This window comes from Tachypleus tridentatus, chromosome 13, assembly GCF_004210375.1.
Source record: "Tachypleus tridentatus isolate NWPU-2018 chromosome 13, ASM421037v1, whole genome shotgun sequence".
Lineage (NCBI taxonomy): Eukaryota > Metazoa > Arthropoda > Merostomata > Xiphosura > Limulidae > Tachypleus > Tachypleus tridentatus.
Window position 1 is genome coordinate 68168756 of NC_134837.1, and position 60948 is coordinate 68229703.

The 60948-nt window shown below is 32.9% G+C and overlaps 2 protein-coding genes across 8 annotated transcripts; both read right to left on the reverse strand.

Annotated features, from left to right (window-relative positions):
• Positions 1–6089: 6089 nt before the first annotated feature.
• Positions 6090–8873, reverse strand: LOC143238649 (uncharacterized). The gene is made up of 3 exons (XM_076479058.1): positions 8734–8873; positions 7568–7805; positions 6090–7376 (listed from the first exon to the last, which is right to left on the reverse strand). The coding sequence occupies exon 3, from the start codon at positions 7348–7350 to the stop codon at positions 6979–6981; it is 372 nt and encodes a 123-aa protein (XP_076335173.1). The 5' UTR covers positions 7351–7376; positions 7568–7805; positions 8734–8873; the 3' UTR covers positions 6090–6978.
• A 24569-nt stretch (positions 8874–33442) lies between these two features.
• On the reverse strand, positions 33443–56317 carry LOC143238332 (uncharacterized). Of its 7 annotated transcripts, XM_076478474.1 has the most exons (10): positions 55950–56316; positions 55431–55497; positions 53628–53730; positions 52520–52626; positions 49491–49583; positions 46454–46600; positions 44510–44596; positions 37453–37596; positions 36525–36565; positions 33443–34418 (listed from the first exon to the last, which is right to left on the reverse strand). In XM_076478474.1, exons 5-8 carry the CDS (start codon positions 49552–49554, stop codon positions 37460–37462), a joined length of 435 nt encoding a protein of 144 aa, XP_076334589.1. In that variant the 5' UTR covers positions 49555–49583; positions 52520–52626; positions 53628–53730; positions 55431–55497; positions 55950–56316; the 3' UTR covers positions 33443–34418; positions 36525–36565; positions 37453–37459. The 7 variants fall into 7 exon arrangements, with proteins under 7 accessions (XP_076334589.1, XP_076334595.1, XP_076334590.1 ...); XM_076478480.1 differs by lacking the exon at positions 37453–37596 and having other exon boundaries at positions 33444–34418; XM_076478475.1 differs by lacking the exon at positions 33443–34418 and having other exon boundaries at positions 34532–36565; positions 55950–56317.
• Between the last annotated feature and the right edge of the window lie 4631 nt (positions 56318–60948).

Here is a 60948-nt window from a genome sequence, read left to right on the forward strand (position 1 = left end):
GATTACTATTGAACGACAGTTTATAATCTAAATTAAAACCTTGAACAACATTTCCTAATCCAAAAGATTACTATTGAACGACAGTTTATAATCTAAATTAAAACCTTGAACAACATTTCCTAATCCAAAAGATTACTATTGAACGACAGTTTATAATCTAAATTAAAACCTTGAACAACATTTCCTAATCCAAAAGATTACTATTGAACGACAGTTTATAATCTAAATTAAAACCTTGAACAACATTTCCTAATCCAAAAGATTACTATTGAACGACAGTTTATAATCTAAATTAAAACCTTGAACAACATTTCCTAATCCAAAAGATTACTATTGAACGACAGTTTATAATCTAAATTAAAACCTTGAACAACATTTCCTAATCCAAAAGATTACTATTGAACGACAGTTTATAATCTAAATTAAAACCTTGAACAACATTTCCTAATCCAAAAGATTACTATTGAACGACAGTTTATAATCTAAATTAAAACCTTGAACAACATTTCCTAATCCAAAAGATTACTATTGAACGACAGTTTATAATCTAAATTAAAACCTTGAACAACATTTCCTAATCCAAAAGATTACTATTGAACGACAGTTTATAATCTAAATTAAAACCTTGAACAACATTTCCTAACAAAAGATTACTATTGAACGACAGTTTATAACATAAAACCTTCCTAATCCAAAAGATTACTATTGAACGACAGTTTATAATCTAAATTAAAACCTTGAACAACATTTCCTAATCCAAAAGATTACTATTGAACGACAGTTTATAATCTAAATTAAAACCTTGAACAACATTTCCTAATCCAAAAGATTACTATTGAACGACAGTTTATAATCTAAATTAAAACCTTGAACAACATTTCCTAATCCAAAAGATTACTATTGAACGACAGTTTATAATCTAAATTAAAACCTTGAACAACATTTCCTAATCCAAAAGATTACTATTGAACGACAGTTTATAATCTAAATTAAAACCTTGAACAACATTTCCTAATCCAAAAGATTACTATTGAACGACAGTTTATAATCTAAATTAAAACCTTGAACAACATTTCCTAATCCAAAAGATTACTATTGAACGACAGTTTATAATCTAAATTAAAACCTTGAACAACATTTCCTAATCCAAAAGATTACTATTGAACGACAGTTTATAATCTAAATTAAAACCTTGAACAACATTTCCTAATCCAAAAGATTACTATTGAACGACAGTTTATAATCTAAATTAAAACCTTGAACAACATTTCCTAATCCAAAAGATTACTATTGAACGACAGTTTATAATCTAAATTAAAACCTTGAACAACATTTCCTAATCCAAAAGATTACTATTGAACGACAGTTTATAATCTAAATTAAAACCTTGAACAACACCTTGAACTATTGAACGAATCTAAATTATTTCCTAATCCAAAGATTACTATTGAACGACAGTTTATAATCTAAATTAAAACCTTGAACAACATTTCCTAATCCAAAAGATTACTATTGAACGACAGTTTATAATCTAAATTAAAACCTTGAACAACATTTCCTAATCCAAAAGATTACTATTGAACGACAGTTTATAATCTAAATTAAAACCTTGAACAACATTTCCTAATCCAAAAGATTACTATTGAACGACAGTTTATAATCTAAATTAAAACCTTGAACAACATTTCCTAATCCAAAAGATTACTATTGAACGACAGTTTATAATCTAAATTAAAACCTTGAACAACATTTCCTAATCCAAAAGATTACTATTGAACGACAGTTTATAATCTAAATTAAAACCTTGAACAACATTTCCTAATCCAAAAGATTACTATTGAACGACAGTTTATAATCTAAATTAAAACCTTGAACAACATTTCCTAATCCAAAAGATTACTATTGAACGACAGTTTATAATCTAAATTAAAACCTTGAACAACATTTCCTAATCCAAAAGATTACTATTGAACGACAGTTTATAATCTAAATTAAAACCTTGAACAACATTTCCTAATCCAAAAGATTACTATTGAACGACAGTTTATAATCTAAATTAAAACCTTGAACAACATTTCCTAATCCAAAAGATTACTATTGAACGACAGTTTATAATCTAAATTAAAACCTTGAACAACATTTCCTAATCCAAAAGATTACTATTGAACGACAGTTTATAATCTAAATTAAAACCTTGAACAACATTTCCTAATCCAAAAGATTACTATTGAACGACAGTTTATAATCTAAATTAAAACCTTGAACAACATTTCCTAATCCAAAAGATTACTATTGAACGACAGTTTATAATCTAAATTAAAACCTTGAACAACATTTCCTAATCCAAAAGATTACTATTGAACGACAGTTTATAATCTAAATTAAAACCTTGAACAACATTTCCTAATCCAAAAGATTACTATTGAACGACAGTTTATAATCTAAATTAAAACCTTGAACAACATTTCCTAATCCAAAAGATTACTATTGAACGACAGTTTATAATCTAAATTAAAACCTTGAACAACATTTCCTAATCCAAAAGATTACTATTAATCTAAATTAAAACCTTGAACAACATTTCCTAATCCAAAAGATTACTATTGAACGACAGTTTATAATCTAAATTAAAACCTTGAACAACATTTCCTAATCCAAAAGATTACTATTGAACGACAGTTTATAATCTAAATTAAAACCTTGAAAAACCTTGAACAACATTTAAAACCTAATCCTAAAAAGATTACTATTGAACGACAGTTTATAATCTAAATTAAAACCTTGAACAACATTTCCTAATCCAAAAGATTACTATTGAACGACAGTTTATAATCTAAATTAAAACCTTGAACAACATTTCCTAATCCAAAAGATTACTATTGAACGACAGTTTATAATCTAAATTAAAACCTTGAACAACATTTCCTAATCCAAAAGATTACTATTGAACGACAGTTTATAATCTAAATTAAAACCTTGAACAACATTTCCTAATCCAAAAGATTACTATTGAACGACAGTTTATAATCTAAATTAAAACCTTGAACAACATTTCCTAATCCAAAAGATTACTATTGAACGACAGTTTATAATCTAAATTAAAACCTTGAACAACATTTCCTAATCCAAAAGATTACTATTGAACGACAGTTTATAATCTAAATTAAAACCTTGAACAACATTTCCTAATCCAAAAGATTACTATTGAACGACAGTTTATAATCTAAATTAAAACCTTGAACAACATTTCCTAATCCAAAAGATTACTATTGAACGACAGTTTATAATCTAAATTAAAACCTTGAACAACATTTCCTAATCCAAAAGATTACTATTGAACGACAGTTTATAATCTAAATTAAAACCTTGAACAACATTTCCTAATCCAAAAGATTACTATTGAACGACAGTTTATAATCTAAATTAAAACCTTGAACAACATTTCCTAATCCAAAAGATTACTATTGAACGACAGTTTATAATCTAAATTAAAAACCTTGAACAACATTTCCTAATCCAAAAGATTACTATTGAACGACAGTTTATAATCTAAATTAAAACCTTGAACAACATTTCCTAATCCAAAAGATTACTATTGAACGACAGTTTATAATCTAAATTAAAACCTTGAACAACATTTCCTAATCCAAAAGATTACTATTGAACGACAGTTTATAATCTAAATTAAAACCTTGAACAACATTTCCTAATCCAAAAGATTACTATTGAACGACAGTTTATAATCTAAATTAAAACCTTGAACAACATTTCCTAATCCAAAAGATTACTATTGAACGACAGTTTATAATCTAAATTAAAACCTTGAACAACATTTCCTAATCCAAAAGATTACTATTGAACGACAGTTTATAATCTAAATTAAAACCTTGAACAACATTTCCTAATCCAAAAGATTACTATTGAACGACAGTTTATAATCTAAATTAAAACCTTGAACAACATTTCCTAATCCAAAAGATTACTATTGAACGACAGTTTATAATCTAAATTAAAACCTTGAACAACATTTCCTAATCCAAAGATTACTATTGAACGACAGTTTATAATCTAAATTAAAACCTTGAACAACATTTCCTAATCCAAAAGATTACTATTGAACGACAGTTTATAATCTAAATTAAAACCTTGAACAACATTTCCTAATCCAAAAGATTACTATTGAACGACAGTTTATAATCTAAATTAAAACCTTGAACAACATTTCCTAATCCAAAAGATTACTATTGAACGACAGTTTATAATCTAAATTAAAACCTTGAACAACATTTCCTAATCCAAAAGATTACTATTGAACGACAGTTTATAATCTAAATTAAAACCTTGAACAACATTTCCTAATCCAAAAAGATCTAAATTAAAACTATTGAACGACAGTTTATAATTTATAATCTAATCCAAAAGAAAGTTTATAATAAACCTTGAACAACATTTCCTAATCCAAAGAACTATTGAACAACAGTTTATAATCTAAATTAAAACCTTGAACAACATTTCCTAATCCAAAGATTACTATTGAACGACAGTTTATAATCTAAATTAAAACCTTGAACAACATTTCCTAATCCAAAAGATTACTATTGAACGACAGTTTATAATCTAAATTAAAACCTTGAACAACATTTCCTAATCCAAAAGATTACTATTGAACGACAGTTTATAATCTAAATTAAAACCTTGAACAACATTTCCTAACAGTTTATAATCTAAATTAAAATAATTTCTAAAAAGATTACTATTGAACGACAGTTTATAATCTAAATTAAAACCTTGAACAACATTTCCTAATCCAAAAGATTACTATTGAACGACAGTTTATAATCTAAATTAAAACCTTGAACAACATTTCCTAATCCAAAAGATTACTATTGAACGACAGTTTATAATCTAAATTAAAACCTTGAACAACATTTCCTAATCCAAAAGATTACTATTGAACGACAGTTTATAATCTAAATTAAAACCTTGAACAACATTTCCTAATCCAAAAGATTACTATTGAACGACAGTTTATAATCTAAATTAAAACCTTGAACAACATTTCCTAATCCAAAAGATTACTATTGAACGACAGTTTATAATCTAAATTAAAACCTTGAACAACATTTCCTAATCCAAATGATTACTATTGAACGACAGTTTATAATCTAAATTAAAACCTTGAACAACATTTCCTAATCCAAAAGATTACTATTGAACGACAGTTTATAATCTAAATTAAAACCTTGAACAACATTTCCTAATCAAAAGATTACTATTGAACGACAGTTTATAATCTAAATTAAAACCTTGAACAACATTAAATCCAAGTAATACGCCTTGTAAAACAGTTTAAAATCTAAATGATTACTATTGAACGACAGTTTATAATCTAAATTTAAAACCTTGAACAACATTTCCTAATCCAAAAGATTACTATTGAACGACAGTTTATAATCTAAATTAAAATGATAATCCAAAAGATTTTTGAACGACATTTTATAATCGAAATAATGAGAATTGAATGAATGTTTACAATCCAAATGAAAAACTTGAACAACAGTTTATAATCCAAATGAAAAACTTGAACAACAGTTTATAATCCAAATGAAAACTTGAACAACAATTTATAATCCAAATGGAAAACTTGAACAACAATTTATAATCCAAATGGAAAACTTGAACAACAATTTATAATCCAAATGAAAAACTTGAACAACAGTTTATAATCCAAATGAAAAACTTGAACAGTTTATAATCCAAATAAAAAACTTGAACAGTTTATAATCCAAATGAGAAACCTTGAACAACAGTTTATAATCCAAATGGAAAACTTGAACAACAGTTTATAATCCAAATGAAAAACTTGAACAACAGTTTACAATCCAAATGGAAAACTTGAACAACAGTTTATAATCCAAATGGAAAACTTGAACAACAGTTTATAATCCAAATGAAAAACTTGAACAACAATTTATAATCCAAATGGAAAACTTGAACAACAATTTATAATCCAAATGAAAAACTTGAACAACAGTTTATAATCCAAATGAAAAACTTGAACAGTTTATAATCCAAATGAGGAACCTTGAACAACAGTTTATAAACTAAATAACAGTTATTAAACAACAGCTTATAAACCAAATAACAGTTATTAAACAACAGCTTATAATCCAAAATATCACTATTGAACGACAGCTTATATTTCAAATGATCGTTATTAAACAACAGTTGATAACAAGTGATGAAACTTCGAACAACAGTTTATAATTCAATTGATAGTTATTAATCAGTAGTTTATAATCCAAATTATAGTTACTAAGCAACAGTTTATATTCAAAACGATGAACCTTTAATGACACTTTACAATCCACCTGAAAAACCTTGAATAACAGTTTATAATCCAAATAAAGAACCTTAAACAACAGTTTATAGTCGAAAATATCACTATTGAACGACAGTTTATAATCCAAATAATAATTATTAACAACAGTTTATAATCCAGATATTGAGCCTTGAACAACAGTTTAAAAATCGAAATGATTGTTATCAAATAGCAGTTTATAATCCAAATGACTATTATAAGTAAGAGTTTATAATCCAAATTATCGTTAGTGCTCGACATTTGGTAATCCAAATGATGAATCTCGAATGACAGTTTATAACACTATGTAACACATATTTTTTCCTGGATAGTATGTGTTATACCTTAATTACTTATGTTGTAAAAGTACAGAAAATGGCCATTATTCCCTTCAAACTTTGCTTTTGTGACCTGGATAATGAAATTTGGAAAGTAACCTATTTTCTACGTAAAAACGTGCAAATTTGCACATTTTCATTTACATAAGATCTGAATAAAACAACATATGAATCAAGATTTACATTATTTATATTAAAGTTATACAAAAATGAACAAAAATGTTTAGAAGTGAGTAGATTTTCAAGATTTGCGACTGTAATGTAAATTACATTCACGTATCAGACCCCAGTCTCAGCATTCGACTTTGTTAGACCAAGATCTCTGATCAAGTCACTGAGGTCTCTTTGGTTGGGGTAGTATGGGTTTCTCTCACCAGGTGCACCTCTGAAATTGTAACCTGGATCTTCAACATCTACCTCCTCTTCTGATTTGCTGCTCTCTTCTGTGGATGGCTGCTTTCTCTCTGGCGGAGAGGGTACAGGGAACTCAGGGCAGTGTGGCACTGGGGCGATAGATGATGGAAGGTTCGGATACATGACAGCAGATGCATTCTTGCCAGCCCGACATTTGGAAGGATCTACCATGCAGAAGTAGTAACACCTTGAGTAATCAGTGAGTTCACGCCAAATTCTTGGAATAGCAAACTTCATGGCTCTCTTTTTCCCTCTGTACCATTCTGCAAAAGAGTAAAATAAAATTATTATTACGAAGAATAAATTTATTTCACCCACAACTAATGTGTAAGAGGTTCATGTAAAATATTTTATATGTAATATTTTTCCACACTATTAGAAATTAAAAAAATAATAAATTAAAAAGATATTTATATTTTAAAAGGTCTAAAATTTGTATAATATAAAATCTTACTATTCGAGCAAGCAAAAATTGTCTGTCTTGTCTTCTAGAGTTTTTGCAGTGCTCGCAGGTAAAATGTGGTGCCAAGGGTTTGTCTTGATTCCCGACAGGCATACCGAAATATGCCTTTTAGGCTTCATACATTTTAGCAGATGCTGTCACAGAGTACTTTTTAGCTCTTGTCTTGATAAATTGGCCACATAATAGCAGAATGCGTCTGGAGAATACTTGCAGCTTTTTGATTCCATCTCTGATAAAATCAGATAGGTCTATGTTAGACAGCTAAAACTAAACTGAAGTAGAGAGTGGTGAGCTCCTGTATATTATTACTATGGAAAGTTATAGAAAAGGTTCTTCAAAATTCTTGTAAGTTCGAGATAATTTTCTACCAGCTTCTCAGCACTGAATTTACGTGGAATGTTCAGGAAAATGGGTAAATTTGAAAATTTCATTACCAAAATCACAAAAGCAAAGTTTCAAGAGAAAAATAGGTCTTTTCCATTTACTTTAGGCATAAGCAATTGGGAAATAACACTTTCTGCCCAGGAACAAGAAAAAGTAAAAATTTTGTTACATAATGTAATTTAAAGAATGAATCTTCAACTACCGTTAATAATTAAAATAATTAGTGTTTAACAATAATTGATGATTTATCGTTATTGAACGACAATTAAAAATCCGAACATAATACATATTTCACTGTATCTCCCAAACTAATTGATTTTGAGGGTGACCGATTAGATGATAGTACTTTAATTACTGCACTGTCTGTAATATTTTAATGGAAGCCACGCATGCAACATAGTGTTTGTAATGTAAATAAATGTATTAGATCGTACCATACAATGTCAGTAACTGTAGATTAATATTATTACGCCATATTTATTGTGCTAATTTCAATCATCCAAATACTTAACCCTCCATTGTTTTATTGTAATCAACATTTTTATTTACGGCAGTGTGAAAAGTAAGCCATTCAAAGCTTAGAGTGTACTAAGAATGTTTATTTTATTTCTTGAGCGAGATTTGACTTCTGGGTCGTGCAGATGATTCAGATGATTTAGAGTTGAGGAAGTTACGTGATTATAACAATAAAACAAATATACTTCATTGCTTACTTACGTTATTGGCTTTGCTGTAAGAAAAAAAAACCAACACACACACAAACACATACTTACCTTATTGATTTTTAAGTATAAGAGGTTCGTCACCACTAGCACTGATCACAAGTACAGTAGATCATGACCTCATCTCCAACAGCGCACTTCCGGTGACCCAAGCAGTATGTGACGTCATTACGTGTCACTACAGGAATGGTTTGTAGTTTATGGTAGGTTATACGATTATTAAGTATTCAGTGAACACCGCGTTTATAAACAGCGAAAACGTAAAGGTTACAATAAAACATTCTTTTTTTAGTAAGCGAAAACGGTATTTGAATTCTAGACTTTTATATGTGAGGATTGCCAGGATTCAAACTCACACTTTGTTTAATGCTTCTATGGTTATTAAAACTTAATTTTATATTTGAGTTAGACAAAATAATAAATTATTTAATAATTATTAACAGAAATAAAGAAGATATTTTTCCTGAAAACAGAACTGAAATCTGAAAGTGTATAAAAAGTGTTTACTATAATTAGCACTTACCATGTTTGTAGCCTCACTAAGTATATTTTATTTACATTATCATGTTTAAAATAAATATTGTTTTACTTACTATAATCTAGTCAAAAGGTAAAATTATGGAAACCAGTTTAAATTTTAATTTAAAATAGTTGAATTTGGGGTCCGGTTTTCATAATGTATACTTTCCAAAGGAATTGTCTTCTATGATAAGTTGATTATTTTGTAACATTTACTTTGTCTTCTATGATAAGTTGATTATTTTGTAACATTTACTTGAGATAGAAGTTCTTTGTGATTGTTGGATTGATATATAGTTTTTGCTTATTACAAAAGACCTTCTTTGTAATTTTTACATCTGATGGAAGAAGTTTTTGCGATTGTTTGATAACTATGTAATGTTTACTTATGACATAAGTACTTTGTAACTGTTTGATAAATATGTAATGTTTACTTATGACAGAAGTACTTTGTAACTGTTTGATAAATATGTAATGTTTACGCGTGACAGAAGTACTTTGTAACTGTTTGATAAATATGTAATGTTTACGCGTGACAGAAGTACTTTGTAACTGTTTGATAAATATGTAATGTTTACGCGTGACAGAAGTACTTTGTAACTGTTTGATAAATATGTAATGTTTGCTTATGACAGAAGAACCCTTTCGTGATTGATTGACATTTACATAACCTTTACTTCAGAAAGATGTATTTTGTGACTATTTGATTTTTTTAGCGGTTACTTGGTAAAACAGAAACACTTTATGTTTTTAATTAACGATTATTCTTAAGCCAGAAACATATTTTATAACTGATTGGTTTATGTTTCCTCTCGCGTGCTAATTACGACAAACGAGCAAAGATGGTAACTTTTTAGTTACTATTTTGTAAAACAAGATATATCAACGGATAAATTGTAACAAAACATAGAAAACCGAAAATAACTTAATCTTTATTATCCTAAAACCACATTAAAGATTTTAAACGGGTTTCTTTTACTGCATTTTTTATTTTCAGACAAAAACTGAGATTATTTATTTTAGATTTCTGCTGTTAGACTACAACCTGCATAGAACAGAGAATTCACATAAAAGGTTTACGTGATGCTGACTGGAATCTGCAACAAATTGCTACTGACTTAAAATGTTCCCCAAACACTGTCAAGTACACTCTAGATCGTGAGACTGAAACAGGTTAATTTGAAAATAGGAAGGAAAGAGCCAGAACACCTAAACTCAATGATACTGATATTAAGTTCTTTATTTATGCAGCCTTCAGAACAGAAGGAAGACTGACACTGATCTCAAGCATGAGATAAACAACCATGTACCAAATGAGAGAAAAATGCCCAGATCTACAGTATCTAGAAGACTCAATGAGAATGGAATATTTGATCATGTAGCAGTTAAAAACATTTACTTTGATCTCCGAGTATTGTCAAGAGATTACAAGTTGATAAAAGGTACAAAACTGAACTTTTTATTATTAGAAAAGGGTGTTATGTAAGGATGAATCCAAGTTTGAAATATTTGGTTCCAAGCGTAAGTTGTACGTCAAGCAGAAGAAAAGTAAAAGATACTTGCTTCAATGCACCTACGATGAAGCATGGGAGAGGCAGTGTGATGGTTTGGGGCATTTTTCTTCTGAGGCGAAAGGAAGTATTTGGAAAATAGAGGAAATAATTGACCAACACAAGTACCATCAGATACTGATCTCTCATGGTATACCCAGTGGTTTGTTTATTATAGGAAAAGGATTCTACTACCAAGAAGATAATCACCCAAACACTCGCCCAACCTATGAATAAATTACGTCGCCAAGAAAGGAGCTGCTGGAGTCATTCAAACGATGTAATGGTCCCCCACAGAGTCCTGATTTAAACTCAACTGAGCAGATCTGGGATTTGATAGATCAAAAACTTGACATATCGAAAGTTACTTCCAAAGAAACTTTATGGAAATGTGTTACAGACACTTGGAGTAAAATCCCACTTTAAATATGTTAAACAGTGCCAGGGAAACTGTCTTCAGTTATTAAAGGAAAAGGTGGGATACAAAGTATGAACTGTTTGTTGAACTCAAGCATTTCCACTGAGTTTCTGTTGTACTATATATGAAGATTAACACAATTTTTATGTTTCATCTATGATTTACCTTCCATTATTCTTTAAAAGTAAACTGATATCTAATCTTTGATTTAGTCTTAACACTTTTGCACAGTACTGTATGTACTACGTAATGTCGTTAGCTTAAACATGGTAGATTTGCAGTAAGTTAGAGACTTCAGTGAAGTGGACACAATACAGGTTGCAAATAGTGCTAAGAAAAACAATAAAAACGTGTAAAATGTTTAAAAACTAGTTTCATAAGTTTCATGTACTTAATTAATGTAAATATATGTCAACATGATCCAGTATTAATACAAGTGAAATTACTACATTGGGCAAGGACAACATCTCACCAGAACGCTGTGATAAACAAGGTAGAAACGAATAACCACTTACATAAAGATGTAACTCCTTCGTGCGTTAAAACTATGAGATTTTAATACGAACGGGAGAATATTTAAACATAAAAAAGTCGACAGGGACCTTATCGTTTCAATAATAATAATTCTGCACGTGCAAAAGTATCTTACTGAGAGAGGACTAATATTTAATTCCTATATGTTTCAAGAGATCAACAGGTTAAAGATGTTGAGGTTAAAGTTTGGTAAACAAAACAAAACACGGTAGTTAAATTTGCCCCTTCATAAAATGGCGTTCTGTCATGTTCATATGTTAGAAATAAACTTTATATATATATATATATATCCCCAAAAATCCATAACATTCCATATACAAGGATACAACTATAGGCTAGGATGGAACTCTTGTTGTGGTTATCAGTGTATGAGTTAATGTTGTTGTTATTGTTTTTGAATTAAGCACAAAGCTACACAATGGGCTATCTATGCTCTGCCCACCACGGGTGTTGAAACCCGGTTCTTAGCGTTGTAAGTCCGCAGACATAATCAATATATAGGTATGGAACTCCTGTTAAATTATTTCCTGGTGGCTCGAAGTTTCTTGATGAACTATAAAGTAAGTCAGAATTGACTGAGTTAGTTCATAATAAGGCGAATAAATCAAAATAGCTCGGGAGTTAGTTTCTTTGTCCAAATTTAGTTTTTGTGATAAGGTCTAAAACATAACTAAAAAAATTATTCTAGTAAGATGGAGGTAGAGTTAATAGAATTATTTTTCCCACGTGTACTGAAAACTAAAAGTCATAACAGAAATTATTTTATTTATATTCTAAATATTTTTATTAATGTTGACGATCATTTTGTAGTTTCATTCTGATGCCGATAGAGTACGGTTTATTTAAACACTCGGTTTAGAAATTAATACTTTTTAATTAGCTGAAGATCGCACTGTTCTCTGAACACGTTCTATCACATGAAACCAGTTTATATCAAATGCCTCTCCTTCTTTCATGATGGTTCTAATAAAACATACACCCACACACAAAAACAGTATACGTGTCCAAACCTGTTTAAGTTAGGAGAAAGGTTTATAACCCAACATTCACAGACGTTTCCCTTTCCCAGATGTTCCGTACTTTTAACAGATTGTACAAGTCAAAAACGTAAAACTTTTCATAACAATATACGTCAGAGGAGTCAAAACATGATTATTACGGTTATTCAAATACAAAAGAATCATCATCTCCTAAGAAATACGGATCAGGCACAGGCCTAGTAGTTAAAGTTTCAGGCTGAAGGTCCAACGTTCGATCATCGACGTGACTTCAAAAATATTCCTAAATTTCTAACTGTGGCATTAAATCCTTTTACTCGATTAAGAGAAGCAGCATAGGCGGCGCGTGTTGCTACTTGGTTGTCCTTCTTCTGGTAAGCAGTTCTAAATTAAGGATGACCATACTTTTCCACCTTTAATCTTGCTCAAGTTGAAAGTACCACGTATTCATGTTCTGAAGTTGAGTTTCATTTATTTCACTAAGAACATTTATATTAATGTCATGAAGCGTGAATTTGAGGAAACGCATTAAACTATTCGTGTTGGCTATTAATTTGTTGAAGGATATATTAATTTGTTGAAGGATATATTAATTTGTTGGAGGATATATTAATTTGTTGAAGGATATATTAATTTGTTGAAGGATATATTAATTTGTTGAAGGATATATTAATTTGTTGGAGGATATATTAATTTGTTGAAGGATATATTAATTTGTTGAAGGATATATTAATTTGTTGAAGGATATATTAATTTGTTGGAGGATATATTAATTTGTTGGAGGATATATTAATTTGTTGAAGGATATATTAATTTGTTGAAGGATATATTAATTTGTTGAAGGATATATTAATTTGTTGGAGGATATATTAATTTGTTGGAGGATATATTAATTTGTTGGAGGATATATTAATTTGTTGAAGGATATATTAATTTGTTGAAGGATATATTCTTGGCTTATCATTACCAACACTAATAAAAATTCAGACAGTGGTGCAGTAAGACAGATTTACTTTTTTTGTGTTTGTAGTTTAGTACAAAATTAAATAAAGGGCTATCTATATTCTACTCACCACGGGTATCGAAACCCGGTTTCTGAGGGCATGAGTCCGCAGACATACCGTCGTACCACTGGGGGTGACAAATTAAGTACACCCAGACTATTTATGAAAAGTTTGTTACCATACATTATAGGAATCATGGTGACAAATACATGCAATAGTAAGTATACACGACTACAGGAACCCCCTGATGACAAGTATATACAAGTACAGGAACTCCCTTGTGATAAGTACATACATGAACAGGAACTCCCTTGTGATAAGTATATACAAGTACAGGAACTCCCTTGTGATAAGTACATACATGAACAGGAACTCCCTTGTGACAAGTATACGGAATTACATGAACACCCTGGTTACAAGTATACGCAACTATAAGAACTCCCGGCGACAATTATACACAACTACAGGAATTCCCGGGCGACAATTATACACAACTACAGAAACTCCCTAGTGATAAGTATACACAACTACAAAAACTCCCTGGCGACAAGTATACACAACTACAGAAACTCTCAAGTGAAAAGTATACACAACTACAGGAACTCCCTGGCGACAAGTATACACAACATCAGAAACTCTCTAGCGAAAAATATACACAACTATAGGAGCTCCTGGTAACAAGTATATGCAATAGAAACTCCCTAGTAACAAGTACACGCAACTACAGAAGCTCTCTGATGACAAGTATGCGTAACAGCAAGCAAAGAGGACAGCATTGGTGTTTTATGGTTGTTGTTTTTTAATATACACAAACATTGTACAGTAATGCTTTATTTTGAGCACTAACGCTAATACAGACTGAAACCTAAACAAATGGTTATTTGTATACCAGAACTATTTTCTCTCTTTTTTTTTTTAACAATTTGCATGGCATCAAATCCAACTCTCAAGGGTCCTAGCGATGATACTTCGGTATTGGACCTCCTTAGCTGTATTTTCGTGTTTAAGTGTTTAAGAAACAAGTTAACAAAGAGATAGAAACTCAAGGATGGACCATCTTGACTATAATTCTGAGGGTCACCCTCTCTGAACGCGGAGTGGAGTCAAGTGGAACTCTTATTCCGTCTGAGTGTGACGGATCTTCAAAAACGACTAAGTCTCTGATTCACACTTTCTACACTTCTTTAGGTCAAGGGTAGCGGATAAGAATTTGCAGTTTTCTTAGTTAAAAAAAAACTGGCAGGTTAGTGTCTATCCCACTCTAAAAGGTAGATGTTTACAAATAACAAGACAGACGGAGATCTGAAAAAAAAAGTCTACATTTTGTACCTTATTGATGCTTGGATGTTCTTCTTAATATATTAATGGTCTCAGTCATTGAAGACTTTTTCACAGAGTTTTCGGATAGCAATAAAATCCTCATCTTCTAAGGAATACGGATCAGAATTAGGTCTAGCAGTTAAAGCTCCAGGCTGTGTATCTTTACGGTTTAACGCTGTAACTTTTATGTTCAAGGTGTCTTCCCACATAACAGTCACCTTTGTAAGCTAGTAACAGGTAGTTCTACTGATAATTGAAACGATTATCACGAGAGGGAATCTCCCTCTGTCTCACTGATAATATCCCCTTCTACTCTCGGTGGGACAGCGATAAGTCTACTGATTTACACCTCTAAAATCATGGGTTCGACTGCCCTGAGAAGTAGATTTGATATAAAAATATACACTTAGAGATAATTGAAACGATGGTTATTAGAGTATGTTTACCTGTGTAATGCTTGTTAGCGTTATATTGAACTACTGAAATGTGGATTTTTCTTTAAAATTTGGGAACAACACTTTATAATTTATTCACCTGCTAAACCTTTCTTCAACCTCTGGTAGTTTAAGAGATAAGCATTTTCTTCTTATTATAGTAGCTACAAAGATAACTCTGTTTAGTCACACAGTGTAGTAGCTATGTAGATAAACCTATTTAGTCACACAGTGTAGTAGCTATGTAGATAAATCTGTTTGTTTACAGTTTGGTAGCTACAGAGATAAGCCTGTTTAGTCACAGTGTGGTAACTACGTAGATAAGCCTGTTTAGTCACAGTGTGGTAACTACGTAGATAAGCCTGTTTAGTCACAGCATGGTAGTTACAGAGATAAACCTGTTTAGTCACAGAGTGGTAGCACAGAAAATAAGCTTCTTTTATCACAGTGTAATGTGAGTAAATAAAAATAAACCAAATACAATACCCCAAAGATAATTTTCAATATTAATAACGAACGTTGACATCAACTCTCTCTTTCAATCAATGTTTGAATCTGATTGGTGTCTATCAAACATAATGCCCACTAAGAGCTTAGGGACATGTAAGAGTGCATGATATACATTAGTGGTTTTCCTCTTAAATTCTGTGAATAAAATATTCAACAAACGAATCTGTTTGATATTTGTCTCAAATCTCCTTACTAGAATTGTGTTGTTTGCAATTCGCGGCTTTTTATTATGTAACTCCAGAGTCGTACGGTAGAAAAGATGACAGGTTTATTGATTAAAATACAATTTTTAACTGTATTTCCAAGTTGCACGATACAATATAAATATTTCTCGACTAGATTCCTAAAGTTACAGTGCAACAGGTAGATGTTGTATTGTATGAAACGTACTTCCCAACTGATTATAACGCATGCCTTACAATGACAGAAACTTTCTCGGTTCATAGAATAATTAGCAGAGTTTGAAAACTTGGTATCGCCCACAGCTTTAGAACAATATTACAAAGAAAAAAAAAAAAAAAAACAAAGAAAAGTTTAATTTCCATATTCTAAACAACGTCCTGTATATCTCACTAAACAAACATTCACCACATTCCCGTATTAATTTAGCCGTCGGCACCGACAGAGGGCCACACCGACGGTGCCATAAAGCTCGACCCAACTCAATGAGAATTGCCTCAAGAAAACGTAAAGACTAGCTTGAATGTATAATAAACATTAACAAATCACAGGTAGGGCCAGAAAATAGAGAATATTGATGTAAATATCGTCTAAAGCATGACCTGTTACTGATGTTCGCAGTTTCCATATTAGGCCAGGCAATCTGAAAGGATAATATATATATATATATATAACTACGAGCAAATGACAAGTAACTTTAATCTTACAAGGGGCGCCTTTACCTGTCAAAACTCCCCCGGTTGACTAAAAACAACCCACGGGGACCTCCTGTAGCAAGTTGTGACGCTGGAGGTGTTTATAAATATGTAAATATCTTCTTTTTTACCTTCCTTGTGCTCTGGAAGTATCTGTGTTTGAGTGTCACAAACGAACAAAAACAAAACTTTTCGGTATCATATCGAAGCTCGAATAGTAAGCCTATAAACACTGGTATTTTCTCGAGGGACAATTTATTTACTTACAGGTACAACGTTTAGGTACACGTTGTCCCCTGAACTTCCTCTGCCAGTCTGAGTTGTTTTTTTTTTATTACGTATCCTAGTATTATTTAACAGATGTGTTGTACAATACAGCTACGAATGAATTTCAATGATCATCTGTCACTGTCGTATTTTTAAGCTGCCTATAATGGATGAAGGCAGCTTAGCACTAACAGTTTGTTTTCCTAAGATTTGTGGGGATTTTGAGTCCCTTTTAATACACGATACGATAACCTATATCAATTTAGGTGTGTGATAGGGCATTGCGCCTAGTTTATTATGTGATATTATATATAGCATCAAATATTTAACGATTGTCACAGGTTTATTTTCTACTTTACCAGTATAATATTTTTTAACTTTATCTTTGGTGTAAAAGAAGAGAAATCTGTAATATATGTATATTTATTTATATATAATCATTAAATAATCTGTTTACTTATTGTCCCTATTGCAACAGAACTGTAAGAGAAACTTGGAAAGCAGCCTTCATTTAACAACTTACTTTAAATACCCTATCCTTAACAGTCTTCCTTTAACAACTTACTTTAAATACCCTATCCTTAACAGTCTTCCTTTAACAACTTACTTTAAATACCCTATCCTTAACAGTCTTCCTTTAACAACTTACTTTAAATACCCTATCCTTAACAGTCTTCCTTTAACAACTTACGTTAAACAACTTTTCTTTAAAAACTTATTCTTAACGCCCTACCTTCCTTTCTCTAAACTGTTCACGTTTGAAATATCCATTATTGAAATACTTCATACCTTGAAAAAGGGTATATTGTAACTACTGAAACAACGTGTCCACCAACCTAGTTACGAATTATTATTACTGAAACAACATGTCCACCTATAATTAAATCTGTTTTTCAAATGTTTCGTTACTAAAACCGTTGTACGATAGTTATTATCGTGTCTTAAATTTCTAAAAAGTTTCGTTAATTTATGTTAGTCCTTAGGCCATTTCACTGGATATTTCACTACTAAGATGAAGCAGTATTTCTAGTATTTTTTTTCTATTGGGGGGTAGGAAGGGCATAAGAGCAGAGAAAATACAACACTTTTGTCTCAATGTAGAGAAATGTAAAATCTTACAAGTCCATATGTTAGATGAGGAAAGAGGATAAAGATCTCTATTAAGGGTGTGTTCTCACAACTCCGAAGGATTCGCCTCTTCTAAGAACTGTTTTCTTTAAGTGCTATTAATCTCTGTATTATTTTTCTTTAGCATTGTTAATAACTCTGTTCGTTAAGAGCTTCATTCTACCAGAAGTAAATGATCTTGTTTGTATAATTGTATCGCGCAAAGTTACACGAGGGCCATCTGCGCTAGCCATCTCTAATTTAGTAGTGTAAGACTAGAGGGAAAGCTGCTAGTTATCACCACCCACTGTCAACTCTTGGGTTACTCTTTTATCAAAATAGGGACATTGACAGTAAAATTATAACGCCCCCATGGCTGAAAGGACGAGCATTTTCGGTGTGACGGGGATTCGAACCTGTGACCCTCGGATTATGAGTCGAGCGCCATGGTCACCTGGTCATGCCGGGCCTATTTTATTTGTTTTGAATCCGAAACTGACCCTTGTATATATTAGTAATGGTCATTCCACCTAATGACATAAAATATAACTCCTATCGCTTTACTGCAGTGTTGAATTAAGGAGTAGAGGGGAGAAATTCTCTCCTGTGAAAAAAAAAAACCCTCCTGAAGTACAGTATTTTCCATATTGTAGAATTTGCAGCCCCCCAAGTTCACCTCCCCATCCCACGGTGGAAAAGTCTGGATTCAACACTGCTTTACTGGTCAACAAAAGGACAGCGAACTACAATAAAATATACATGCATGTATATCTTGTTGCTCAGTTAACAGGGTGGTTAAGCTAACGCAGGAAAAGGTAGTAACAAATAAACGAGCACTAACTACGAAATCAAAGCATTTTTAAATTATCGAACTCAACCTTCCTTTACAGAGCTACAGAATCGTTGTCCTGATCATCGTAACGCATTAAATAACTGTCAACCTTGTTATCGTAATGCATTAAGTAATTGTTGTCCATTATCGTAATGCATTAAATGTCATCTTTAATATCGTAATGCATTAAATGTCATCTTTAATATCGTAATGCATTAAATAACTGTTGTCCTGATTACCGTAATGCATTAAATGTCATCTTTAATATCGTAATGCATTAAATAACTGTTGTCCTGATTACCGTAATGCATTAAATGTCATCTTTAATATCGTAATGCATTAAATAACTGTTGTCCTGATTACCGTAATGCATTAAATGTCATCTTTAATATCGTAACGCGTTAAATAACTTCTGCTTTATTATCGTAATGCATTAAATAACTGTTGTCCTGATTACCGTAATGCATTAAATAATCGTTGTCGTGATTATCGTAACGTATTAAATAATTGCTTCCCTAAACACCGTAATACATTAACGATATCTTGTCCTGATTATCGTAATACATTAAATAAACGTTGTCCTCATTATTCTTATACATCACACGTCTTTAATTGTTTTATTGTTGCTTTACACATTAACAAGAGAATGTACATCTGGGGCGACGAAACAATTGTGTGAGTATAAAAATAACAAAAGCAGTTTTTGGAAGAATGTGAATGTTGAAAGTGGCTACAAGGTTTATTACTGTAACTGTTAACTTGCTGAGTTTACCTATAAAAAGATTTAAACCTGATCTGTTTGTTGTTATGGTTTAAAACGTTGTTTTTTATCCTGTTTTGACAAAGGAATTTGTTGAAGTAATAACAAAAAAAGAAAAGTAGTAGGCAAACTGCCAGGTGCCCAACATGATTTAAATGGTTTCGGGAAAAGTCTCGAGCTGGCTGATGCATGCCATACGTGATGCCGCCTTTTCGTACAAACAACGAGAATGTTTGGCCTCTAAAGAGCCCCATATTGGCGCCAGTAGTTCTACACAGAAATCTACCGTTTCCCCTACGTTTGTAGGGCGACAATGACTTTTATAAAATATTTATGTCTTCAGACCGCACGGTGTCACTTAGTTTTTCCCTTTCAGTCGTGTGTATCATCAGTTTTACAAACTACATCTTCCAACGGCTCCGTCTCGGCTGGAACCTGGCGCCGTTACACAATACTGCTACGCTAAGCTCACAGCACTACAGTTTTCGGAGCCGCGGAGGCCCACTTACGTCGACTTACAGTCAGCTTGTCCTGGGAAACCTTCACTATTATGTCTTTTGTGGAGTGTTAGAGATGGGATTCCTAGTACTAGAGTAAAGGAATTCAAAACAAAGGTTTTGTGGGGACGGGGGGTTGCAGCAAAAACTAGAGAACCAAAAGATGTTCTTAGCCCAGACAGATGAACCACAAACACAAATTCAAAACTGATATACGTGACGTAGTACAGAAAAACACCACTATACTGATACACTTATATGATGTACAACCACAGGTGGCGTCCACCTTCTTAACAAACTTGACTTATACAGAACGAAAGAAAACAAGTATGTATAAGCATACAATTTAATGCAAAATTCTAGCTGAAAAACTCTGACGGATCCAGGGGAGGGAAGCGCCCCCAAACACGAATAGAGGGAGAGGAAAACTCGGAAATATACTTTTGAGATAAGCGCTCGTATGATAAATTGATACAAAAGAAAGGTAAAACAAATAATTTATTTATTTTTCAACCAAATAATTATTGCTCTCTATCTTTATGCACAGTCACACAAGACTGTTTTACCTTTCTGACTGTACATCAACACACATACACTAACCAAAAAGGTCCCCTACTGTGACGGCGGTAAGTCTGCAGATTTGCAATGCTGAAATCAGGGGGTTCAATTCTCCTCGGTGAACACAGCAGGTAGAATTATATGACTTTGCTGTTTGAACACACACACACACCATCAAAGAGAAATACTTCCAAAAGATTTCTTGGTTGTGATTAAGCACAAATACATACAATGGACTCTCTGTGCTTTGTCCGCTGCACATATTGCTGAGCCACCAGGGAACACTACTAACTGTGCATAAAACTCCAAAGTATATCGTGCCTCTGAAGATCAGCGGTAAGTATTTGGGATTAAAATGGAAAAATGAGGAATTGGACTATAAGCGATGGAAAGAGTGCAGATAACCCATTGTGTGTAGAAAACAACAATGTACATCAATCAAACAAGAAAGACTTCTATTTGTACATCCAAATAAAATGTACATCAAACATAGACTTCTGACTAGGAAGGATGTTGTATCAGAATATCAGTTTATTTGGAAAACCGTCCTAAACCTCCTCCCAGGACATCAGCAAAGATCATCCATGGTGGGTTCTCCTGGAGTGCACCGCGTTCTCCATCCGTTGTTCACTCATGGTGACTGTAGCACCAACCCAATGTACATCGTATGCAACATTTAATTCTACTCAGTACGGTTTTAATTTGGAAATTATAGATAAGGCACCCTCGGCTGCCCATCCATAACTCATAAGCTGGATCCGCCAGTACTTACTCAGGTCATCACCTTCTGGATGTTTTATGTTGTATTATGTAATTAGGATTTATATTATATTATTCTAAGAAATTAAAAAGGGAAGTTTAAAAAATATTTTATCACTTTACGAAAGTCGGAAATTAAATTGCTTCTCGTCCCACAAAGCGTTTTGGGTTCATGTTGTGAAAACTGAAAACATACCATCACCAGTTAAGGATTGTAGCTTTAAACATACCATGACCAGTTAAGGATTGTAGCTTCAAACATACCATGACCAGTTAAGGATTGTAGCCTTACACATACCATGACCAGTTAAGGATTGTAGCTTCAAACATACCATGACCAGTTAAGGATTGTAGCCTTAAACATACCATGACCAGTTAAGGATTTTAGCTTCAAACATACCATGACCAGTTAAGGATTGTAGCTTCAAACATACCATGACCAGTTAAGGATTGTAGCCTTAAACATACCATGACCAGTTAAGGATTGTAGCTTCAAACATACCATGACCAGTTAAGGATTGTAGCTTCAAACATACCATGACCAGTTAAGGATTGTAGCTTCAAACATACCATGACCAGTTAAGGATTGTAGCTTCAAACATACCATGACCAGTTAAGGATTGTAGCTTCAAACATACCATGACCAGTTAAGGATTGTAGCCTTAAACATACCATGACCAGTTAAGGATTGTAGCTTCAAACATACCATGACCAGTTAAGGATTGTAGCTTTAAACATACCATGACCAGTTAAGGATTGTAGCTTTAAACATACCATGACCAGTTAAGGATTGTAGCTTTAAACATACCATGACCAGTTAAGGATTGTAGCTTCAAACATACCATGACCAGTTAAGGATTGTAGCTTTAAACATACCATGAGCAGTTAAGGATTGTAGCTTCAAACATACCATGACCAGTTAAGGATTGTAGCTTTAAACATACCATGAGCAGTTAAGGATTGTAGCTTCAAACATACCATGAGCAGTTAAGGATTGTAGCTTTAAACATACCATGACCAGGTCATAAATGCAGTTTTGAATAATTTAAGTTGAATTTAAACCAATATTTTGAAATATTATACGAGAACAAATTATTTTAGAGATATCATACAAGCAAGAAATTATTAACATGTCGTTCATAAGTTATAATTAAAAATATAAGGTTGTGCCAATCAAGAAATAACATGAGAACATTAGTCTGTCCACAGGGAATAAGCGACTTAATGATATAAGGATAAGGGAGATGGAGTGATGTCATAAAGATGGGAGAAGTGACGACTTGCGTTGAGAAAGGGGAAAATGACATAAAGTTGAGAGGAAAAGAGTGAAAATATATAGTTGTGAGATAAGAAATATCGATAGAAGTAGTGAAAGAGTGATAACATGAAGCTGAAAGAGAAGTGACCTCATAAAGTTGTGTAAGGAGTGACGAAAAAAATTCGAGTATCAAACAGTAACCAACTAAGTTGTGAAAAAAAATATTGACGACTTAGGCTAAAAAAATAAAAAAGTGACGACACAAACTTCAAACGAACGAAATGACAGTATATTGAGAGAAGGAATGATTACACTGACGATCAAATAAGAATGAGCTGATTTATAGAACATAATGAATCACAAAGGGTGAAGACAATCGGCCTTAGTTAAAAAGAACAGGAAGAGTCAAGTACAACCCTAAAAGTCTGCTAAAACTACTTGAAGAATTGCATTACGTTCTAAAATCATTCGAGCAAAAATGTATTAGCAACTAATTTTTTTACTGAAACCGTCTCAAAGCCACGGCTTCTTCGATTACTTGTTTGAAAATGATTTGAAGTATTCAGGGCGATTTCTGTTTATTATGTAATCTCAATTGCTTGTTCTACTACAACAAACCGATCAAAATTGATAATGATAGTTCTCTCATAAATTTAAATAAAATGAAACATTGCTATCAGATAGAACTCCATATTGAAATACGTAAACGCAAGTACTTATTCACATGACAGCAGTTGGCACGTACCTAGGTCTAAATATTAAAAAAATGATAGCAGTTGATCCGTAAGTAGGCCTAGAGATTAAAAAATAGTGAGTATTTTTTCACACGAAAGCAGTTGGCACGTAAATAGGTATACAGATTATAAAATAGCGAGTATAGTTTTTCACACGACATCAGTTGTTACGTAAGAAGACCCAGAGATTAAAAAAAATAGTGAGTATAGTTTTTTACATGACAGAAGCTGGTACGTAAGTAGGCCTAGAGATTAAAAATTGTGAGTATAGTTTTTCACATGATAAATAACAGTTGGTACGTATGTAGACCGAGAGATTAAGTCTATAGTGAGTATAGTTTTTACATCATAGCAGTTGGTGTGTGAGTAGGCCTCGAGATTAAAAAAATAGTGAGTATAGTTTTACCTGTTAGTAGTTGGCACGTAAGTAGACCTAGAGTTTAGAAAATATTATAAAACCGCCTGATTACACAACTGTGAGATGGTTAATGCAATAACCCTGACTTTCTTTCTAAAGATTTTCAACTATGTAGGAGCTTGCAAACTGCCGAGGTCTGAGTAATACTAACTGACCAGAAGTCCAGACTTAAAAGAATCATCATAATAGTCTCAAGCTACTAAGTTTTCCTCCCATCAAGAAGAGAACAGTATGTTTGTGTGTTTTTCTTATAGCAAAGACACATAGGCTATCTGCTGAGCCCAGCGTGGGGAATCGAACCCCTGATTTTAGCGTTGTAAGTCCGTAGACATACCGCTGTACTAGCAGGGGCATAAAGAGAACATTCTCTCTCATCTCTTAATTAATTAGCTTGTTATAGTTTACGCTGTGCACGTGTTACTTAATACTATAGGCCCATCACTTCGCATTATACCATACACCGCACTGAGTATAAAACTTTGCAAAAATCCTTTCACCGCACAAAACTCATTCTCAGAAGTGAGTTCTTTAAGTAAATATATCACACATCATTAACGATCTATGTCATATTGTAGTTCACAAATGAACAGCAGGGCTATTCTTAACAGTAGTATCATCTGATAAACAAGAAGTGAAAATTGAACGAGAAAAAAGATTGTCATAATGATGCTGTTGTAACATGAACTATAAAATGTCAAATAATTTGACCGCTAGTATACCAGATTCAATAAATGCCAGCATGTGGATTTCAATTTATAACTGAATTCTTATGACTGGATACTGTCATCACCATGAGTATGATATGAGTAGTTAGACACAGGGGTTGCTGGTAGTCGTATCTTAAAACAGCCCTTGAATCGTTATCTCAGACGCAACCGGAGAAGTGACACAGCTGGGGTGTTATGAAAAGAGGAAGCACTTACAGCAAAACCTAATTTATCCCTCTAGCTAAGAGATGAAATTTTACTGTCTATTCGGCATTCGATCTCTCGTGTAAAAAAACAACTAAAAACACTGTAATTATTATGCAACTAAATCACCCATTTTGTAGGAATTCCTGTTGCTATTCGAAATAAGAAACTACATATTACGTCTCGATTTCTTGGTTATCAATTCTTCTTTAAAAGCCTTTCTTTTTCAAGTTAATATCTTACAGTAATATAAGTAGCACCTCTCTTCTCTTGCAATTTCTTAAAGTGTACAGTAACTATAATACACAAACACGTTGTTATTTCGTAATGTCACAGCAATATAAATAGTTTATTGCCGTAATATCTTAAATCACAATACATAACTTATATTCAATCCTTAATTAATCAAGATAAAAGTTTGGGGTATACAGACGAACTTACCCTAGAGACAGACGGAAGAATAGTCTCAATTTCCTTTTACAAATATAGCAGAAGCATTGCTACTAGCGCCATCTAAAAGCGAATTAAATTCCTAAAATATTTTTAAAATATCAGTCGGTATTAAAATAAATATTTCTTTCTTAAACTTTTTTTACGTTAAAAACTAGTCACGAACATCTGATTTTGCCAAAAAATATGTCGTTAAGACACAATAGCAAAAACGTCTATCTGTATGTATCTGTCATATAACTTTTCAACAGCATACTTCACGCGCAGACAGTATCAAAGATTTTTTGTACAGGGTCAGGCCTCAAAGTTTAAATTTTTTCCAATTATCTACAGTAAATTATTCAGATAGAACTGTTACGAAATTAAAACATAAAGGAACACAATAACGACTCCTCCCTCCTCCATTAAAGAAAGAAAGAAACAGTACATCGTCTATAATTTAAGAGAAGCGGCACATCTAACATCATGAAACCTTTGGTTTCTATTCATCGTGGTATCTATGACTCTGTTTCGATGAGTAAATACCAATTTAATCTAATACCTTAACAGATATACCGTTAGAAGCTGAGTCTGTTTTGATTTCAAGTTTTTTTGGTTTGAATTTCGCGCAAAGCTACTCGAGGGCTATCTGTGATAGCCGTCCCTAATTTAGCAGTGTAAAACTAGAGGGCAGGCAGCTAGTCATTACCACCCACCGTCAACTCTTGGGTTACTGTTTTTACCACTGAATAGTGGAATTAACTATCACATTATAATGACCCCCACAACTAAAAGGGCGAGCATGTTTGTTGTGACGGGGATTCGAACCTGCGACCCTCAGATTATAAGTCCAGTGCCTTAACCATCTGGCCACACTAGGCCATCAACATTGTTCTTTTGAACATAGTTTCTGAGTTCATAAGTCCGTAAGGTGTATTTTTCCATTTGTAAGAAAATTAATTTTATGTAGTGATATAAATTATTCTACCTATATAGTTCATCATATATCACTATCAGTATATTTCATCTTTTGATGTTTGGAAGATGTGTTTATGTTGTTGTTTCAGAAAGTATATCTATTTTCATGGACTTCTGGGACCACTTTCATAATTCTTGTTTAGAACATTTGTTTTGTCTTTCAGTTACTTCTAAGACAAACAGTTCGTATTTAGACATTCAAGGAATACAATCCCCTAAATAACAATAATTTCTATGAAAAAAATTGTAAACAATATTAAGTCTACGAATTTACCTGTTAAAATCCTGGTTCCGCATCCGCACGGTGAAAACATCAAATACTTACCCTCATGCAGCTTTACTTAAAACAAACAGTTGAAATAAGTTTGCGCAAAAAAAATAAAATAAAATATTTCTTTGTATTAGTATAACATTGATAAAGTAATTATCTTTGTATTAGTATAACTTTGATAAAGTAATTATCTTTGTATTAGTATAACTTTGATAAAGTAATTATCCTTGTCCTTCGACAAAAAGAAATAGTTGTCTTAATGACTGTAATTTAATTTCTTTACTAAAAACATATGTCATGTGCTCGTGCAAGTCTACTGATTTACACGCTCAAATCGGGGGTTCTAATCCTGTGTTGCAGATAGCCCAACGTGACTTTCTTCTAAAATAAATAAATTTGTAAAAAGCATGTTTAAATGTTTAATAATAAATATGTTGCCCCCTTCCTTTCCAAAAAAAAAAAAAAAAAAAAGACACATTAGGCTTTATTACTGTGATTTAATTTCTTTATCAGAAGCACAGGCCATGCGAGTCAACAATACAGTAGAGGGACCACAATTTATCCTTACATACATTGACCCTTTATGAAATCATATATCATTAACAAAATAAAAAAAGATACTTTAAAACAAGAAACGGGGTAGTTCAACATTTTGTTGAAAAATTCTTGACTAAAATTACCAACTTCTTTACGCACCATACACTATCGGTCCTGATATTTCATTAAATGTTTTGCCTCTTATAACGGCGTAAAGACTTGACGAAAAAAGTGAAACTGTTACTTTTCCTATGTAAAATAAATAGGGGATCCAGTAACAGTTGGTGGGATTAACTGTAATATTGATGTTTTTTAAATTTGTTTTTTGTGACTCGCAAGTTATTAGGATAGTAGTTTCCAGATTCTGTCCCCACACACTAGTATGCCGTGACAACTTGCTAGGGTTGTTGCGAATTCCACCAAAGAAAGAATAATTAAGAATATAAAAATGTCTACAAAAATATTTCAAGGGGAAGAAGGAGCGTTACATGAAGGTAAGTGGGTTAGGGCGTCGTCAATGAAAGAGGTTTGAGAACTACAGTATTAGGGGCTCTGTAACCACGAGCAGTTTGGTACAAAAGCTTAGAATTGTATTTAAAATCAATATGGTACCAGTAATTCTATAGTTAAATGTTACCTTGGATTTGATGAATGACTTGTAGGAATGATATTTGTTTTAAACAGCATACAGGTCGTAAGTGGTACAATTGATTGACTGATTTTAAATTGAAATGTTTGTTGCTACAAGTAAATCAAATAGTTCACTAAGCTAAAAATTTGTAATAAATGTCTTAGTACTTGGACTTGCATATGTTTTGTTGTTGTTCCTTTTTCCGAATTCCTTTTAATCTGCCCGTTTCGGATTTCAGAAAAACATTATCTATATTTTGTATCCACAAGTCACTGACCACGAAGTCTTTCATTCAACACTAGAACTCACCAGATAGGCTAGACGATGAGAGACACATGTTTTATCCGAAATGCTGTTTACAGATCCAGTAAAGAATTTGCACACCCTCCCCCAGTAAATCTGTGGAATTACAACGCTACAAATCGGGTTTAAATGCCCGCGGTCAGAAGAGCACAAAAAGTCTATTGTATAGCTTTGTGCTTAATTAAAAACAAACAAATGTGAATTTCGAAAGAAAAGCCTCTTAGAAAGAAACGTGTTTGAGAGAAACATAGTTCTGAAAACGTTAAATGGGTAAATTAAAAAGAAGCTAAATGAAATTTTAAAAATATCACACGTATTAGGCCTATCGTATTGCTGCTACACAATGGGCTACCATCCAGCTTTCTACATTTAAACCATAACGTTGAATAATTTCTTATAATCCTTTCAAGAAAGCACAATTAAAATACGACTCAAAATGTATCTCAAGTAAACGTGAATTATTACAGGGCATATTTTAATTACATACATTTAACACGATGAGAAGTGAAAACATCAGAATTCCAATTTGTTTTGCTGGTGCATTATTTTTACTTTTGCAATCTAAAAAAGAATTATCATTTTCTATTTTCACCGACTAGTTTATTTCAAACTATATAACACTTCATAAAAGTGTAAAACCGACAGTTGTGAGAATAAATAACAAAAACTTTCAATTGCAACTACGGGTCGCTTGTTTACAAGATGATTCATGAAGAAAAACTAAAATTAAATTATAATTTTATCCAGCAGTGAAAAACGTTTGGTTTATGGTGAATCAACATCAACGAAATAAGAGCGCCCGAAGAGCGCATGTGCAAGTTTTATATGTTGACCTACTTATGGATAGAATATCTCTTTACATAAAATAATCTATTAAATATAAATATCCTTAACGCACATATACAGATAAAGATCAGTTTTCATTCAAAGCAATGACTGCTGATCCCATTTCTGCAACGTATTGCTGTACAATTCAGTGGTTACGTACTTAACACTAACTAGAAGATCCTACAATCTTTGGCGGAATCCTAAAGTAAATGTTAGCAGTTTAGTAGACCACACACGTGGCAATAAACATGTACTATTAACGTTAGATGTTGTTCATTAACAAGGCTATAAGTTATGTGCAACAAAACTATTTGAACTGTACAATGATTTTCACAAATATTCAGTGTTATGGATGGAATGTAGTTGTTTATTGGATGGATAAAGGCCAAATTTAATTTATTGTCATTATTAATGTTTGTGCAAAAAAAAAAAAAAAAACACGTTAAAATTATAATGGACCGCAAATAATAAATACAATAAATATAAACTCAGGATGTCATTTGTTATCCTTGAAACTCTGATGTAGTCTCAAATGAACTTGAAAACAATAAATCTTAAAGCACAAAATCAAATAACATTAGACTTCCCCAGAGAAATCCACATTACTACTTTTAAATCTACTGAAATTCTGATTAGTGTTTCATAGGCTTACTGACTATTCTTGTAACAGATCTTACGCCTAAGATTTGTCATTCCGTTCTAATAGTGAACAAGTTGAATCAATAACTACTGACATTTTATTTATGTATTACAAATAGGGAGTTTATTTTCTAAATGTAGCATATGTTAAAATTGTCGTAAAGCTCTGTATTTCCAAACTGATGAGCCGGGTTTCAGTCCGTTCCGACTCACAATAAGTTTACACACACTTTAACCTTTTGGTGCGTTATAAAAATAAAAGTCGATGTTTTGTATGAGAGATAAATAGATTGATACTGACCGACTGTCTTCCCTCATGTCAGTTGTTTAAAATTAGAGATGACTGACATAACCTTATAAGCTTTGCCACAAATACTTTTCACAATGACGTTACTGAACTATTGTAACTATAATTTTACTCATATACCGAAATTAATTTAGGTTACTACATGGTGAAGTAACACGGACACAAAAACTCAGACATATTACTCAAATTATTTATAATGTCACGTGACAACAATTCTACGTATGCCCATATTACCATCTAACGAGAAAAATAAGAATATTTTTGTATGTGGCTACATATGGACGTTTAACAGTCATATGTTTACTATGTTGCATCACAATGAAACCATTAATAATTTATATTACATCATTCTTTACTGCTGCCCAGTTAGAAATTATAGTAACAAAAAATATAAATAAGTTTCAAATGCACCTTATTTTGGTAATTTCTGTTGCTGATGAAGCCATTTGCACAGCACCACTACCATAACTTAGCTAGTAAACTGAGCCACAACGTAAACTAGCATTCCAACATTTGTGGTGATAATTATTTTAAGTTTTACCATTATTTGCATTCGAATCCCAGTTACTGGTAAGGTAAATCACAACTTTGAATAAAGGTGACCATAAATGTCACAGTTAAACCGAGAAACTTAGGGGTTACAACATGCCACATTGTCTTAGGCCTAACAGTTTTATATTTTACGTAAACAGCATCAGGTTTCTCATTGATCGACGACTGACGATGTTGCTACAATAGTCATTTACATTACTCGAAGCAATTTAAATTTAGGCTTTACGTTTATGTTTATTATGTTTTCTATTTTAATTCTCTAGTAACTACAATTATATTCTTTAAAAGTTTAAACTTTTTGGGCAAATATGGAGTCGTTTAGCAAGAAAAAATATTAAGGTACGTTAAAACCAGAACATTTCTCACTTCCCGAAAGATCTTTTCAGGACACAGGGACAGAGATCCAAACGGGGACGTATGGTCATCAAGCTTTCAGTAAACTAGGAAGTCCTTTAAAGGAGTAAACCTGCCACAGGGTTCACTTTTTATTGTGCGTATTTTAGTGTATACATTTATTTTACTTGCAAATTAAGTTATTTTAAAACGTGCATTAATATTTGACTAGATAAAATTAAGTGTAAAAAAATCCTAAAAACTAACAGAATTTATTTAACTCGTTTCTTATAGAGGCGATATTAGAGAAAGTTAATAAATTTAGATAATAAAAGTTTACCAATATTCAGGGCTGAAAAAAACGGTTAGGCTATGGCCTGACAGCTTTTCCTTGTTATTTATAGTTACAACTTAAGTATCAAAACGTCCCCCCCCACCAATGACACAGCGATATGTCTCTGGACTTACAATCCTAGAAACCAGGTTTCGATACTCCTGGTGGGCGAAGCACATCTGGTTAATTGCGTAAGTTTGTCCATAACTTCAAAACATTTGAATCTCCGTCACACCAAACATGCTCGCCCTTTCAGCCGTGGGGACGTTATGTGACAGTCAATCGCACTATTCGTTGGTAAAAGAGTAGCCCAAGAGTTGGCGGTGCGTGGTGATGACTAGCTGCCTTCCCTCTAGTCTCACACTACACAATTAGGGACGGCTAGCGCAGATAGCCCTCGTGTAGCTTTGTGCAAAATTAAACTAACATATATCTCAAAAAATATTAATTCAATGCATTGTATTGTGTGAATGCAGTATTTATAGTTAAATGGTTCAAAGTAAATCTCATAGCATTAAATTTTTCAAACTTTTGTGGAGGGCATGCTCCCCTTGAAATGGCATACCACTCCATAACTGCTTCCCACGGCAATGATATCAATATCTGGTAAATAAACGGCATGAATCGACCCTATTTTGAGGTATCAAATAAGTATCTACAGACTGTCTTTAAATTACGCACTACATTACCAATAACCCAAAACTCTTGTGATTCTATGTCTAGATACTTGGTTTAAAATTTCAGCTATATATTTATTTATTTATTTTCGAATTACGACTTTCTTTGTTTTACTCATGCTACAAACACTTATCAAAAGTAATCTTTGCACCGTTACCAACGTTCATGTTTTGTTTCTTATATGTTGAAAACTATCAACATATTTACAAAATAATGCACACGTGATTTCTTCCTTATAAGAAAAAACACTTAACCAAATGATTGGCTTTCAAAACGTAAGTACTTTTCGCCTAACGTCTCCAATTCAGAACAATTAAGTTTGTTTGTTTTCTGAATTTCGCACAAAGCTACACGAGGGCTATCTGCGCTAACCGCCATTAATTTAGTAGTGTAAGACTACAGGGAAGGCAACTAGTAATCACTACTCTTGGGCTACTCTTTTACCAATGAATAGTGAGATTGACTGCAACATTATAATGTTCCCAAAGCTGAAAAAGAGAGCATATTTCGTGTGACGGATATTTGAACCACCGACCATTAGATTGCAGGTCCAGTGCTTAAACCACCTGGTCAAGACAAGCCAAATAAAGGGCAGAAATCTCAAGATGTACAAAATATTTTAACAACAGGAATCCCAAGATTTACTACGTATTTTAACTACAGGAATCTCAAGATGTACCACGTACCTTAACTACAGGAATCCCAAGATGTACCACGTACTTTAACAACAGGAATCCCAAGATGTACCACGTACTTTAACAACAGGAATCCCAAGATGTACCACATACTTTAACAACAGGAATCCCAAGATGTACTACGTACTTTAACAACAGAAATCTCAAGGTGTACCACGTACTTTAACAACAGGAATCTCAAATGCACTCTGTACATGTAATTTTACAACAGGAATCACAAGATGTATTACATAATTTAACAACAGGAATCACAAGATGTATTACATAATTTAACAACAGGAATCTCAAGATGTATTACATAATTTAACAACAGGAATCTCAAGATGTATTACATAATTTAACAACAGGAATCTCAAGATGTATTACATAATTTAACAACAGGAATCTCAAGATGTATTACATAATTTAACAACAGGAATCTCAAGATGTATTACATAATTTAACAACAGGAATCTCAAGATGTATTACATAATTTAACAACAGGAATCTCAAGATGTATTACATAATTTAACAACAGGAATCTCAAGATGTATTACATAATTTAACAACAGGAATCTCAAGATGCATTACATAATTTAACAACAGGAATCTAAAGATGTAATACATACTTCAGTACAGGAATCTCAAGACGTACAATGTACAAGTACTTTTACAACAGGAATCTCAAGACATACTATGTACATGTACTTTGACAACAGGAATCACAAGATGTACCATATACTTTAAAAACAGGAATCTCAAAATGTACTATATACTTTAAAAACAGGAATCTTAAAATGTACTACTTACCTTAAGAACAGGAATCACAAGATGTACTACATACTTTAACAGGAATCTCAAGATGTACTACATACTTTAATAACAGGAATCTCAAGATGTACTACGTACTTTAATAACAGGAATCTCAAGATGTACTACGTACTTTAATAACAGGAATCTCAAGATGTACTACGTACTTTAATAACAGGAATCTCAAGATGTACTACGTACTTTAATAACAGGAATCTCAAGATGTACTAAGTACTTTAATAACAGGAATCTCAATATATATTACATACTTTAACAACAGGAATCTCAAGATGTACTACATACTTTAACAACAGAAATCTCAAGACTACTATGTACATGTAATTTTACAACAGGAATCTCAATATGTTCTATGTACTTTAACAACAGGAATCTCAAGATGTACTACATACTTTAACAACAGGAATCTAAAGTTGTATTACATATTTCAATAACAAATCTTACACAAAAGAGAAAACTATAGGTGTACTAAGTACTTTCAGAACATTATATAGCAAAGTGTTTCATGTTTAAAGAGGGGAATATATATATTTTAATTGACTTAGTGAAGAGTATGAGTATTACCATCATGCTGAAAAAATTATAGTAAATTCTGATGCTACAAACTAAATGTTCTCCATACAAGAAAGATAAGAGTGGAAACTAACTTTTTGTCCACCCTGTATAGAATAGTTTTTTACTGATTTGTGAATAATGTCCAAATATATTTTGATATAAACATTACATCTGCAGAAATGATACACTTTACAAAATACAAATAATGTAGAAAATATTAACAGTGGCAGAATAAATATTGTTACATTACCAATAAACATTTAATAACTTAAAAGACAGTTTTAGGACTATCAAAAATACAGTGAACTAATAATTGTACATATCCCCTGACAAATATTTTCAGTAAAGTGTTTAAGTAAGGTATGTTGTAGAAAAATATTAATCAGTTGACAATTAAAAACTAACATGAATGAATATAATTGTTCATAACACAGAAATCTCTATAATTTCTGATTTTCTAGATATGGTTCAGAAACCTTCATATCAGCCACAGCAGGACAGCTCTCATTACAAGAACTGTCCTTTAAGATTATAAAATATATTTCTGCTTTTCCAAATTTCCTAGTTCAGATGGCTAATTATTGAAGGCTGGTGATCTTGTGTAGAACAAAATAATAAAAGTAAATTAGAATGTTAAATTCTGTCTTTATCCACAATCAATGTAAAAATACTTGATTTCACATTGAGATGTTTTTAGAGAAAGAGTTGATTAATTCCTTCACATTTTATTCACAACTTAGTCATTTATAGCATGGTAAGTTACACTGTTACAATAAGGGCTGCACAAAGGTGTAAACTTCAATAACAAAAATTATGAATATTTTAAAGATTTGCATCATGAGAATTTCAATACAATAAAATAAACTTTTTATATCACTTTTTCTAAACACAAATTGATAATCACAGGATATTTATGTCCATCTTTCTTGATATTTCAACAGATTTGAGCTTAAGTAGCAGTACATATTAAATGGAATATAAGTATACGTTTTGCTTTGTAAAACATATTTGTTAATTATGAGCTGCTACAAATAAACATCTGTAAGACTCTTCAAGAAGACAAGATTTAGGACATAATAAATCAAGGAAATGATTGTGAAACATATAAACAGACCTTACTTCACAACAGAAAACATCAACAAACATTCCTTCTTAGAAGCAGAAAATGAGACAAGTGTTACCTATTTCAAATGAGTTATCATTTCACATCTTCTGTAATTAAATATTTTTAACATCTCAATTAACCATAAGTTATTCTCTTGTTAAAACATAGTCTTCACACTATAACAGAACCCTTGAGTGAAAGCAATGTTTGTTTTAAAACTATTTCAGATAAACTATTAATTACCATCACACAGACAGACGGTTTCATCTGATCAGGACATGACTGCCAAGAACAACCTTACAATCACCAGGCTGCTTCATAGATGAAACATACAATCACAAGGCTGCTTCATAGATGAAACATACAGTCACAAGGCTGCTTCATAGATGAAACATACATTCACAAGGCTGCTCCATTGGTCAAACATGCAGATTCAAGGCAGTTTCATTGATCAATCATATAATCACAAGGCTGCTTCATAGATCAAATATACAACGACAGGGATGCATCATAGATCAAATATACAATCACAAGGCTGCTTCCTAGATCAAGCATACAATCACAAGGCTGCTTCCTAGATCAAGCATACAATCACAAGGCTGCTTCCTAGATCAAGCATACAATCACAAAGCTGCTTCCTAGATCAAGCATACAATCACAAAGCTGCTTCACAGATCAAGCATACAATCACAAAGCTGCTTCACAGATCAAGCATACAATCACAAAGCTGCTTCACAGATCAAGCATACAATCACAAAGCTGCTTCACAGATCAAGCATACAATCACAAAGCTGCTTCACAGATCAAGCATACAATCACAAAGCTGCTTCACAGATCAAGCATACAATCACAAAGCTGCTTCACAGATCAAGCATACAATCACAAAGCTGCTTCACAGATCAAGCATACAATCACAAGGCTGCTTCACAGATCAAGCATACAATCACAAGGCTGCTTCACAGATCAAGCATACAATCACAAGGCTGCTTTACAGATCAAGCATACAATCACAAGGCTGCTTCACAGATCAAGCATACAATCACAAGGCTGCTTCACAGATCAAGCATACAATCACAAGGCTGCTTCACAGATCAAGCATTTAATCACAAGGCTGCTTCATAGATCAAGCATACAATCACTAGTCTGATTCACAGATCAAGTATTCAATCACAAGGCTGCTTCATAGATCAAACACACAATCACAAAGCTTGTTTATAGATCAAACACACAATCGCAAGGCTGCTTCAAAGATCAAACACACAATCGCAAGGCTGCTTCAAAGATCAAACACACAATCACAAGGCTAGTTCACAGGACAAACACACAATCACAAGGCTGCTTCATAGAAGAAATATACAGTCACAGGGCTGCTTCATAGATTAACCATGCAATGATAAGGCTGCTTCCCAAATCAAACATACCATCACAAGGCTAGTTCACAGAACAAACATACATGATCAGGAAGCAGATTCACAGGACAAATATACTTGATCAGGAGTTAGATTTACAGGACAAACATAAATGATCAGGAGGTAGATTTACAGGACAAACATACATAGGTAATGAAGCATTAGTTTCACAAAGTCAGTATACTTACATAATCACAAGGAGGTATCCCAGCAGTAAAACTAGAGTTATCTGGATTGTAATGAACAGTTTGTACTGATTCTGATTTTTTTTTTACCTCCAATGAAAACACATTATAAGAAACACAACTACATAAAAATAGAACTTCATCAAAAACCAATCTTAAAGCAAACAAAAAAACATAATCACCCACTTCATTTCACACATCATGTGCAGATATAATACATGAGTTAACCTGATTATCAACTTTGTCTTAAACATGTCATGTACAGTATTAGATCTTACAGTTCTTACACTTTTTCTGTCTACTTAGTATGTTACACTTTATAAGTGTGCACAAGACTTTTTAAACCATTAGTCCACTTTAGCTATTCAGAACAAGAGGTCACCACTCTAGGGTTACTCACTTAAAGATTGGTTGCTAGTAAAACAATATGTACACATACCATGAAAATCTGTTCTTTTAAGACTACTTTAGAAATGAATTTGGAAACATTTTACACTCAAGACTGTTATTGTTTCTGTGGAAATTATTCAAAAGTTAAGTTACAGCAAGTTTTTAACTAATAGATAAAACACAAGTTAGTTAAGTGTTATATCATAACATTTTGGGATTACACAAGTTCCTCTTGGTCAACTGTTCCATCCTCTAAACTAAAACTATTAATAAAGTTTGAAAATAAATCTTAAAGCCAACCTTCATTCATACACTTATCAGGTTTTCTATTAAACTCACTTAAACTTACTGCCTCTACAACACCATAAAGCAACCCATTCCAGAGGCCCATCACCCTGTTAATAAAATAAAACTGTCTTAGCCGAAGATGTCTCCTACCCTGCCAATATTTATCGTGTCCCCTACAACTACTATTCTCACTATTAAGTGTTAAAAAAGTTGATACATCAACACTATCACTTATCTTTACCATCTTACACACCTCAATCTCATCCCCCACTAACTCTTCTTTTCAAGAGAAAATAACTTGAGAGATTCCATCCTCTTTTTGTATGACAATCTCCACATCCAAGACACCATTCTAATAATTCTTCTCTGGACCCTTTCCAATAATTCAATGTCCTTCCTAAGTTAAGAAGCCTAAGATGAAACACAATATTCTAAATGTGGCCTAACTAATGACATGTACAATGGAATTATAACCTCTTTAGACTTGTATTATATATTTCTGTTGATACAACCTAAAGTACTATTTGCCTTACCATTAGCAACAGCACACTTCATGGATGGCTTTATAGACTGGTCAACTATTACACCAAGATCTCTTTCCTTCATGACACCATTAAGGTTATTCCCATCCAGACTGTGCTTGTAATTAAAATTATGATAACCCACATGTATTACATTACATTTATCACAATTAAAATCTATCAGCCATTTATTTGTCCAACTCAATACATGATCTAAACCCTTTTGTAAATCAGTAGCATTCTCTTCACAGCAAGCAACAACTAAGACCTCAATATCATCTGCAAAGTTAAGTAGTTTATTGACTGTTCCTTCATCTGTGTTATTGGTGTAGCTCAAAATGAGCAAAGGTCCCAAGACTGAGGCCCTGAGCTACCCCACTTGTGACATTAATGCAATTTGATTAAATTCCATCTACAGTAACAACTCTGCTTTCTTCCATCTAGACACTCTTTTGTCCAATTAGTTAACTTTTCTCCCATAAAATACAAAAACCCCTTAAAAGTTTAAGGTATATTCATAGCTGACATGTCTTTAAAAAAATCCAATGAATACTTATCACAATGAAAACCAAAGAGAATGTTGTTACTGTTTTGGTACTTATAAAGAAAAATTAGAAACTGAACTTATTTTCATTTAAAGCAGTTCAGGCTCAATTGTATAGTGTAAACTACAAGTTGCAATATAACATTTGTTGACTGTGTTATGCACACATATCTAGAGATACTTTGGATTGTTTCAATATTACAATCTGATCAGAGTACCAATATCAATACATTTCGTCGATTATAAATAAACAATTTGAGCATGCTGAGCTACAGAAATAAATATTACTGTTTTATGAGCAAGAAATCAAATGCATAATTATGATGAAAAGTCAAAATAAAACAGGTACTTGGTATTAAACCATTAACCCCATCAGATGAACATATTGTGTTGATAACAAGCCCAATATCATTTGTTACTTGTCACACACTGTCAGGCCTGCTTTAATTTTAAGCCCAGAGTAAAGTAATTAGCTCCAAAACCCTCCAAACATATGAGGGGATGCAGCTAAAAGGTGTATTGGCAAGTATTATAATACAACAAATCATATAAGAAAACAAGAGCCATATTACAACAAAAATATTGCAAATATCAAGTGTGATGTCATACACAATGAAAATGACTGTATGGATGTTACTGATAATGGCATTTTGGTCTTAACTGAAGGCAGGATGATGGAGGTGGTAATGATAATAAATTAATATATCACAGAAAAATGCTAAAAATGTGATATCACAGATGTTTTCAGATTATTTGCTTCTTTAATGAAATATTTACCAAACCACATGAAAGTGAATCATTTAATTCTGTTGATAAACAAATCATGTAATTACCCTCAGCATTTCAGAACTAAAGAAAATATGTTTTGTTACTTGTCTTAACAAATCATGGATACCGATTATTGTTTAATATAGGAAAACAAACTGAAAGACAGCAGAGAAACTTAAGAAACCAAATCCACTAACAAGAGAAATATAACTAAAGCAACATCAAAACTTCTACTTCAATCTGTGAAGTAAAGGGTTTTATTGACTTCATTGTGTGCTTAACTACAAAATTATTAAGTTCTCCATTTGTGTAAAATTAATAACAAAAGCAAAAGGACAACTTGAAGTTTTAGCTGCATGCAGAGTCTCTTAAAAATCTTCCAAATGAAACCCGTTTACAACTGTAATGATAATTACCTCACATTCCTAATATACTGTTAATATTGATTCATGAAGTCGTCTCTATATAGACATATCTTCATCTATACTTAATGTTTGTTTCATTCCAAGATTAAACCTTGTTGCTCCCACACATACTAAAAAATGTTACCCCATTTGCTCATACAACAGCTACTAAGTAGTTCTGGGAAGCTAACTTTATGAAAACAATCTATACTCAAACTTTACAATTCTTATCTAGCCCAATATTTACAAGCTATTATGATTAAAATACCCAAAACTTTAAAATTGTTCAGAACCATAAATACCAAATGTAAGACAACTCTACCTGGTTCTGTATCATCAAATGAGGTGCAAGTGTTTCTATTGGTTAAACATATAGTACCAGTACTGAATAGTGAAATATATGTTTGAAAGTAAGTGGAATTTCTTTTGTGATACTAAGACGTAAATGACAGACACTATCTGGTCATACAACAACTGACCGGTGTCTTGTGTTACTATCCGTTGTTACAACAACTGACCGGTGTCTTGTGTTACTGTCTGTTGTTACAACAACTGACCGGTGTCTTGTGTTACTGTCTGTTGTTACAACAACTGACCGGTGTCTTGTGTTACTGTCTGTTGTTACAACAACTGACAGGTGTCTTGTGTTACTGTCTGTTCTTACAACAACTGACCAGTGTCTTGTGTTACTATCTGTTCTTACAACAACTGACCAGTGTCTTGTGTTACTGTCTGTTGTTACAACAACTGACAGGTGTCTTGTGTTACTGTCTGTTGTTACAACAACTGACAGGTGTCTTGTGTTACTGTCTGTTGTTACAACAACTGAGAGGTGTCTTGTGTTACTATCTGTTCTTACAACAACTGAGAAGTGTCTTGTGTTACTGTCTGTTCTTACAACAACTGACCAGTGTCTTGTGTTACTGTCTGTTGTTACAACAACTGACCGGTGTCTTGTGTTACTGTCTGTTGTTACAACAACTGACCGGTGTCTTGTGTTACTGTCTGTTGTTACAACAACTGACAGGTGTCTTGTGTTACTATCTGTTCTTACAACAACTGACCAGTGTCTTGTGTTACTATCTGTTCTTACAACAACTGACCGGTGTCTTGTGTTACTGTCTGTTGTTACAACAACTGACAGGTGTCTTGTGTTACTGTCTGTTGTTACAACAACTGACAGGTGTCTTGTGTTACTATCTGTTCTTACAACAACTGACCAGTGTCTTGTGTTACTATCTGTTCTTACAACAACTGACCAGTGTCTTGTGTTACTATCTGTTCTTACAACAACTGACCGGTGTCTTGTGTTACTATCTGTTATTACAACAAATGACCGGTGTCCTGTGTTACTATCTGTTCTTACAACAACTGACCGGTGTCCTGTGTTACTATCTGTTCTTACAACAACTGACCGGTGTCTTGTGTTACTGTCTGTTGTTACAACAACTGACAGGTGTCTTGTGTTACTGTCTGTTGTTACAACAACTGACAGGTGTCTTGTGTTACTATCTGTTCTTACAACAACTGACCGGTGTCTTGTGTTACTATCTGTTCTTACAACAACTGACCGTGTCTTGTGTTACTATCTGTTATTACAAAAAATGACTGATGTCTTGTGTTACTATCTGTTCTTACCACAACTGACCGGTGTCTTGTGTTACTGTCTGTTGTTACAACAACTGACAGGTGTCTTGTGTTACTATCTGTTCTTACCACAACTGACCGGTGTCTTGTGTTACTATCTGTTATTACAACAAATGACTGGTGTCTTGTGTTACTGTCTGTTGTTACAACAACTGACCGGTGTCTTGTGTTACTATCTGTTATTACAACAAATGACTGGTGTCTTGTGTTACTATCTGTTCTTACAACAACTGACCGGTGTCTTGTGTTACTATCTGTTATTACAACAAATGACTGATGTCTTGTGTTACTATCTGTTGTTACAACAACTGACAGGTGTCTTGTGTTACTATCTGTTCTTACCACAACTGACCGGTGTCTTGTGTTACTATCTGTTCTTACCACAACTGACCGGTGTCTTGTGTTACTGTCTGTTGTTACAACAACTGACCGGTGTCTTGTGTTACTATCTGTTATTACAACAAATGACCGGTGTCCTGTGTTACTGTCTGTTGTTACAACAACTGACAGGTGTCTTGTGTTACTATCTGTTCTTACAACAACTGACAGGTGTCTTGTGTTACTATCTGTTCTTACAACAACTGACCGGTGTCTTGTGTTACTATCTGTTATTACAAAAAATGACTGATGTCTTGTGTTACTATCTGTTCTTACCACAACTGACCGGTGTCTTGTGTTACTGTCTGTTGTTACAACAACTGACCGGTGTCTTGTGTTACTGTCTGTTGTTACAACAACTGACAGGTGTCTTGTGTTACTGTCTGTTGTTACAACAACTGACAGGTGTCTTGTGTTACTGTCTGTTGTTACAACAACTGACCGGTGTCTTGTGTTACTATCTGTTATTACAACAACTGACCGGTGTCTTGTGTTACTATCTGTTATTACAACAACTGACCGGTGTCTTGTGTTACTGTCTGTTATTACAACAAATGACTGATGTCTTGTGTTACTATCTGTTCTTACCACAACTGACCGGTGTCTTGTGTTACTATCTGTTATTACAACAAATGACTGATGTCTTGTGTTACTATCTGTTGTTACAACAAATGACTGATGTCTTGTGTTACTATCTGTTGTTACAACAACTGACAGGTGTCTTGTGTTACTATCTGTTCTTACCACAACTGACCGGTGTCTTGTGTTACTATCTGTTATTACAACAAATGACTGGTGTCTTGTGTTACTGTCTGTTGTTACAACAACTGACCGGTGTCTTGTGTTACTATCTGTTATTACAACAAATGACTGGTGTCTTGTGTTACTATCTGTTCTTACAACAACTGACCGGTGTCTTGTGTTACTATCTGTTATTACAACAAATGACTGGTGTCTTGTGTTACTATCTGTTCTTACCACAACTGACCGGTGTCTTGTGTTACTATCTGTTATTACAACAACTGACAGGTGTCTTGTGTTACTGTCTGTTGTTACAACAACTGACCGGTGTCTTGTGTTACTGTCTGTTGTTACAACAACTGACCGGTGTCTTGTGTTACTGTCTGTTGTTACAACAACTGACCGGTGTCTTGTGTTACTGTCTGTTGTTACAACAACTGACAGGTGTCTTGTGTTACTGTCTGTTATTACAACAAATGACCGGTGTCTTGTGTTACTGTCTGTTGTTACAACAACTGACCGGTGTCTTGTGTTACTATCTGTTATCACAACAAATGACTGGTGTCTTGTGTTACTATCTGTTCTTACCACAACTGACCGGTGTCTTGTGTTACTATCTGTTATTACAACAAATGACTGATGTCTTGTGTTACTATCTGTTGTTACAACAACTGACAGGTGTCTTGTGTTACTATCTGTTCTTACCACAACTGACCGGTGTCTTGTGTTACTATCTGTTATTACAACAAATGACTGGTGTCTTGTGTTACTGTCTGTTGTTACAACAACTGACCGGTGTCTTGTGTTACTATCTGTTATTACAACAAATGACTGGTGTCTTGTGTTACTATCTGTTCTTACAACAACTGACCGGTGTCTTGTGTTACTATCTGTTATTACAACAAATGACTGGTGTCTTGTGTTACTATCTGTTCTTACCACAACTGACCGGTGTCTTGTGTTACTATCTGTTATTACAACAAATGACTGATGTCTTGTGTTACTATCTGTTGTTACAACAACTGACAGGTGTCTTGTGTTACTATCTGTTCTTACCACAACTGACCGGTGTCTTGTGTTACTATCTGTTATTACAACAAATGACTGGTGTCTTGTGTTACTGTCTGTTGTTACAACAACTGACCGGTGTCTTGTGTTACTATCTGTTATTACAACAAATGACTGGTGTCTTGTGTTACTATCTGTTCTTACCACAACTGACCGGTGTCTTGTGTTACTATCTGTTATTACAACAAATGACCGGTGTCTTGTGTTACTATCTGTTGTTACAACAAATGACTGGTGTCTTGTGTTACTATCTGTTCTTACCACAACTGACCGGTGTCTTGTGTTACTATCTGTTATTACAACAAATGACCGGTGTCTTGTGTTACTATCTGTTATTACAACAACTGACCGGTGTCCTGTGTTACTATCTGTTCTTACCACAACTGACCGGTGTCCTGTGTTACTATCTGTTATTACAACAACTGACCGGTGTCTTGTGTTACTATCTGTTCTTACAACAACTGACCGGTGTCTTGTGTTACTATCTGTTCTTACAACAAATGACCGGTGTCTTGTGTTACTATCTGTTATTACAACAAATGACCGGTGTCTTGTGTTACTATCTGTTATTACAACAAATGACTGGTGTCTTGTGTTACTATCTGTTCTTACCACAACTGACCGGTGTCTTGTGTTACTATCTGTTATTACAACAAATGACCGGTGTCTTGTGTTACTATCTGTTCTTACCACAACTGACCGGTGTCCTGTGTTACTATCTGTTCTTACCACAACTGACCGGTGTCCTGTGTTACTATCTGTTATTACAACAACTGACCGGTGTCTTGTGTTACTATCTGTTCTTACAACAACTGACCGGTGTCTTGTGTTACTATCTGTTATTACAACAAATGACCAGTGTCTTGTGTTACTATCTGTTATTACAACAACTGACCGGTGTCTTGTGTTACTATCTGTTATTACAACAAATGACTGGTGTCTTGTGTTACTATCTGTTCTTACCACAACTGACCGGTGTCTTGTGTTACTATCTGTTATTACAACAAATGACCGGTGTCTTGTGTTACTATCTGTTCTTACCACAACTGACCGTGTCCTGTGTTACTATCTGTTCTTACCACAACTGACCGTGTCCTGTGTTACTATCTGTTATTACAACAACTGACCGGTGTCTTGTGTTACTATCTGTTATTACAACAACTGACCGGTGTCTTGTGTTACTATCTGTTATTACAACAAATGACTGGCATCTCATGCTAATCTCCAGATTATCCTTACCAGTGCTCTTCATTGCTCCTACATTAAGAAGTTTTGCTGTGATTCCAGGACAAGGTGGTGGTGAATCAGTCACATATACACTGTTAGCTATAACACAAATCAAAACAATGTTAACAATGACCTCATGACTGTTTGAGATATCTCATATATCAAACACAAAATTAACCAAGATCTGATGAATATCTAAGATGTGTCATTTATTAAACACAAGAAGGGTAACAAAGATGTGACGTGTTCTTAAAGCATAGTGTAAAGTAGCATTTTGATGATAACTATACTCATATGCATGGTATTCACTAATAAGTATTCATAACTTGCTGTTGCTCATAACATAACACAAAAAATATCTACAAGCTCTTTTTCCCAATGATAGATACATGTACATATTTCATTACATTTACTACATAGCACATTAAATGTGAAAAACAAATGTATGGATTTCAGTTAAAGATACTTCAAATACGATTTATATTAAGGAGAACACCAAAATTTAAAATAAAACTTCATCTGTAAAGTAAAATTAAATACTTACAAAAACAACACCAAACTAAACATTGAAAATATTGATTATAGGCTTACTTAGAGATACAAGATATATATGTATACAGTTTGAAATTATATATCCCATGTAGTGCTGGTGAGGAAGATAATTTCAGATGCTATCTAACCATTATGTCACCTCATTCAAGTCAGATTTACATAATAAACACAAGGGAGGGGAAAAGTTATGATATACAAAGACTCATCACCAAAAGGATCATTTTGTAAAAATTGTAACTAAAAATACAAGAAAACCTGTACATTATAAACGCACAAAAATATAGAATAAATGAAATGATGAACCTGTCTCTTTGTTAAATTTTGTGTAAATCTATTTTAAGGCCATTTATGCCAGACATTCACAATTTAAAACTATCAAAAGGGAAGGTAGATAGTCAACACCACAACTCTTGGGTTGCTCTTGTTGTAATGAATAATGAGATTTCAGTGATGCTCTTATGATGCATCTTCAGCCCCAAAATGAGAAGAGAGTTTTTGTTTGTATTCTGCACACAAGCCATGGAACCTCGGCTCCACAGCTTAACATACTGACCAATGAAAAGAAAAATGTGTTTTGGTAAAACAACTACTGGAAATAAAAGACAACAAACGCTTGCTATTAGAGCTAATGAAAAAGTGCATCTATATGGAGTTGGAAATATCAGTTTAAAAGTGCAATAACCTAGTGCAACTGATAGTAAAATGTGATTGTATGGGACTGAAGAAAATTAATGTCCAAGATAAATAACTTAGGAAGCTAAAGCCAACTTTCTATGTAGTGTTTACATTAAAGGTGCTAAAAGAATGTAATGCAGAGCCAAGATAATGGATGAGTAAATGGAGGAGTTAATTTTGTTAGCTAAGAGAATCCTTTAAATGGTAATAAAATAAAGATGTGTAACTGAAATTATTGCAAGAGAAAAACTGAAGTAAAGGTACTTAAATGAACAGCTTACAGTTTGTAAATAAAGGAGGTGATTTTATGTAAATGTAACATCTATTCTAAGGAAGGCAATTAACTTTTTTTAGATGAACAAGAATAGTGGACTTAGCGACTTTAATGATAAGGTGCGCAGGGGAAAAACTACCCTTAGTACTGTTAAAACACTGGTATATTAGTTAAAAAATGTACTCAGTGGAACTAACATGTTTGTCGAACACCCATGCTTAAAATAGTAATAAGAATAATGCATCAAATGAACAATGGATTTAGCAAAACTAATGTGAAAGTGGAACACCTATCATCTTGTGAGTTAAGAGAATTATGTGTTAGAAAAACTGGTTACTTGGTGGAGCTAGTGTACTAGCCATCTCCACGAATTAAAAGATGAATGTTTATACTATACATAAAACAAATGATTTGATCAAATAAAGGAAAAGTTCTAGTGAAAACAAAACACTTACCAGGTGGACTCAAAGGAAAGAGATGTACAGGTAGAAGACGTCCACAGTACTCACCAGATGGAGACGTACATGCCAGAGCCACTTCTGGGTAAATGGAGCCAGACAAAGGGGTGTAGGGTGGAGGTATTCCAGATGTACTTCCAATGACTATAGTAGAAAGGGAATCATTTGTCAAAATAAATAACAATATGATAAATGATAAACAGATGTAAATTTAACTAACTTCTAAACAGATCATTGTTTTATTTAGTTGTAATATCTCACAGTCTGATACGTATACATCTATCCATTCTCAATGTAAACAGCCCTAAATTTTCTCTGTTGCAAATTATATTAATTTTGGAGATGGCTACACAACAAGCAGACAATAACACCTTAATAACCACAATTTCATATTATGAGGCATGCACATTCAAGATGTACATTAAACTAGATCAGTAGCAAGAATGGGAAGATACTCAAATAAAAAATATACAGTTAACTCTCCATTATTTATAAATGGATTATTCATCTTGCAGAATTTCATACAGAAATAAAAAAAACAGTAACTTTTGTTTTAGTTTCTTTCCTTGCACTGATGACACAGCCTTAATATATTTGTTCCAGTAACCACTGAATCAAGATCACATCTAATACAGTAGCTTCAGTGTGACTTCAAACTATCACATGTGTTGTTAATGTGAAAGAAACCTATATACTAGATTGGTGAAGTGAAGAAAAAGTGTCACTGGCAAATATTCAGTTCTTCACACTCCATAGTCATATAGGTACAATAAATAAACATAGTGTTCAGAAAAGTGTTTAATCTCAAATTAGTGGAATTCTCCAAAACCATTGTAACCTAACAACACATGTAGAACAAAGTGCAAACTAAATTCAATCTCTCTTGAACACAGACTTTGAGATCAAGTACTTTTTGGAATACTAAGTTTATTTCTCATTAAACTGTCATAGTTGAGGTGATAAAGCGACTGATAACTGAACACCACACTAGCATGGGACAGAGGGGCTTGATTATGGTTGTGAAATATTATTCACAATAATACACAAAAATCCACTAAACAAACAGAAATATTTTTCTGTTGTAATACAAAAACATAAACTAAGTTTAGAGAGGAAACCAGGGTATATCAGCCATTATTAACTGACACAAGCAGATATACATTGCAACAGTACACAGTAGTCTTCTTAAAGACAAGCAGATATACACTGACACAGTGCCAATGTAATCTTCCTAAAGGCTAGCAGATATCCACTGAAACACTACGACAGTAATCTTCCTAAATATTATCAGATATCCATTACAACAGTACCACAGTAATCTTTCTAAAAACAAGCTGATATCCATTAAAGCTGTACCACAGTAATCTTCCTAAAGACTAGCAAATATCCAGTACACCAGTACAGGAGTAATCTTCTTAAATACTAGCAGATATCTATTAGAACAGTACCACAGTAATCTTCCTAAATACTAGCATATATCCATTGGAACAATGCCACAGTAACATTCCTAATGACTAGCAGATACACAGTGAAACAGTACCACAGTGATCTTCCTAAAAACTAGCAGATATCCATTAAAACAGTGCCACAGTAATCTTCCTACAGACCAGCAGATATCCAATGAAACAGTACCACAGTAATCTTCCTAAAGGCTAGGAGATATCCATTAACACAGTAATCTTTCTAAAGAGAAGCAGATATCCATTAAAACAGTACCACACTAATCTTTTTAAAGACTACCAGATATCCATTAAAACTGTACCACAGTAATCTTCCTAAAGAAATTATGGTGGATAAATATATAATATGTAGTCTACCTAATCTATTGGATCATAGCATATATGAAATATGATTGTCTACATGGCTACTTACATGCATATTTTGTTATGCCATATGTTATTTCAATAAAAATAATTGCATTCCATTTGTTTTTAAGAAAGGAAAACTGACTGCAAGGCACTATTTGCAAAAATGTTTGGATTTCATTACTGTTGGTGCATTCAAAGAACAGAGTCCTTAGTTACTCTGTGTAGACACAGGGGCTTTTTCCACTGGATGACATCATTCCTTGTCATTTTACTGAGTACAAGAAACAACTGCTACCAAATTGAGAACTTTTTTTCAAATATATCATTTCTATAAGAAGTGTGAAAGGGGAAATATTAGTTTGATTGGTATGATGCAAGAGAATCATTGTATTAACCCTCTATAACAAAGACCAAATATAAATATATATATATATATACACATACAAGCTAACTTTTTACATGTCAGATCATATGACTGTTCATTAAATGCCTGAATTGCCAAACAGTAAATTGGAAGTGTATTATATTATTTTAAAAGAATGGAATTAAATGGACTTGTTTGTACAACTGTAAAATTATTATTCCTAATTATACTTTATCTGAATATAAAGCATACATATAATAAAATTCAGAAAATGGAACACAAATATATAAACACCACTATCACAATGTCCCAGTAGCTTTCTACACTGTAAAGGGTCTGTTGATGTTTGGGCATGACACATTTTGGAAAACTGTTCTAAAGTATCCCTTGGCTACTCCTGTTACTTCAAGCTAATATTTGTCTAATGTCTATAATACTGCAGTCAGAACAACTACAATGTTTCTACCATTTCACTACTAAACACTAATTTCTATATTTGTAAATTACAAAACTCCAGAATTCCTAGCTTATTTCCAGATAAATTCAGAGCTTCCCTCGATCACATTTAATTATAAAACTCCAGGATTCCTAGATTTTTCCAGATCAATTCAGAGCTTTTCTTGACTATATTTAATTACAAAGTTCTAGGATTCCTAACAAACTAAATTGAGAAAAGGCATGAGAGCTATATTAGACAGCAAAAATAATGTTTGCTTTGATCTTTTGTGACTTTTAATAACTTGTTAATGAAAACACTTGACTTTCAAGATTAAAATTAACTTTCCAAGCATCAGATTTTCAGGTGTAGTTTAAGGAATAAACAGTAATGCTTATATCCTGCATACAACTATTATATTCATACCAATCTTAGCAGCTTCCAGCATTGATTGTCCAAACTCAGTGGCTCCACCATTTCTAAATACCATTTTAAACTTTGCTATGCCACTCCAGTTTTCTGGATAAAAAAATAAACAAATCTCCAATTAATCCAAAAGTCTAATGGAAAAATCTTCAAATGATAATTAAAATCGCAACCACTAGATTGGTAACTTATTAGTAACTTTAAACATTGTCTCTTTACAACGTGAATAAAGTAAAACATATAATAATTTTATACATTTCATTCAAATGTTACAACATCAATAAACCTACTGAGATAAAAAAAAATCAGTTTATAGTGAATTTATTTTATTCAAACAATAACAAACTGTTCAATGTTAATACATACTGATTTAAACTTTCAAAGAAACATCAGATTACATATGACATACTATATGTATACAATAATGTAGTGTCACAGTACATTGTTCTACATATGGCATACTATACGTAAACAAAGAAATATTGTTAAAGCACATTGTATGACATGTAACAAACATACTGTATGCAGATTTTGACTGGCCATCTTGAAACTAACAAAGGAACCTGTGCCCTCAAAAAACAGTAATCAGGTTCTCATAAAACAAAAGTTAACATAAACAAATACAAGAAGCTTTCATATGATTGTATGTTGTGTATAGATAGATTTATAAAATAGCAGAGGCATCAAGTAGCGCACACAATTAAAAACAATGAGTTAATTAACTAGCAATAAAACTAAGTAGTTTTCACTCTCAGTAAGTTCAATTAAAAAGTCTGAATCATGTGAAGAAAGGTTCCATCCTAATCCTTCGTCACTCATTGTACAGGATGTTGGGTCAGGTTAGGTTACTACATGACAAGAAAGTGTTGAGGCAAAACAATACACCAAAACTGTAACCAATTAGTACACTATTAAATATTCACACGGATAAACAATGGTTAATGTTCCAGACTGTGGATCCAAAGGTCCATGGTTAGCATCCCAATACACAAAAAGAAAGTCCTACTCCACCCTCACATTTGTGAACCCTTGCCTACTGATCATCCATATTATCTTGTAAACTCCAATGTTTACCTGTTGCCCTACTTTCCTGATGGAAAAATTGAAAACTCTTCACCTTCTCTGAGCCCTTTGCAATATCGATACTGTTTGTTGGAAGAGAAGACAAACACTCTACGCAATACTCCAAGTGAGGCACAAGTAATAATTTATATAAATAAATAATTATTTGTTTTAGCTGATAATAAGAATGTCTGTAAATGTCTTAAACTTCTGTTAGAGTTACTACTAGCAATAAAACACAGCTTTATTGGATTGAATAACTTATTTATTGCTATACAAAATTCCTTTTCTTCAGTCACTTTAATGAGTTGTTCCAATCAATACTAATTACGTGGCCCAAACTCATTACATTGCAGTTGTTATAATTAAAGGTAATTTTCCAAATATTTTTCTAACTTTTCAGTTGATCCAAATCAGTTTATAGTACTTCAACATCCTCGATACAGTGGAAATTATCTCAGAGTTTAATGGCATCTGCAAACTTTATTAATTTACTCAATTTGCCATTATCGTTATCATTAATTCCAGTGAAAATAACTCACACTTTATTAGGTTGATATATTTAACAAATGCATAAAATGTACCACAAAAGTAAAAATATCAATCCAATTTTTAAACTTAAATAATAAAAGCAAACCTCTTTACTTAACAAAGATTTTAATTTAGGAAACAACTTTTTTGCAATGTTGTAGTTTACACATTTAATTTTATATTTTCAGCACATAGATTCTTAGCAACAAAATTAAATTGAACTTTTATTACGAAGCAACATGATATATAGGCCATTGTTGGAAAGCATTGTTACCAAAATGCACTAGCTTTTCAATGTATTAAAAGTTGTTGTATAAGGAACCATTTCTTTTCTATGTGTATTTTTTGCTAGATTATCTTATCAAAAGAATGTGCATGTCTGTCTGTGATCTATATCTATAATTTATAATATAAGGAACCACTTCTTTTCTACTTGATTTTTCACAAGCTTACTCACAAAAAGATGCACATGCACATGAATAAGCAATAATACCCAAGTGCATGCCCTCAGGGTCTGCTTATTATGTGTGCAAAATTTCAGGTTCCTAAGTTCTTTTCTCTTAAAGCTATAGCAATCACACACAGACTAACAGACAGACCCTTTGATTATAATAGATAATATAAATAAAAACAAAAGTGAAGGCCCAAAAAACAAGGATGTAGTTTCAGTGAACTCCATTAATTAAAACATTTTGCTTTATATCATCTAGTCATCTTACAATCTATTCAGTTTTTCCTCAAACTTCACCAGTGTAATTTTCTTAGCTAATTTTCTGTGTGGGATCTTATCAAAAGCCTTCTTAAAATTTATGTATAACAAATGTACACACTTTCTGTCATCCAGATAACAATTAACATCCTGAAAATGGAGTCAATAGATTAGTGAGGGAAGGCATTCCTTAAGTAAATCCATGTTGGCTTCCTTTTATATCATAATTTACCAAATGATTGCACAAATCTTCTTTAATCAGATCTTCTAGATTTTTTCACCTTCAGAAGGAAGGCTTACTGACTAGTAATTACAAAGATGTCTCTTATCAATACCTTTAAAAATAGAAATAACATTAGTAACTCTACAATTCTTAGGGTCACTGTCTAATAACCTATCAAATATGAGAGAGTTTTACATATTTGATCTTGAACTTCTTGAATAGCACTTGGTAATGAAAACATAATAGACTAAGATTCACATGGGACAAGTCACTGGAAAACAAAAGGTTCAATATAACCAACTTAAAAAAGAAATTACAAAATACAAAAACATCTAATTAAACAGGATAAAAGAAACAAAACAGAGTTAGTTAAAAAGTCTGAACAAGAGAAGTAAATCAAACAATGTTTAAATGAAAAACAAACATTGATTACGGTTCTGGATAAAAATGAAATAAAAGAGAAAAGCCAAACACTATAGTGTTTGATTTAGAATAAACTTCTACCTCCAGTCTGAGCTTTTACTTCTCCTTTAATAAAGTTAGCTCCAAATACAGGCTGATCCAGCTCCACTGAATTGATGGTGAAGAAAGGACCCTAAGGATCTAAAGGACTACAAGAGGAAGAATTGTTAGTGAAAATCACCTAAAAAACAACTATGCAGATTAAATTTTTCCTCTAGTTATAGCTTAAGATTTCTCATAAAATGTGTCACTCTTGTTCTTGTAAAGATTTAACATATATTAAATAAGTTTTAAGTAAATGCACTGTTGTAATAGTTTCTATTATTGGTCAGTTTATTCTGGATTACTCAGTAAAAGAAAGAACTCAGAGTCCTGTTTATTTAGCAATAATGAGAACATTTTACTTCTAGAAGTAAAAGTCTTATAAGCTAGCTTGCCTCATGTTCATTGATAAGCCTATGCACACAAGTATGTGCTAATACAACAATATAGCATATTTACTAATCCTCTATTCATGTAATTTAACACAACTTCAATAATCATAGCACCAAAGTAATTAAGTGACTAAGAAACTCAATGAAATAATATCTCAAAGTAACTCACTAATACACTCAATAATCAACCACTATAATGTGACTCACATTTTATACTGCTCAAACTGTTTTGAAACTTTGGAAGAAAAAAAAATCATGTTAAGCCACATTCTCATCACATTACATCAATCTTCCTCTTGCCAAACAACAATACAAATGTTCACATTTAACAAAACAGTTTACAACACTTCTTTTCTCATCAATAATGTTTTGATTACTTCGTAACATAATAAACAATCTGCAGAGCTACACACAAAATTATTTTTAATAATGGTGCTTCAGAAGTCCATAAAACATTCTATTCAGTTGTATTTCACAAATAAACAGCTTAAAAGCTATAAATTGAGTAAATAAATTTCTATTGACTAACTACTGAATTTATGAACATATATAAAGGCCAGAGGAAACTTTACCCAAAATTAGTTATTACTGACATAAAAACATCGCTATGTTTTACTTGACAATATGAAAGTGTGCAAAAATCTTGATAGAACACAGAAATACCTCTCTCACAAGCCAATAAACAAATGTCTGAGAAAGATATTATTTTATCGTACCCAATGTGTTGCAAGGTAAAATCTTCCTCTTTTTGTTCCAATGAATTCCCTTGTCTCATGTCCTGTTAAATGTAGTTCCATTCCATCACAGAAAAGTAATATACTGTAATATTAGAATAATACTTCAGACATATGTAAAAGCTTTCTTCATTTTTTAGATTATTTGTATAGATCGTAGCTTTGATGGAACCACCATGTGAAACATTGGAAAACATTATCTAAAGTAATAATGTGTGTAGAATAACAACAGCATGACTTTGTTTCCCAAAAAAATGCATTACTGTTACAAACTTAAAATGTTAAGCTTTAAGAAAAAGTAATTGATAAAAATAGTGAAAAACTAAAACTTGGAAAGTTAAACAAATTTATCAAACATTTTCAAAAATAGTATGAAATTATTGTGAACTAGTTTCATTCATACCACACAAGCTTTAAAACCAAGTGTCTCGTATAAACTAATATATACTGTTCACATGCTAGGTTTTACTTCGAAAGCAGGACTTTAAAAGAGAGGACTAAATTAACCCCCTAGAACAATGAACCTCATTCGTCACATACCACTTTTTGGTTGAACATTTTTTCTGAAGAATCACCCAGGTCTAGTTCAAAAAACAAAACAATAGATGCAATTGTTCCTTTAAGCACAAGAGAAGAATATATGGTGTGGGTTTTATTGATATCAAGTGAAAGTCAGTTATAACATTCAGCTTTGAGTTGCATTTGTATTTAAATGATGTCACAGAATCAGAATTGAGAGCACAGTTTCACATGAGAATGAAGCTAGTAAAAGACATTGAGAATTTCAAGACAGAGTCTGCTAATAATGTTTATTGTTGTCTAGCATGTGACTAAAAACTAGTTAAAAGAACTTTTTTAAAAACATATTTCAAATCACTGTAACAAGAGAGTTCAATTAAGCCTTCCTTTTCTTTCATTAAAAAGCATCCCTGGTGATGAGAGTAGTGTTTGTGAGGGAAATCAAAATGGGCTTATTAAAACTGGGCAATTACATCTGTTCATTAATGTAAGTGACTAATTATAAGCATAATTTAGTGCCATGTAAAAATAGCTGACTAAATAAAATTATGACTGGATCAAAATTAGTGTTTCCAAATATCACTGTTTTTAATTATTTAAACCATACAATTCTCATATCAAAATAATCATTTACTTGGATGTAACCAATTAATAAGCCTCATAATTAACTGTGTAATAAACTTCTATAATTATTTAGCTCTATGGGTTATTTATTACAAATCTTATACTTGTTACATTACATTTCATATACCACAGACATTTGCTCCATATTTTCCAACCCTAGAATGTACTTCAGTGTAAGTAATATTTTTAAAAAAATTTAAACAAAAACAATAGGAAATCCTCAAATGTTGAAGCTGTAATAAGACTTAAATTCAGCCAAGAGATGGAGGTGTGAACTAAAAGTTTATACTTGAAAAAACTCAGAGCCATTCTATGAGCTGCTGTGCTATGGCTAAAAATCTGTTTTTGTAAATTAAACAATGTTTTGAATCACATAAACCTACAGAAGATTCTAGAAATTAGATGTGTTTAGTTAGATAATAACATGTCATATTACTTACATTTATTGTTAGAACATAGATCTATTGATATTCTGGAGTGTGGTTGAGTAGAGGTTTTATAATCAACTTTTTAATAATACTTTTATCTGGTTGAATACACAAGTGTCTTATTTGTTAATAAAAACGGCCAATGTAAACCACAAACGGCTTATCCTTATTTATAACAAGAAAACATTTGTTAACGTTGTAAAATGAAACTCACCTTTCTCCATTGAAAAATAAAACCCCTTCGTTGGTATGTGCTGTATTCAATGATATGGTAACAGTTTCTAATAACAGATCAGTTAATTTCAAGATATAAAATCCGATTAGCATGGGTAAATAATCAGAATAGTCACATAATGATGTTATTAAAATACAAAAGCATAACGTAATAAAGGTTAGGTGAAAATCTAATGAGAATATTATAGAACCTAAAGGTCACATCACACATACGGGCTAAAAAACACCAACGCGGTAGGCGCTAGATATGAAAGCTGATTAATTTAAAGTAAACTAAATATTTACATAACGACCAAATTATAGTGTTAATACTTAGTACTCAGGCTCAACCTTTTGGTTACTGTTACTTAACGTTAGTTACTGTAAATTTGAGTAGTACTAAAAGCCCTACTACATAATTTACAATACATAAACTTAATTAACGAATAAACAGAACGTCAAGATGTTTAAGCGTTTACTATTTCACGCGTATATAATTATTATAGAATAAACTTCATACCGGTTACATTTTATTTTCATCTGACAGGGTTTTACATTACTTGACAGACACGGTAGGAAACGCTCGCTAATCGTATTTATATCGCATAACAGACGAAGGTGAATTTTGAACTGCTGTAAACGCAAAATTCACAAAACGAAGGTCTCAATCAAAAGTTTAAAAAGTTGTCATATATTTTTAATCATAATCAAACCTTAGGGTAAGTAAATTAAGATAACTTAACGGCAACAAATTAATATAACATCATTCATGTCAAGAACTGAGAGTGTAAAAAAAAATTCAAGAAAACGTGTGTATATATATATATATTAATACACTCGGTGATCAATGTTATTTCATATACAATTAATATTATTTAAAACAAATCAACAGTCCTAAAAAAGCACTACGTGATTCGACATAAGGGTAACGTAAACGACGTAGAAACACGTAGAGTGCCTTATTTACGGACCGTTGATTTGTTTTCTAAATAAACTTTTAAATGTATATTATACAATGTTAATCGTTGAGTATTTTAATGCATTTTAAACTAAAAGTATTTTGACTTAAAACTAAATTTTTTCTCTTGTTCCTGTTTTTGTTTTTCTTTTCTGTCCGCGGTTTCCAATTATTCCAGCGTTGATAATAAATAGGTTTTAAAACGACTTGAAAACTTTCCTTTAAGAGTTCTAAAAACTGTGTAAAAAACGGTTTGTGTGTTTTGTAGTTATTTCAAAGCTGTTACTAATGCTATCTGTAGTTATTTCTAATGTTGAATTACTAACTAGAAGGATGATTTACTTGATTGGTTGTTGCTAGATTCAAAACTACATAGAAGACTATCTATGCTCTGTCCACCATTGGATATCGAAACCCAACTTTCAGAGTAATGAACCTGCAGAATTACCGCTGAGCCTCTTGGGGACGAGAAATAGCAGCAAGCACCCTACCATCCAATACGCTAAGCGATTGACTGTCTCTCTTATAACGCATACATTTACAGAAAATTGTAAAAAATTAAGTGCAATTCTCAAGCAATGTAATTACAAATTGGGCTATTTTTAAACAGAAGCATCAAGAGTTTACTACAAATTAGATAATCAGTCACGATGGTGAAAACTAAAAGGTTTGTTTGTTTGTTTGTTTTTTGGAATTTCGCACAAAGCTACTCGAGGGCTATCTGTGCTAGCCGTCCCTAATTTAGCAGTGTAAGACTAGAGGGAAGGCAGCTAGTCATCACCACCCACCGCCAACTCTTGGGCTACTCTTTTACCAACGAATAGTGGGATTGACCGTCACATTATACACCCCCACGGCTGGGAGGGCGAGCATGTTTAGCGCGACGCGGGCGCGAACCCGCGACCCTCGGATTACGAGTCGCACGCCTGAAAACTAAAAGGAACAAACAAATGTTCTCGAGAGCTAACTGCACTAGCTATCCTTAGTTCAGGAATGATAAAACAGGTGAAAAGCTCCCACAGCTGAAAAGATAATGTGTCAGTAATGCGATTTGACCCGCAAATTACGAGTCAAATGCATTAATGACCAGGTTATGCCAAGTCTGGAAGTATAGAAAACTAAGTATATGAAACGTTCTTCGTTAATCTATAACTTTTGATAACTTTTGTTTTCGTACAATAAATGAACGGATCAAGAGATTCATTGAAAAATGTATTCTTATTGTGCTTTAAAAAGAAACAGGACAGGAAACTTAATCCTTTCCACATCTTTGCTATTGATGAAATGTACCAAAAAATTATGTAACTTAAGTAAATGAATCGACACAAATGTAAAATCACCCAGAGTAAACAGTAATAAAGGAACCTAAAAAAAGGTGAAAGAGTTATTTGTAGTATAAAGTAAGTAGAAAATATACATAGCAATAAACATTTAATTAATAAAGCAAACAAACAGAATTAATGTTGACTGCAAGCCTGATAACTCTGGACCTCTCACAACTGCTTAAAAAGCCATTAACATCAAAATGGACATAACACCACGAGTGCTCATAGCCTAGAATTCACAATAATAAATGTAGATCGAGTAATTTAGATCAGAAATAATTGCACCAAAGAAGACTCATCAATTTGGTAAGAGTAACAGTAATGACCAAAACAAAATCCACTCATGGCAGCCATGGGAATAGCAAAAAGAAGCAGTCAAACCAAGAGTCTCCAATATCCTGTGTTTTGGGCTTGGTTTGAGCATCATTATTACAAAATGATATATAATTTTATATATAATACAATATAATATATATTATAGCCTAATATATAATATTCAGGCATCCACAGCTATATTTTGCCAACTATGAGAGAAAGAGGACAGACGAAGCAGTGATATAGCATCAGAAATTGGTCAAGAAATGGGCCACGAAAGAAATAGAGGAGATATGTTCAAATTTCAAGAGTATTAAATGAGTCCATTTAGATGGCATTAATGTAAAGTACAGTAAAGACTAACATTAAAATTTAGAGGAAATGCTTAGGGTTGCCAACATAGCCAAAGCTATAAAATGAATATATATATATCAGCAGATACTAACATTCATTATAAAAACAGATAGCTCAGCCAGAAAAGACGTAATTTATTGAACATGAATTGTGTGGGTAGATGAATATGTAGTGTTTAAATGATTAACAGTAAAGACTGGGTGATCCAGTTAATTTGAGGAATTGGAGATCGTGATAAAATCTTACTCCAGAAAAATTTGTCTCCATTCAACACGAGTGAAACCTATTCGAGACTTGAAGGCTCATCTGATAATAACCAATATTCCAGACCATAGAAGCATATCATTAACCAGAAATTGGATCACTTAAACTGTAGTTTGAGTAATCAGATCAGATCACTAAATGATGTTCTCAGTGAAATAACTTGTAGACTAAAGCAGAGGTTTTCAAACTACAGCCCGCGACTTTGGTTTATCCGGCCCGCCAACGGTTTATTATTAAAGTAATAATTTAATTTCTAATATTTAAAAAAATAAAACGTAATTGAGCAAAAGCTAATCTAGTTGCGATACACTTTTCTATTTGATGGAAAACGTTATATTACTTAGCATTGCGTGAACTCGCTTATCGATCCCAGTGCCCTGAAGCAACATGTTTCTTCCCACGCATGCCCCGTGTACCTCAGTGTGTGTCAGTGAATGCTGCTGTTTATTTTATGTTCCAATTCATAGCTATTCCCAGTTATTATGTCAGGACAAAGAAAGAAGAGAAAAGTTGACTCGGAACGTCGTGTTTTCAAAGAACAGTGGAATGTGAACTACTTCGTTATTGAATCACGTAATAAAACGTTGTGATTAATATCCAACGAGACAACCGCAGTGCTAAAAGAATACAACATTCGAAGACATCACCAAACCAAGCACTCGTCAAACTATTCTCAGTTCACGGAAAAGCTACGTTCACACAAATTCGAAACCTTTAAACGTAGCTTATTGTCACAACAGTTTGTATTTAAGGGGAAGAAAACAGAGAATGAAGCTGCAACAATACCAAGTTTCCAAGTGACACAATCGTTAGCCAAGCGAGAAAAATCATTTACCGATGGTGAGCTAATTAAATTACGCATGATTGAAGCAGCCGAAGAAATGCTCCCAGAAAAAGTAGATTTATTTAATTCTATTAGCCTTTCGACGAATACAGTTGCTCGTAGAGTCGAGGACATTGGAAGCAATATTGTGTCTCAGCTGAAAGATAAGGCCAAAGAAGTTGAATGTTTTTCCATCGCGCTTGACGAGTCAACAGATGTGTTCGACACTTCACAGTTGCTGTTGTTTATTCGCGGAGTCAATTTTAATTTTAAAGTGACTGAAGAGTAAGCTTCTGTGCACAGTATGCATGGAACAACTACAGCTGAGGCTATTTTCAAATAGATAAAAAAATCGCTAACTCAGTACAACCGAGAATGGAAACGGCTGATGTGCGTTACAATAGATGGCGGTAAAAATGTGTGTACTGAAGGAAAAGGTTTAGTTGGGCAAATTTACAAAGCTGTTGAAAGTTCGGGTTATTCATTGCATTATTCATCACCAGGCACTTTTTGAAAAATATCTGGATCTGTCATGTGTCGTGAAACACGCAGTTTCAATAGCGACCTTCATTCACTGTCAAGGGCTCAATTACGTTAATTTTGGCAGAAATAGTAGCAACATATCTCGGCTTGTCCTACCACACTTCAGTTCGATGGCTTAGCTGTGAGAAGGTTGTGTCACGATTTTTTGAGCTTAGAATTGAGGATGAAACTTTCTTAAGCGAAAATAACCATCCTCAACCGTTACTCACAAACAGTGAGTGGCTTTGGAAATCAGCTTTTCTGTAGACTTGACCATGTACCTGAATGAATTCAATCTTAGATTATAAGGCTAAACTGCGTTTATTTGCGATATGCACACCGAGGTGAAAGCATTTTGGCAACTACTAATTCTTTTCAATTCCAATTCATGAGGAGTTGCTTCACACACGTTATGAAACTCTCAAGCAAGAAGTGAGATCCCCATTCCGACGCAAGTTTGCACAACATATCCTTTCTGACCTGAAACTGCAGTTCAAGGAACATTTTTCTGAACTTAATACGAGTCCAACAGAAATAAGGATTTTCCAAAACCTATTTGATTGTGTTATTGATGAACTACCTCCTGAAGTCCAAATAGAAGTGAATGATCTTTAATCCAACGACATGTTGCAGGACAAATACAAAGAAGGGAAATTGATAGACTTCTATAAACGTCTTCCAAGTGATCAATATCTTCAATTTTAAAAACTTTACTCGTGGATTTATTTCAGTTTTTAAAATTTTTCTTTTTTAATTTTTCTTTGAAGACATTTTAAAGATAAAGTACGTAAAATCTAGTTACAGATCAGCCTTATCTGATGAACATTTGCAATTACTTTTGATGATAGGGAGCACTGACTCTGAACCTCAGTTAAGTGTAATGTTGTCAGAAAAGCACCAGTTTCGTGCTAAAAAAGACGATTGTGCATCTTAAATATTTTTAATATGTGCTCTTATT

Excerpts from the sequence above, each read along its gene's own strand:
- LOC143238649 (XM_076479058.1), bottom strand. The coding sequence starts at position 7,350 with ATGAAGTTTGCTATTCCAAGAATTTGGCGTGAACTCACTGATTACTCA.
- LOC143238332 (XM_076478474.1), bottom strand. The coding sequence starts at position 49,554 with ATGGTATTTAGAAATGGTGGAGCCACTGAGTTTGGACAATCAATGCTG. Across the intron at positions 46,601-49,490 it reads GCTGGAAGCTGCTAAGATTG|TCATTGGAAGTACATCTGGA; the intron begins GTATGAATATAA and ends TTTCTACTATAG. Across the intron at positions 37,597-44,509 it reads AGGAGCAATGAAGAGCACTG|GAAGGACATTGAATTATTGG; the intron begins GTAAGGATAATC and ends TTCTTAACTTAG.